The sequence below is a fragment of the Podarcis filfolensis genome (assembly GCF_964270895.1).
Source record: "Podarcis filfolensis genome assembly, chromosome: 15".
Lineage (NCBI taxonomy): Eukaryota > Metazoa > Chordata > Lepidosauria > Squamata > Lacertidae > Podarcis > Podarcis filfolensis.
In genome coordinates, this window is record NC_139618.1 from 41,755,421 (window position 1) to 41,827,045 (window position 71,625).

At 45.7% G+C, this 71,625-nt stretch overlaps 1 protein-coding gene, 1 long non-coding RNA gene and 1 pseudogene across 5 annotated transcripts; 1 reads left to right on the forward strand and 2 right to left on the reverse strand.

Moving 5' to 3' along the window:
• Positions 1-33,706: 33,706 nt before the first annotated feature.
• LOC310749898 (peptidyl-prolyl cis-trans isomerase A-like) lies at positions 33,707-34,426 on the reverse strand (annotated as a pseudogene). Its single transcript has one exon. The product of its transcript is annotated as a peptidyl-prolyl cis-trans isomerase A-like (transcript).
• A 5,784-nt stretch (positions 34,427-40,210) lies between these two features.
• Positions 40,211-43,817, reverse strand: LOC310750720. 3 transcript variants are annotated; one of them, XR_014542188.1, is made up of 4 exons: positions 42,742-43,815; positions 42,608-42,633; positions 40,923-42,388; positions 40,211-40,659 (listed from the first exon to the last, which is right to left on the reverse strand). It is a non-coding gene; the product is annotated as an uncharacterized lncRNA (long non-coding RNA). The 3 variants fall into 3 exon arrangements; XR_014542186.1 differs by having other exon boundaries at positions 40,923-42,633; positions 42,921-43,817; XR_014542187.1 differs by having other exon boundaries at positions 40,923-42,633; positions 42,742-43,817.
• Positions 43,818-46,649: 2,832 nt separating this feature from the next.
• On the forward strand, positions 46,650-53,311 carry NKX3-1 (NK3 homeobox 1). Its single transcript, XM_083589126.1, has 2 exons — positions 46,650-46,963; positions 48,163-53,311. Exons 1-2 carry the CDS (start codon positions 46,696-46,698, stop codon positions 48,570-48,572), a joined length of 678 nt encoding a protein of 225 aa, XP_083445252.1. The 5' UTR covers positions 46,650-46,695; the 3' UTR covers positions 48,573-53,311.
• The last annotated feature ends 18,314 nt before the right edge of the window (positions 53,312-71,625 follow it).

The window sequence follows — 71,625 nt, forward strand, 5'->3', positions numbered from 1 at the left end:
TTTCCATTCTCTGTGTGGAGTAACTTTCAATGATGTGGTTTTTTTCTGGAAAAAATGTGAAACTGGAAAAGGATGAAGCTGGTTTACAATTTATTCCACTAGCAAATAGGTTACATTGCATAATTTTAAATGGGAATTTGAAGGGCGATTGGGACCTGGAGCATGTGTATTTGGGTCCCACAATGGTGAGTGTAGTAGATTGTGTAGACATTTCACCTCCTTTCCTCGATCAGAGGTGGAATATATTATATGACAGAAAGTAACTGTTGACCTCTGCGGATTTTTCTTGATGCAAACCCCACAGTTTTAAAAACATTTACTGGATTAGCAAGTTAGTTGTGACCTTATCGGAGTATGAAGAGTTCCAGTGGGAGATACATTCCTGTTAGATGAGAACCCTGCAGGGAGGGTTCCTAGGGCCATATATTTGGCCCCCACAGGCCTGAGGTCTTGGGAACCCCATGGCTGCAGTCAGTTTAGGCTTTGGGGTGGCAGGTACTGTCAGATGAGGATCAGTAGGAGGACACAGAGGATGCTGTGGGTGGGGCGGGGCCTGAGGGGGAGAATGGGGCTGCTGCTCCACTGCCTTTGGGGCTGAGGGAGAAGATGCTGTAGCATCCTCACCTCCACCTCCAAAAATCTGTTCGGGAACAGTTAACTTATTAATAATTATACTAAATCTAGTAGATATTACAGGCTTCTAAACAAGTTAGTAAATGAACAACTTTTAAACTTCAGTTGCTTATTTTAAGTTATCACTCTTTGCGAATCTTATTTCTGGTTATTTCAATAGAACCATTATTACCCAATATGTCCAGATTTTCATGGACATCCTCTTTTTTATGGTTAAAATCTCGGTCTGGGGGGATTTTTAATATTTGTCAAAATGTCTGAGGGGGGGTGCTTTTGTTTTGGTACCATTCTACTCATACCGTGCCGGACGTTCCTTCAGCAACTGAGGGCAGAGGAGCAGCAACCGGCGGCTCTGCAGGCTCCTACTGAGCAGATTCTGAGGAGCTGCACCTGCGTCCCACCCAGAGCCGTCTTTCCCATAGGGCTTAGTGGTTCGTTGCGCCAGGGCACCGGCCTCTCAGGAGCGCCCCAGCAAGTGGGGGAGCTGCGTGGCTTTGCCAGCAGCCTCCCCTTTCCCTGTACCCACCAGCTGCGCCTCACCAACCATATGGCTGGCAGGTGCGCAGCTTCCCTCCCAAGCCTCTGCAGGGATTGCTCTCCCACAGCGGCATGGGGGAGAGTTGTGGGGGGCACTATCTGTGGTAATTTGGGGGTGCTGAGCAGATATTTGCACCCCAACACCGCATCTGCTAAAGACGGCCCTGGTCCCACCTGAGAAGCGCAGCAGCAGGTCCATCCAGCCTCCCCCTTCCCTCGCTCGCTCGTCCCCTCCTGCTCCCTGCCACTGAGGAGAATGGCAGAGGCTCACACCCCTTAGGTGTTGTGTGAGTGTCTGTCCGTATGAGAGAGAGAGAAAACTGGGAGGCAGTGGCAGCTGAGGCGAAGCCTTCTGCTCCCGGCTCCTGACCGCCTCCCTCTCAGGTGGCGGCCCTCGCTGCCCACCTGGGCCAGAATGTTGCTGCCTTGGAGAGGGAGCTGCCCTCGCTCTGCTCTTCCTTCTGTTGGGCTGGCGCAACCAGGAAACACAAGGGGCTGCATCAGAAACCACAGGGGTCTCTTTCTTTCAAGCTGTTTGCCTACAGTTTCCTGTCTCTGCCAGTCTTGAGAACAAACTCTGTTTTCTGGGAGGGGAGCAGGAAGAATTGGGCTCAGCACACAGAAGAAGACCCCCAGGATCTTGGCCCCAGGAAGAAGAGGGAGAGGGGCGAGAGGGAGGGAAGGAGCCTGTCACTAGCCTTGTTTAAATGTGTTGCTCTACACATTTGGCATTGCCCGTGTTTGCTGCCGAGTGCCTTAGAAGTGTGCTTACCACAGGATCTCACTGCGCTGTGATGTTATGCTGTTGCCCCTTTAGCGGACAACAGCCAGGTTCCCTACACTATCCGCTATGGGGATCCTTTTTCACTGGCAGTCTGTAAATCTTTTAGTTCTGTTCCAGACTTCGTATGCATGTAAAAACCCAGGTGAAAACATTGATAATGTAGTATAACATTCACCTGGTGCATTACTAGATTAGTACTTTGAGATTTGTCCAAATTTTTCTAGCTGGTTAGGTTAGGTTATGTAAGTATTGCTAGCAACATGTGAGTTGCAGTTCTCTGGTTTTTCCCATGGTCTAGCTTTTTAGGGGGGAGGTTGCGGCCAGAAATGTAGAGATATTACAAAGCTGAGATAGAAGGTCAGAGACCTGAAACCGGAGTCTGCACCAGAAATAACAGTCCTGTATAACATAGGGGGGTGTAGGGGTATTTAAAGTGAGAGTCTCCACAGTGATCTGTAGTTACATTTTGGCAAATGTGTCCTCTTTTTTGTTCTTCAAAATATGGCTACCCTACATTAGTGTCTATGACTGCTTCTTGTGTCATTTTATGGATGTGTTCTTGCTATTATGGAAGTGTTTTGAATTGTCTTCTTATATGGATTTTTTGTTTTTTGTTTTGTTTTGGCTGTGCTTTGTTATGATCTTTATGGAACACTTGTGGGGAAATGGTATACAAATGAAGCGATTATGACCAAATTTTAATCAGTTTGTTACCCACCTTGGCTGACCCACAATGGCCTGAGAATAAAATGCCTACCACTGAAAAAAATCGAATGTACCTGACACAGGGGGCAACCTTCCTTGTTATGTCACATTTCCAACATCCTCCAAGCACACAGGCTGGGATTCCCCCCTGATGGTTCTGTCTACCAGGAGTCAAATGGAAATCTCTCCAAGTTCTCACCTTTTCCTTTCACTTTCTTGGCTTCTTGGAAGGTGTCAATGGTGATTAAATAGTTTCTGTACTCCTATCAGCTTTACTGTCAACTTCAGTTTGTAGCCAGGAAGCATTAGTTCAGCTCCCATGAAATCCAGCCACCATTGGTCAGGAGTGACAGCTCAACAACAAGATCTCAAAGCCTCCAGCTTCTCCATCCCTCTGAGTGAGTGCCATTGAACTCAATGGAACTTACTTCTGAGCAGGCTAAGCTAGGCTTGCGCTGTGGATCAGGAGGAGTCTTTAAGTTAAGAGACTGAGAGGATTGTATCCAACTGAGTTTGATTCAGTGTAGAACCATTGAAATTAATGAGCCTCAGCTAATCATGTCTAATAATTCTGATGGGTTTACTCTGAGTACAACTAACATTGCATACAATCCATCATTTGGATTTTGAGAGGCTGGCAAGGACAGAAGCCTAATTTAACCAAATTCCAATGCCATTAGAAGAACTATGGTGGATTTGATGCCTTTATGGACACTTGCTGTAATCTCTTTGACAAACTTAATATTTGGCAATTTCAAGAAGAAGAAGCTTCACAATGTTTGTTTTCAGGGCTTGGCCAATACAGTTAATATTGTCTTTTTCTGTTAATCTCATTTTCTTCCCATGAATTTCCACTCTCCTCCTGAAGGGAAGCTTGCTCCTTTGACCTTGTGCATCTCCCTCAAGAGGTTTGAAGGGTGGATCTGCCCTAAGTCCCTTCCTCTGATGGAACGATAAAGCATCTGTCATCTTGGATCCCATCAAGTGGAGGATTAACCCTGTCAGGTCAGCCAGTGCGTGTGCTGTAATGGGCATTGTAGGTAGGAAGTGTAGATTATCAATTCAGGAAGCTGGATTTCATAGCAGCTGTATGAAACCTTCACTCAGACAGGAATGTTATGGTCCTCCAGACTCCAGCTCACATCAGCCTCATCCTGCATGGTCAGCTGTCACAGATTATAGGAGCTGTAGTCCAGCAACAGCTGGAGGGCCACAGGTCCCCCACCCCACCTTTAGCTCAACTATACACCCATTGCATGTTGCCTTTGCGCAAATCTGTTTTCAGCCCCAATATGTTAATTGCAGGTTTTATCCAATGTAGTACAAAGTTAAAATCACTTAGCGGAATACTTCTTCCACTGGTAAAATGTTTTGTGCCAGCAGAATGTTGTTGTGTGAGAGAATGCAGAAGCAGTTTACTTGTCACTTTGTGGTTTAATAGGCTGTGATATTGTGCAATGAGTTTCTGCTAGTGCAACAGTTGCATTGTACTCTCTGCTTTACAGAGTTAAAACTCACCCATCATTAGCTACTGCAAGAATTCTTGCGCTGGTTGAAAGACAACATTGTTAACAGGCCTGGGTGTTTTCGATAGACAGGCCAGTGCAGTGTGGTTGATAGAGAATTGCACTTTGGCCACCGGCACAATTCAGATTCAAGTCGATATATATAGATTTTTATTGCATTAGCCGTGTGGCCATAGCACAACATACATAGAAATAACAGCATAACATAAAATGGGGGTGGGGAGGCAAAGGCAGACATCGTCCTGGGCAAATACCCAAAGGGGGGGGAAAGGAGATAACAGAAACAACAGGGGATCCAAAACACCGAATGACCGATAGTTCAAGAACAAAAAGACAAAAAACTGCCGAGGCTGGAGGAGGATCATCAAAGGGGTCCTTCAGCTCCCCGGATCCGTCCCAGCTCCACCGTCCTTGCACTACAAAGCTACCTGGAACCTCATCCGACTGTGCAGAGTATCGACTACAGCTGTGGTGCCGAAAAAGAAGCCAGTGCAGCCTTCCTCCTCATCACACTGAGCAGGAAGTTAGCTGTCATCTCGGTGATCCAACAATCAGAATCTTGCAAAAAGAGGGACACTATCCAGGGCTGGATTGGGAGATGAAGCTTGTTCATGAGAGGAGTTAAAAACCGAGATCTTTCATCTGTCCAGTTGGGACAGAAGAGCATTACATGTTCCATAGTCTCCAGGGCCGAGTCATTACAGTTGCATGTTCTGTTTGCGATGGGGACTCTGGAATAACGACCCGACAGAACTGCTGTAGGAAAACAGTTGAGACGGGCACAGGTAAAGGCCCTTCGCTTAGCCTCCGAAGAAATTGTGAAGCAGTATAGAGGGATTCCTTCAGGGGGAGGAATAGCTAGGGCTAGGCCTGAACACGGCCCTCTTGCATCGGCAGCTGTGTTAGAGAAGTCAAGTAGCTGTAACTTCTTTTTAATTGAAGGTAGGGCCGCCGGACTGATACACTCTAATTTAAGAACAGTTTTGCAATTCAGATTAGAAAGAGAGCGGAGTTTGAGGTTGATTGTAGTTTTCCAAGGGGAATTATGAATATCTCTTAGGATCAGGTTGGAAAAACCACCTCTAATTCGAGCATCCGATGCTAGTAGGTGGGAGCTATAGGAAATGGCTCGACACCATGCTCGTTTTACAATTGAGGGCTGGGCGAACTCAAGTCGTAGGGCTGCACCTGAGACGCATCTCGGGACACCGGAAAGAGATCTCAGAAACATATGAAGTGGGCGATCCAAATTACCTGATATTGCTGTAGTCCATACTTCACAGCCATATAGTAGTTTAGGAACAACTTTAGCATTAAATATTTGAATTGCTGCTGGAAGGTGTTTGCCGCCCTTCTGGTGGTAAAATCGGACAATGGCATTGGAGGTCGTGGTTGCGGTGAAAAAGGCAGATTGTAGATGGGTAGTCCAGGAGAGATTATAAGTGAATATTAAGCCTAGATATTTAAAGGCTTTTACCTTTTCTAAGTAGCCACCTGTGATCTTAAGCGGCTCCAGCTTGAGTTTGCGAGAGCGAGTGAAATGAAGGACTTTTGATTTTTTATAATTAATATTAAGAGCTTCCGCCTTACAATAGGCGATAAATGCATTAACTGCATTTGCTAGGTCCGCAGCTGTTCTGGATAAGATGACAGCATCATCTGCATAGAAAAGGGAAGCAACGGGGTGACCTGCTAAGTGAGGTGGATACTTAGTTGCTAGCTTCAAAGGGGAAATTGCATCATGAAGATAGAGATTAAACAGTAAAGGGGCCAAGAGACAACCTTGTCGGACGCCCTTGGCCGTTGGGAATGGGGTGGTAAGGGAGCCGTTGGGACCACTTCGGACGCAAGCTGTGGTGTTTGAATAAAGGGAAATAATTAGGGAGAGGAGGTGTGGATCAATTCCCAGACGGGCAAGTTTGGACCATAATCTCTGCCTAGGAATGGAATCAAAGGCGGCCTCCAGGTCCATGAAAGCGGCAAATAAGTGGCCTTGCCTTGGTGCAGTGTATTTACTGGCAAGGTGATAAAGAGTTAGACAGTGGTCCATGGTTGATGCTGACTTTCGGAAGCCAATCTGTTCTAACGGTAGAATATTCCTCTCCTGGACCCATGAAAGAAGTTCTTCCAGTAAAACAGCGGCAAATATTTTTCCCGGAATAGATAATAAACTAATGGGGCGATAGTTCCTAGGGATGTTTGGCTGGCCGCCTTTGAAGATCGGAACTATTATAGCTTCTCTCCAGGAGTCGGGGATGTCTAGGGCGGAGGAGATAGCGGAGAATACAGGAGTCAGCTGTTCGCTCCACCAAATAGGATCAGTCAGGAAAAGGTCCAACGGGACCATGTCTGGGCCGGGGGCCTTATTCCTTCGCATGGACATTATGATGTTGAAGATGCGAGTTGAGGTAAAGTTTATTGAAGAAGTGGGACTAAGAGAACTGGAACAGAAGTCCGACGGGGGGTGAAGGAGATCTACGAGATGATTTGGAGAGGCGAAACTGGTTGAATAATAGGCAATCCATTCGTCAGCGGAGATCTGGGTAGCTGAATTGAGTGGTGCCGAAGGTCTAACTAAGCGCCAAAAGGAGCGGGAGTCACGCCTCTCTACAGCCGAACGAAGAGTGGACCAAGCCTCTAAGATGTGCTGCTGTTTCTTGCAATGGATCATGTTTCTGTATGTCCTTTTAATATCTATGAGCTTTACACGGGTTTGGGGGTCGTTGGAAAATTTGATGATTCTGACCATTTTCCTAATTCGCCTTCTGAGGGCTTTACATTCCTTGTCAAACCAAGGTGATTCAGAGAAGAGGCGTTGGTGGATAGGCGAGGTGGTGGTTGTGAAAGTTGTTGAGAAAGCATCAATTAATTTCCGATATTGGTCAGCGGGCAGAATTGGGTCAGAAAGAACAGCAGACATATCAAATGATTTTTGTATGTCCAGGGCTAGAGAGGAACTGAGGCTTGTCCATTTCTTTGTTTTGTATACTGGGTGACTTTGTGCCGTGGAACTATAGTTTGAGGGGGCTGAAAATGGCTCTATTAGGTTTAACAATAGAGTCAATGGGAGGTGGTCACCACCAAAGTATTCAGCCACTTCCATTTTTGTAGAAATTGAGAATAGCTCCGGCGACAATAAAATATAGTCGACCACACTGGTTCCCCGGGAAGTGATGCACGTTAACTGCTGCGAGGACAAGGGAGTGATGTTACCATTCGCAATGCAAAGATCATTTTCCATGGCCAATTGGGCCATCAGCCTCCCCGACGCATTTGTTACAGGATCAAGAGAGCATCTGTTTCCCCAGGGGGGCTGCAGGGGATTGTCCAAGAGTGCTGCGGGTGATAATATATCATCGTCGTTAGGACCTATTCTTGCATTAAAGTCACCTAAGAGGATTTGGGGAAGTCCTGGGTTAGTTATTTGGAGGTCATGGAGCCAAGACGAAAGTTCAGACCACCTTTCATTGCGGTCGAAATCATTGATTACTGGGGGCAGATATACTGTAGTTATCAACCATGGGCTTTTGGTCTTTGGAAGATGGATCTTTATAGTGAGAAAGTAAGGGGAAGATTTAATTTCCTCGCAAATAGTGAGGGATAAGTTGGTTGAAATAAGACAGGCGAGGCCAACTTGGGGGCGACCCCTGTTGGTTAGTTTACGAGCACAGGAGCTAAAGGAGCAATAATTAGGGAGAGCGATACTTTGTTGGGACCAGGTCTCTTGAAGGCACACAATATCAAAAGAGGAGATGAAGTTTATTGCCTCAGGATCCATTCGCTTTGTCGCCCAGCCGTTAACATTCCAGGAGACAATTTTGAGGCTCTGGGAAGGATTGGATGCATCTTTAAAGGAAGGAACTGCTTTTTCTTGATTTGTGGGTAAGGATTGAGTCTGTTTATACCTAATGATGTCGAATTTCCGCGGAGATAGAGAGCCGGCTGGTGTTTGCCTCTGGTCTGATCTTTGTCAATTATTTCCCAAGGTGCTTTTAGGGATTACTCTTATACGAGCCGGCCCATTACTCTCCATACATGGCAAACTAGCCAAGTGTTCTATAGTTTCGGCTGTTAAGTGTTGAATACTGACATTAGAGGTCACCGGGCCTTTAAAGTGTGTTATCTCTTTCCGTAAGTATTCTTCCGGTACCTGATTATGGCCTAATTCTGCCTCGTCTAGGTACCTCAGCTTGTCCCAAGAGCCTGGTGAGTTCACCTTGGGGATGGTTCTCCTTGTTGGAGGTGGTGTAGTGTTCTCTTCAGTGTGCTGGGCTTCCTTGATTGGAGGTAGGTTAATCTCAGCCATTGTCTGAAGGTAACGTGGCCGACAGGCCGCTGGGTTTTGTTCTTGTATATGGTTCAAATTATAGGAAGTCTGGTCCTTATTGTGGGCGTCCACATTAATTTCCTTATTTATATCTCTCCCAGCCAGCTTAACTCTTAGCAAATCTAATCTTTCTAATATTTCAGTTTGTATTGGAGATGGAAAATGGCAAAATTGCCTAATTAAGGTATTTTCTTCCACGGAAAAAAAGTCCTCATCTTCATTCTCTTGAAATCGCAGATCTTGCAGGTGAGCATCTTTCCTTTTTAGTTTTTGAGGCTCTTGTTTCTGGAGACCGGGCCAGGTTCTGGGAGGTTGTTTCTCCTTACTATGGTTTGCATGTTTAGTTTCCAGAAGGGGATTCGGTGGAGCCTTGTTTTCAAAAAATCTGAGAATTTTTATCTGGGCCTTTAAGAATATATATCTTGATCTGTAGATAAACCTGGCCAGGTTCTGATCTCTAAATGTAATCATTGCTCTCATTGAGCAACCATCGTGATGCAAATAATCTACAGAAGTAATGTCATAAGGCTTTACTGCTCCTGGCAATATATCATTCAGAATGTTCAAGGAGCTCATTCTTCGATCTTTCCCTGAAAGGAAGCCCTTTGATTTTGGGAAGTTTGTAAATACCAATTTTTGGGGATTTAAAGTCATGTTCCAACATCTTGCCTGAGTAAAGGCTTGCCCATCTTGTATAATGTTGTCATTGCGATTGGGCATTGCATCGTCCCCATTTCTCTGTTTGCTAAGCGGTTTGCTGCCTTCATTGTTAGGGACCACTTCTCTCCCAGATTCTAGCTCACTGAGTGAACTGTTACCAGAGCTGTGGGACGTTGCTTCCATCCTCCCATTTAGTTCTGAACTATGGCTCGGAGATGCCATCTTGGCCATTAGCTGTGGCGATGACTTCTTTTTCCCCTTCCTGCCTTTCTCTTTTTTATCTCGTGCAGCAGATTTGTTTGAGTCCGATGGGAGTAGATTAAATAATTTCTGCCATTGTTTATGTCGGCTTATCTTTACTTTCCTTGATGCTTTAATATTCTTAGTTTTCTTTTCCCTGGCTTTTGGTCTATTTTTTTGCAATTTCTTGGTTGTTACTGCTTGTCTCATCTTCACAGGTTCATCTGGGTTGTTCACAAGCTCATCTGGTTTATGCACTTGGGGTGCATCAGTTGCTGTTGTCTCTTTTGGTTGGGGAATAAAATTTTCCACAAGGGTCAGCAATAACCCATTTGTTATTGACAAGTAATTTTTTATGTTGAAAAGGTCTATATTTATATCTTGGAGGTGGGCCTGAAAATGGCCATCACTCGGTTCAGTTTGAGTATATTTAGAAGTGGGCGCCTGGTCTTGGTGGCGTGTTGTTAATTCTGCCAGGGGCCGCTGATTACAGGTGACAGAAATATTTTCCTCAAGTTTCTCCGCTAGAGCTAGCTCTTGCGCCAAGCTTCTTGGGGAATTTGTATTTCCAGAGTTTTGTTGAAGCTCTTTGAGGTAATGCGACCGTTCGAGATAAGTAGGGGGGGGAGGAGTGACTTCGTCAATAATTAGTTCAATTTGTTCGCTCAAGCATTCCTCTCTCTTAGGGAAATAGTTTATAATTTTACTTTGTCTCTTTCCGGGTCCCGGGGGGCTAAGTGGCATATCTGGCAAGATACCCAACTCCTTACATATCTTTCTGGTGAGAACCATGTTGGGTAGTTGTCTTCCAATTAGAAAGCCAGTTGTCCCCAAGTGTTTCTACCTAATTTATAGGACCGATGGATGAATGTGGGAATATCTGCAGCTTTCTCCTGCTTACCTCATCAGCAAGCACTGATTCTCAATATGTTTCTTTGGTGGAGCAGGAAAAGGGAGGAAGGGAGGAAGGTTTGAGAGGTCTTCCGTCAGCTTCCAGTGTCCTTTTGCTGATAGAAGCTGATAGAAGCTGGGGGTTAATTGATATAAGGTGAAGGATGGTAATTATTTTCCAAGCCGAGCCTCTTTATCAGCCTGCTTTGCTGAAGACGGTCTTACTCGCACAGGCGGGACTCGAAGAGGACTTGCTTCAACCCTTTTTCGGTGTTTCAGATCACCCACCTTGAGTTTTCCTTTCCAGTGACGGGGGATCCCTTCACGGTAGGGGAGTCAGGCCAGACCTCTTCCCTTCCCCACTCATTCGTTTCAGGAGATTACTCAGCTCCACAGCACCAGATGCACAGCGGGGGGTGCGGCAAGGCAGCAAGGCTAAAGCTCGAGTCAGGAGGTAAAACAATAAAGCAATAAAAGCCCAGAGGGGTTTAAAAAACTACTTAAAACTGCTTGAAGCCTATTCTAAAACAATAAAACAATAAAAGCCAGAGGGGGTTAAAGAAAAAACTACTTAAAAACTACTTAAAACTACTTAAAACTTAATCTAAAAGCGGACGAAGTTAACTAAGCTACTACCTTCGTCGCCATCTTGGCAGGGTCCTCCAGATTCAAGTCCTGACCCAGCCATGAGACTCACCAGGTGACTTGGGGCCAATCTTCATCTCCTAATCTAAGCCACTTTATGCAGTCACTGTGAGGAGAAAAGTGGGGGCAGTATCTTGCCCTGGGTTCCTTGAAGAAAGGGTAGAGCAAAACTGAAACATGTAATATATATATTTCAGGCCTGGTTCCCCCACCCACAATGCAATCAGGTAAGAACAGAAGAAGAACCTGCTGGATCCAACCAGTGACCCATCTCTCCAGCATCCTGTTCTCACAGTGACCAATAAGATGCCTGTGGAAAACCCACAAGCAGCAGGATCAAAGCACAAGAGCGTTTTCCCTCCTCTGCAGTTTCAGACAACTGGTACTGAGAAGCAAGACTGCCTTGGACCATGGAGTCAGAGCACAGCCATCAGGGCTAGTAGATCTTTTGCTCATCATGAAACAGAAGCTCCTGTGATAGGAAACTATTCCTGCCTTTGGATCAGTACTAGTGGGACTGCTAACACTCTGTCAAAAATGCATTGCTGCCTCACCCCACCCTAGCAAAAAAAACAGGATGGGGAAAGCACACAGATTTGCATGCTAACTGCATACATATAGATGTAAATTTAGAAATAATCACTGTAATAAACAGAAATTCAAGACATCACCCCACAGTAGCCTGTTTGTCTAATCAGCCTGCTGTCCCGGCATCAGATGTTACTGGGCAACTTCAAGGCCCATGTGGCTCTTCCTTTGTAGTGTTCTTTAAACTAGGATTGGGCCAGCCACCAGTGCAAATAAAAGATTGATTTCCATAAAACCCAATCAGTACCTGAACAAAAAGTTAACAGTTCATGCTCTCAGATGTTGGCAGGGGCGTCTTTCCTATTGGGCTAACTGGTGCCTGGCGCCAGGGCGCTGGCCTCTCAGGGGCGCTCCAGCAAGTGGGAGAGTTGTGTGGCTTTGTGTGGTGGCCTCCCCTTTCCCTGAGCCTCGCAGATTGCCTCCCAAGCCTCCACGGGGGGGGAGAGTGATCCCTGCAGAGGTTTAGGATGGAAGCTGCACCCCGCCAACTATATGGTTGGCTTGAGTGCAGTGTGCTCTCTCTCTCTCTCTCTCTCTCTCTCTCTCTTTCGCCCACCCGCCCTGTGGGAAGAGGGAGGTGGGTGATGGCAAGGGGGAAGTGGAGCGTGAGGAGCAGGAGGAAGGAAGAAGAAGAAGAGAGGCGGCCCCAACTTGCCCCCTTTCTTCCTCCTCTAGCCAGCAGCTGAGCCTCCGCGCTGGGTTTGCAGGCCTGCTTGCAGGGTCTCCTTGCTCATCCTGTTCAGCTACATCTAGCCCAAGCCATGGGTAGCAGCAGCTGCTGCCCTGGTTTCTCTCTCTCCCTGGAATCATGCCCTGTGTTTAATGTTACGGGCAACTCTATCCCAGGGAAGGGTAGCCTCCTCCCTTCGCTTTTCTTCTTCTTCTTCGGGGGTGGGCTCCTTCTCCGCCCCCCCCCCAGGTCCTAGGGGTTGTAAAGCAAGCCAGACCATTTAGCACCAACCCCATTCATTCCAGCAGCTGGCCATCACCCACTCACTCCGAGCCCTGTGAAAAACATCATCATCATCATCCTTATTACTACTACTACTGCTGCTGCCCTCCACCCACAGAAATCAGGGCGGCTCACAGCCTGAAACTATGGTATTAAGCACATGCTAGAAACTAGAACAAAGGCAAACCAAGCCAGCAACCCTCCTTCTCCCTTATTTGTGAAACAAGCCTGTTAATTGCCTATCCAACTAAAAAAAAAAGGCACTGAAGGTTTCTGAGATCAATGCAAGCTAAAAAGCATTGCAGGGGGTTGGGCTAGATGACCCGCAGGGTCCCTTCCAATTCTAAGTTTTTCTGAAAAACACACACGCACAACCCAACTATGGTCCCTCTGCAGTCCTCGCCCCAAGCAACTGTGTGTGAGACTTGCTCCCCAGAAAGTCTGCCTTGTCTTGCTACCTGAGATTTTTGGTCTCTCGTCAGCCCCCTCCCCCCAATCTATTCATATTCCTTTCTCCCTAATCTCCAGTATTACATTTTCCTCTGGTTGAGTCTTAAAACAGAAAGCCCTAATTCCCAACTGTGTTTCTAGCTGCAGTCCTACTGTCTACTCAGAAGTAAGGTCCTATTAGAGTCAGCAGGGCTTACTCTCAGGTAAGTGCAGTTACACCTCATGAGAAGAGGAGACTCCCTGGAAAAGACCCTGATGTTGGGAAAGATTGAGGGCACAAGGAGAAGGGGACAACAGAGGACGAGATGGTGGGACAGTGCTCTCAAAGCTACAAACATGAGTCTGACCAAACTGCGGGAGGCAGTGGAAGACAGGAGTGCCTGGCGTGCTCTGGTCCAGGGGATCACAAAGAGTCGGACACGACTAAACAACAAACAACAACAAAGTGCAGTTAGGGCTGCAGCCTTCGTGACCCAAGTTTTGGGTCCTTTTTAGGTTCAGGATGTCACTGCTTTACACCCCCCACCCCACAATATTTAAAAATGTCAGCTTTGTACTTAAACACAAATTGACCAGGAACTTCAATGTCTGTGTCTTTATTAATTTATTTAAGGAACAACAAACTAGTGATTGCTTTAACTTTAACTTTTTGATATGTGGTGATTTGAATCATGAGGATGAATTAGAAGAACTGCTGAGTCTTAAATGAGTCTTGATTTGGAATTGAGAACTTCATTAGATTTTCTTCTGCCTTTTCATTTTATTTTGTTCTAAGTGCTTGTTAGAGATAATGTGTAAGCGTGGTGTCAGCTCTCCCCAAAAAGTCAACAACTCTGGGGAACCTTTCCTAAAAAAGATCAACAACTTTGGGGTCCCCCCCTTAAAAAAGGCTGACAACTCTGGGAAATGGGGGGGGTGCCAGGGGGATCTTTGCACCACAGCACCGGATATGCTTGAGACGGCCCTGGCATAATGTCATAGCACTGTGACCACACTTTGAATTTCACATCAATTTCTAGTCTGGCCTGATGAGATTCTTTGTCCTGAACACACCTCAAGTACCCTGTCAGTTTCCTGTTAAGATTGCAATATTATTTCCATGCAGTCATACATGACCTCTCACCCCTGAGAATATAATAGGGCACACTCATCTTGTTCTTGATGGAAGCACAGCTATTTTTTTACTGCAATACAAACACTGAACTGGCAACTTCCTTCTCTTGCTAGGTGTGATACAGCCTTGAAAAGTATTCTTAACTCACACACACAAATCTCTTCCTGTGCAGAGACTGATGAGACAGATTAGCCACATGTTTTCCCAATGTAGGAACAATGAGTGCTAGAAACCTTTAAAGGCAAGTTTGGGTTTGCATAAAAATCCAAGTTCTGCAGCAGATGAAAGGTTCAAATCAAAGCTTACCTGCTCCAAACCACAGAAGGCAAATAGGTTTTCAAAGCTCAATGTCTCCTGGACTCATCTACAGAACATGTCATGGCTGTTATTTTCTTGTCCTCTCTTCTCCTCCCTAATCCCTGGCCCTAAGGGGCACCATGTTGTGTTCTCAGCTGTTTTGGCCCAGATTTGGTTGGAATGATTGAAATAACCTTTGCCCGACGCCTCCACATTATCGTTCCCGCACCCCAGTTTGCTGGCAGCATTTGCAAAGATAGATCAGAGGAGAGATTATTGTGATCCCTAAATTATGTTAATAAGAGGCAGCTGCTCTTTATGGGAGCTAATAATATAAAGAAACTTAGTCATGTTTTAAAGGCCTTAATAAGCCAAGCCATCCCCTCCTTCCCAATCACATACATTCCTGTTTCCATTTAGCTATTAACGCTCTCCCCTCCCCTCTCCCCCTTTTGGCACTCTTTCTTTTTCATCTTTTTCTCAGAAATGTGATGCACCAGAAGTTATTTAACTGGCTGGGTGGCATCCATTCTGTTGCGGATGTCAGACTCTGAGGACTGAAATGGCCACACAGTATTATCTAGACTGACGAGCAGCAAGCCTCTGCAATTTCAGGCAGGGGCCTCTCCTAATCCTACCTGGAGATTCCATATGGGATTTAACCTTGAATCTTCATGCTATGGACCTTTGCATGTGTGTGTGTAATTTATTTTTGTCAAGACCATGGCTTGCTCACACTCGTCCAGTCCTGAGGCTGGTCCCCTCCCCTGTGACTGTTTCCTTTAAAACAGACACAACACACACCCACACCCTGAATGTCCCATTTAGCTCAGCCCTTAGCATAGGCAGCCTATGGATCTTTCTTATGAAAGACCTTGCTCCATCAAAGCGTTTTCAGTTCCCCTGGAATGCTGTCTCTGTAATGCCCAAAATCTCCCTTCACAAGTTTACAAAAGACACTTTCAGCATCACTCTAGTGAACCGGGCACTTGCAGTCTCTGCTCCTTGGGGACAGGGGGAAGACAGCCTTCATTTTCAGCCTGGGACTGAATGTATCTCAGTGATGGTTTCTTTTCTAATCAGCCATGGCAGGCTGCCACTGAAACCTTATGATGAAGATGTTAGGGATTAAAGAGACAGACTGCCAAAATGATCCAGGATTTTCTGTTGGACCATGAGACACAAAGTCCCAGCTTGTTCTTTGTGTGCCAAATCCATCTAGCCTTTCTGCTTTTCAAACAATGAAGGGGAAAGGCCCATTTGAAAGGCTTGGGTGGAATCAGATAGCATAACCCAAGATGTTGCTACAAGACAATGCAGGACCTCTGTGGTTAAAAGCCTCAGGCCACAGAAGATATTTTATTATTATTATTATTATTATTATTATTATTATTATTTATTTATTTATTTATTTATTTATTTATAGCCCGCTCATCTGGCTGGGTTTCCCCAGCCACTCTGGGTGGCTCCCAACAGAATATTAAAAACACGATAAAAGTTCAAATATTAAAAACTTCCCTAAACAGGGCTGCCTTCAGATGTCTTCTAAAAGTCAGATAGTTGTTTATTTCCTTGACATCTGGTGGGAGGGCGTTCCACAAGGTGGGTGCCACCACCAAGAAGCCCCTCTGCCTGGTTCCCTGTAGCTTCGCTTCTCGCAGTGAGGGAACCGCCAGAAGGCTCTCAGAGCTGGACTTCAGTGTCTGGGCAGCACGATGGGGGTGGAGACGCCCCTTCAGGTATACTGGGCTGAGGCCATTTAGGGCTTTCAAGGTCAGCACCAACACTTTGAATTGTGTTCGGAAACGTACTGGGAGCCAGTGTAGGTCTTTCAGCACCCATCCATGCCACACATTCCTCAGGTGCTTTTGAACACATTGCAAACTCTGCCTCGGTTTCTCTGTTGCACAGTGAGAACAGAAAAACAACAACTGGTTATTATTACCGGTATATACCAGAATAAGAACCTATGCAGAGCCCAGGTGGATCTGACCAGTGATCCATATGGCTTCACACAGTGGCCAATCAGAGGCTTCCAGAGAACCCACAGGCAGAGCCTGAAGGCATACCGTTCCCTGTGGCAGCTCTTTACAACACCTGATATTCAGAGGGACGCTGCCTCTGAACCTGGCTGTTCCATTTAACCATCATGACAGACCTTCCCTCCATAAATGTGTCTCCTCTCCTTTTTAAAACTGTCCATGCCAGTGGCTATTAGCAGATTTTGCTGTACAAAATAAAGGCAAATTTAAAGGTATGGGCTGTAATCCAAAACACACTTATAGAATCATAGAATCATAGAGTTGGAAGAGACCACAAGGGCCATCGAGTCCAACCCCCTGCCAAGCAGGAAACACCATCAGAGCACTCCTGACATATGGTTGTCAAGCCTCTGCTTAAAGACCTCCAAAGAAGGAGACTCCACCACACTCCTTGGCAGCAAATTCCACTGTCAAACAGCTCTTACTGTCAGGAAGTTCTTCCTAATGTTTAGGTGGAATCTTCTTTCTTGTAGTTTGGAACCATTGCTCCGTGTCTGCTTCTCTGGAGCAGCAGAAAACAACCTTTCTCCCTCCTCTATGTGACATCCTTTTATATATTTGAACATGGCTATCATATCACCCCTTAACCTCCTCTTCTCCAGGCTAAACATGCCCAGCTCCCTTAGCCGTTCCTCATAAGGCATCGTTTCCAGGCCTTTGACCATTTTGGTTGCCCTCCTCTGGACACGTTCCAGTTTGTCAGTGTCCTTCTTGAACTGTGGTGCCCAGAACTGGACACAGTACTCCAGGTGAGGTCTGACCAGAGCAGAATACAGTGGCACTATTACTTCCCTTGATCTAGATGCTATACTCCTATTGATGCAGCCCAGAATTGCATTGGCTTTTTTAGCTGCCGCGTCACACTGTTGGCTCATGTCAAGTTTGTGGTCAACCAAGACTCCTAGATCCTTTTCACATGTACTGCTCTCAAGCCAGATGTCACCCATCTTGTATTTGTGCCTCTCATTTTTTCTGCCCAAGTGCAATACTTTACATTTCTCCCTGTTAAAATTCATCTTGTTTGTTTTGGCCCAGTTCTCTAATCTGTCAAGGTCATTTTGAAGTGTGATCCTGTCCTCTGGGGTGTTAGCCACCCCTCCCAGTTTGGTGTCATCTGCAAATTTGATCAGGATGCCCTTGAGTCCATCAGCCAAGTCGTTGATAAAGATGTTGAATAAGACCGGGCCCAAGACAGAACCCTGTGGCACCCCACTAGTCACTCTTCTCCAGGATGAAGAGGAACCATTGATGAGCACCCTTTGGGTTCGGTCAGTCAGCCAGTTACAAATCCACTGAGTGGTAGCATAGTCAAGACTGCTAGGGAGTAAGTACCATTGGACTGGTTGCCCTGGCTACTGAGCATGGCAGGGCTGGCAAAATTGGTTCTCTCAATTTCTCATTTTTTCGATCTTAAATTCAGTTCTCCACCTTTTCTAGCAATTTGTGAATTTTTAGTGTGAATTTCTCCCAGTAAACACATATTTATATGTTATTTTGACTAATGTACATATTTTTGCAAGCAATTGTCCCTAAAATAATGCATTTAGTTATTTTCACTAATATCTCCATTTTTACACACACTCCCCTGATATATGCATTTTTTGCAAACATTGGTTGGAGAGCTTCATCACAAAATTCAGATAAGTGCACATTTTGAAGGATAGCTGTTCACATATTTTCAGAAAGGTTGAATTTGAAAGATTCAGGTTTAAATGCCTACTAAATTAGGGGCTGTTTCTGAGGAATCCCCCTTAATGGTTTTATTTTTTTGTACTTGAACAAAACTTGGGCTTCCCAAGTTCTCTCCCTCTTCTGCACAGGTGCTGCCATTTTGCCTCTGCATGCGATGGGACTCACAGCCTGAATGTCAGGAAGTGAAGGAATGATGCCTGCACACGGCCTCCTTTCCTGCGCATGGACTGCTACCATTAACCCTCCCTTATCCTCATCCTCTGTTGCAGCCTTTCCCAAATGGAGGGTCATCGAGTGGGATGTTGTTGGGCACCATCTCCCTCCAGATGTTGTTGGACACCATCAGCCCAAGCCAGCATGGCCAGTGGCCAAGGCCGGTGGGAGCCATAAGTCCAGCAACATCTCAGGGCTGCCACATGAGGGACAGCCACTCTTCATCTGACTTTATTAAGCAGATTGTGCTAAGTTCCATGTTTTCCCTTCAGCTTTACCAAAATGGTAAGACTTTCTGGATAGAATCAATGATGTATAGAGTGCTCAGTGCACACACATGTTGTTAGATATGTGTTTAGAAGGCAGCAGGACTACTCTGAAGTGCTGGCTTCAGGATTTGGAAGGTCCTTGGGGACAATGCCTACATATCTGCTTTGCTGCTTGGCTGTCTCTTCAGCCACTTCATAGGAGGCATAGCAGCAGTTCTACCCTTCTTTTTCTGCCCCTGAGAAATTGTTCTCCTGGTATCCTGCCCCCTCCCATCTTCTAAGGCAGAGGTGGGGAACTTCAGAGGTGGGGAGAGCAAATATGGTCCTCCAGATCTCTCAATCTGGCCCTCGGAACTGTCTGCAGCAGCGCCCCTTCTCTCTAGGCCACAGCCCTCTCTGGTGCTGCTCTGCACCCCAAGTGTTCCTGCCTGGCTGGGACTGTCCTTGAACTCTGAAGGTCCCTCTTGCTTGTCTGGTTGGAGAGATGTGGACAACCATATATAGAAACCAGCATACTGCATGAAGGCAAAATTGGCATTTATTGCACTTCCCCCTTTCACTCCTGGCCCTGTCTGCCACTAGCATGTGGCCCTTGAAAAGCTGCCCAGAACAGAATGCAGGCTTTGGGTTTAAGAAGGTTCCCCCCTCCTGCTTTAAGGAAGCAAATGGACACCAATGCCTTCTAAGGTTGCCATGCATCCAGGAAAACCCAGACATGGTCTCCTTTGGGGGGCAAACATGCCCATCCGGGTGGATTTTTACATTTTAAAGGAAATGCCTGTGTTGGGGGGGGGGTGGGCTCGGGAGGCTTGGACTTGGGCTGCTCTGCATGGTGCAGCCACTGCCAGCCCAAGCTGGGGAAAGAGGCACGTGGGTTTGGCCGTGGCACCGCACACCAGTGAACCAGCGCACCAGGGCACCCCTTTCCCCAGCTTAGGCTGGCAGCAGCTGGGGCTGTCCTCTTCTTTGCTCTTCAAGATATGGCAACCCTATTTTGTGCAGCATCAGTGACTTCAATGTTTCTGTATTAATTAACAAAGCACTGGCTCAGTGGTCAGAGATGATAGGAGTTGTAGTCCAATAACAGCTAGGGACCCAGGTTTGAGAAACACTGCCTTCTATCCTTGTCCAGTCACTACTACACGTTTTGGGCCCAAGCCTGTGGAACTCCTTCCCAACTGAGATTAGGCAGGCACCCTCCTTGCTGAATGCCCAGCATGACAAAGACCTCCTTATTCTGACAAGCACTTTAAAGTAGTGTTGGGTTTCTGTTTGGCTTTTTGATTATGTCTATGCTGTTGTCTGTATGGTTTATTTTATATAGGCACTGCGTGGAAATTCTAATAATCAAGCAGTATAACAATGCCTAAAATCAACATATAATGGCATGGCAGCCTCTAAGAGCAGACAAATGCTGCCTCGATAGGCTCCAGCAGCCTCTTCTCATTTTGCTACAGGTGATGAGGGCTGGGCTGAGACAATTGCATAATCCAGTTTAACATCCAGCCTCTTTGCAAAGCCCTTATGAGTCAATAGCTTTATTTCTGAATAGTGCAACTGAATAACACATTGAAACTCGAGATGTTCTGCTCTACATCAGCGCAGGGGGCGGGGCGGATGACAACACAATGCCGCAATAGTCTTGCAGGCTCTCTCACACAAAACAAGGCACTGAGGGACAAGTTGGAGTGAGGCCTAGGGAATGAAGAGACCAAATCCTGTCCTTAGTTAAACTCCGAATTTCAGGGCCAGCTAACTCTTCCCTGAAGCAGTAGGAGCTGCCTTCATGGTGGCATGACCATATGCTGACCCGGGAGCAAGCTTGTGATTTATTTATTTTTTACCAGATCTTGCTTCTGTGCCTTTAAGAGCAGCTCAGCTTGCAGGTGACAATCAGCTGCTGATCACTTCAGAATGAGCTAGGGATAAAGGCACAGAAGCAGGCCAGAGCAGTTTTCTGGTCATTTGGCAGTCTTACAAGGAACATCTGTATGAAATAATGATATAAATTTAGGGGTGAGCAAGAGGATTTTTTTTTAAAAAAAGTTTTATTATTATTATTATTTTTCTGTCACTAAAGACTTGTGCTTTGCTATTGATTCATTAAAGTCCCATCTGTTTTATTTTCTATTTGTCGCAATCACATTTGTCATTTAAATTTGATGTTTGCTTTTGCTGTTTTTTCTTTATTTGTTCACAGCAAGGGAGCGGGACATAAGATGGGAGTTGCAGTTCTGAAGGACTTTTAGGAGCCACTCTAGTTGCAATTGCAATTTGTTTTAAACTGTTTTAAATGTATTTTACATTGCTGTGATATGCCATGGGGCCTCATCATGAAAGGCAGTAATAAGTAGAATGTCAACAATTATATTGATGGAGTTCCTGGAGCCAGTCACTCTACAATGCAGGAGATTCTGTCAAATCAAAGCAGGGCAGGTAGAGCTGGTGGTAGCCAGGAGAGGGCTGCCATCTTTGCATGTAGTGGCCTCCAGGCCGAGGAAACCTACAGCTTCTGAAGTCAGTTGATTAGGAAAACAAGAATCTGCCTTGCACCAAGACAGTCCATTGGTCCACGTAGCTTAGCGGTCTCTATGTTGGCTGGCAGCATCTTTCGAACAGACATGTTTCCCAGCCCTGCCACAAGATGTCAGGATTTGAACCTGAGACCTGAGGTGGGTTTAGGGTAGGGCTGCCATAATTCAAACAGTGAGAATCCGGACAGAAAAGATCTCTCCAAAGCTTACCTTGGCGATGCTGGGGACTGAACCTGTGACCTTCTGCATGCAAAACAGATGCTCTACCAGTGAACTACAGCCACTCCCTGGACTGTTGTGCTTTGTTTGGGACACATGCAAAGCAGCTAATGCTACAGGCCATAGCTGCAGGAAGGGCCGTAGCTAAGTGGTAGAGTATCTGTTTTGCATGCAGAAGGTCACAGGTTCGATCCCCAGCACCTCCAAGGTAAGGTCTGGAGAGATCTTGGCCCGGAACACTGGAAAGCTGCTTGCAGTCAGTGGAGACAATGCTGATGGACTCAGCATAACACAGCTTCCTCTGTCCCTAAGGTCCCAGGTTCAAGCCTTGACATCTTAGGCTAGGGCTGCAAAAGACCCATGTCTGAAACCCTGGACAGTCACTGTCAGGAAGTGAAGACAGAACTGAGCTATACGGTCCAGTGGTTTGACTTGGAACAAGGCAGTTCCCTGTGCTCCTATCCATATTTCAAGATCTCTTTGTGACGTGCATAAGATTCAAGCTGGTTTCTCCAGAGGGGTCCTGTGGACCTCCATGGTTGTAATTATGGGTGTGGGAACAAGGGGAATGCATACACCCAAGGGGAGCACACATTCCTCAACTCAAGGGATGTGGCAATACAATTTGCTTTCTATTTGCTTTCTTCTCCTCTCCCCATTATTTGAGGGAGCTTGTGGTTACCACAAATGAATTAAACAAGGGGGAGAAGTGGCTGTATCTGCCAGAGGTTTACCCTCCTCTGAAATGGAAGGTGGTGGCACCAGACACCCAAACCTAAATACACTTTCCTTTTCTTTTTTAGCCATTAAGCCCATGCTTACAGAACAGTAAACTTCACATTTGTCTAAATAGCATCTATGCTTTTGAGGGCTTCTGTGGATAAAGCACCCTTCTGTTTGGGGGCAGTGGGGTCGGTCACACCACAGCCTAGAAATACTGTAGATGTATCAGAAACGACCACACATGAACACCCGTGCAGCAAAGCTATATATAGCACAAAAATGCTGGGTGTTTTTGTTTCTCGTGTGTGTGTGTGTGTGTGTGTGTGTGTGTGAGAGAGAGAGAGAGAGAGAGAGAGAGAGAGAGAGAGAGAGAGAGAGTTTTTTTAAAAAGCAAACAAACTGCCATTTTAAGAATAGAGTTAAGACTCTCTCATGTAGTCCAAGCTCTGCAAAGCTGGGAATTGATACCTTAACAGACATGCCTCATGATTAGCAATAATGCAGTATCACAATCTTATTCATAGAATCCTAGAGGGACCCCATGGATCATCTAGTCCAACCCCCTGCAATGCAGGAATATGCACCCATATTCAAACCCTTGACCTTGGTGTTATCAGCACTGTGCTGTAACCAACAGAGCTAACTGGCAAGGCTATGCCTGCCACAACTTACCTTCTGTGGACCTTTGCCTTTCAGGCCCATAGCCAGATGGGGAGGATGGAGGGCCTGGGACCAGGCAAGATGTCCCACGTTATCCTGGTCCTCTGCTGCCTTATGAAGAGCAGGAGTCCTCTTATGGGTTGACCCATGCCTGTTTGTTGTTGACGTTAGTGGGTTAGTGACCTCTCATTCAACCACTGCAAGACATTGCCGTATGGGATAGGAGAGATGCAGGGGGGATGGGGGGCATGGTTATGGGGCATGGTTCTTCCTTGACATTTTCTAAGGTTTCCAAATGGACCCACAAAGGTTGGAGAGCCTTCCTCTAGCCACTGCACCTCACTATAACATTTCACAACTAGAGGAATAGTCACTGCACATGAACTAGACAGCTTTGGCTTCACTTCTGTTTTCAGGCACGCACAACACTATTTTGCCAGTAGTTGCTTTCCAGAGACTTTAACTGGGTAGGAAAACGTTAATGATTTTAGAATTGCATCAAGTTGCTTCACCAAACCAAAGACCAACTATCCAGAATAAAGTGGTTTTCACTAAAACTGGAAAGAAATTTATGAAATGCTTTTTAATAACTCCAGTAAAATGGTTAAATTTTAAACTTGCTGTACCTGTTGCCGCTTTTATTGAATCATTTTGAAATTTCATACTTTAGTAGACGTCATCGAGTAGATCATGCATGCCACATTTCAACTTGTTGATGCAGCAGGTGCCATTTTTATAAGCTAGAGAATCCCAAGAGGTGCAGTGCTGGAACCTGGGTTTTGCTAGTTGCCTTAACTGTAGGAGCACTCGCAGCGTAAGGTGAGGCATGCGTGACAGGGAAACAGTCTTGTCTGAGCAGCATTTTTGATCAAAGTCACCAATGTCTGGAATCAGCCACCAGGGTGAATACTTTTGCCATGTCCTCAGTGCCCAAAGTATTCCAGAGCTGCTTCTAGCAGAATGCCGGCTCCTAATCATTTGCTCATGCCTTACATACCTCCCCAGGGTACTGAGCTGAGATGGAGAATGTTGCTCATTTTCAAACATGTGCATAGTTAAAGGGGGTGGAAGAAGGAGGAGGGGGGCTGACACATGGAAATCTATGGAATTTAATCGTTCCTAATGAATGATGCATTTTCCCCCAGTTGTGCTAATTCTTTGAGGTTGTGTTTTATTTAGATCCTATCATGTTGAGAATCCCAGCGTGTGCACACACACCCCACAAAAGGACGTCAGGGAGAAATTAAGCAATTTCCTTTCTCTTTGGAGCCTAAATATTTTAGTTCATTATTCCTCACCAAGTGATCTTTGTTCCAGAATTAAATAAATGCTTCCAATTAAAAAAGAAAACAAAGGCACAAACATATGGTATACATTCCTGATATTCTAAAGGAGGTTTGGAAAAGAAGAAAAAGAAAAAGAATGCCATCCTTTACTGGCACATTTTCTCTACTATGGACAGGAAAAGATTCTGGTTACGTTTGCATTTAAAAGCCAACCTGCCCAATCCACAGTTCCCAAAACAGGAATGTGAACCAAAACACAGCCATCCTCCAAAATGTGGGCATCCCTAAATTTTGCACTGCAGTTCTCCAGCCAAATAACATGTACAAAGGGTAGATGTGTGCATAGAAATATATGTGAAAGTAATGTGCAAAAATAGAGGAAATAGCTTCAAGTCATCAAGCCAAAGAAGTTGGATAGCTCAATGCTCCTCTTGCCCTTATTCTATTTCCCTGATCTTGTGGAAGTCAGAAAAGGATCTCTGGGTTATTTGAAGAAAATGTGCAAGGTGACGGGGTTCTCTTGCCTCCAGCTGTTTAACAAGAGCAACTAGAACTTGTACCCCACCCCCTTTTATACTACTGAAATGAAGAAATCTGGAGGAGGGGGTCACCAGGTGTGGATTCTTGTGCAGAATGACTGTGAGTTCTGTTCAGCTCTGATATTTAAAACAAATTCCTAGTCTCACAACTGTTCAGGCCTCAGTGAGTTCTCTCTGTCCCTTGCACCAGGCCCCAGCCTGCTAAGATGGTTCTGGCCTTCCCAGGCACACATGGAGTTCACCTTGCCTTCAATACTCCAGAGAGCATCTAAATTCTACCATTTATTAATTTCTAACATCCTTTAACTCTAGCAGTTATGGGTTCCCTTGCACCCCCAAACTCTGTTACCCCAGATCTGTAACAATATTAAGATTAAAAGAGATATTAAGAGCTCAGCAAGGAAGATAATGGGGTCAAAACTGGAATCTGTTGGCTCTGCCAATCCTGGTTCTGGTGCCAACTGCTGTGGGTCTCCCTGCCTTCTGCCCAGCCAGTCTCAATAGGCACCAGCAGCCGGCATTGGCTTCCCTCGATTCAGAGCACGCACAAGCACAAGGGTGAGGGCGAGAACGAGAGACACAGGGTTAAGAGGACGTCAAGGAACATCGGAAGCAACCGGCCAAGGAAGCAACCCATTGTGTCCATCTTGTGTTCTTTTCTCTTTTTTTGTTTGCTTTGAGGGCAGACCACTGTGAAACATCCCAGTGTCACACAAAGGGGCAAGCAAGCCTTGTCTTTTGCAGAATCACAAATGCCAGCCTTTAATCAGGGCATGAAATAACACAAGTCATCCCTCTGGCGCCATCTGCTGGCCAAGTTGGTGCTGCTTCTGGCATCTCATTTAAGTGACTTTCTCATCACTTAAACTGCTTGATGATGGAGCTCTGCCAGGGCCGAATTTAGGTTTGATGAGGCCCTAAGCTACTGAAGGTAATGGGGCCCTTTATACGTCCAGCTGTCCTTTGTCAACAACAAATTGTCACTGTTTTTACAGGTACCACTGTATATAGAAGAAATGAGCAAACCAGTGATATTTTAGGGAGCAGGCTAGCAGGCTATGACTTACATCATAGGAGCCTACACAACCCAAAACACTGTTGCTGTATGTAGGTTTTGTTTTATTTGTTTTTTATCTTATATTTTGGAAATGTACATCCAGGGGTTTTTTTCCCTTTAAATTTTTTTGGGGCCCCCAAGAGAGTGGGGCCCTCAGCTATAGCTATAGCTTGTTCAGCTTATACATAAATCTGGCGCTGAGCTCTGCAGTCAGCATTAGCCGCATTTCATAATGGTGCATAGAGGGAGCCTGGAGGCAGGGAAATTGCACTAGGACTGTGCACAGGAACCTAGGAAGCTGCTCTAATATACCACATCAGGCTGTTTGTCCATCTAGCCCAGTCCTGTTTGCTCTAACTGGCAGTGGCTCTTTAAGAAAAAAAGATACAGCAGGGGTAGGGAACATGGGGCCTGGACCACAACTCCCATCATCCCTGACCATTGGCCATGCTGGCTAGGGCTGATGGAAGTTGTAGTCCAGGCATGGGCAAACTCTGGCCCTCCAGATGTTTGCAACTACAATTCCCATCATCCCTAGCTAACAGGACCAGTGGTCAGGGATGATGGGAATTGTAGTCCCAAACATCTGGAGAGCTGGAGTTTGCCTACACCTGTTGTGGTCCAACAATTTTTGGAGGGCCACAAGTCCTTCACCCCTGCTATGTATCTGAATAGAAAGCTTGAAAGAGTTTCCAGGTAGTGAAGAAACACTGTATGGCAGTGTCTCCCAAACTTGTGCCTTCAGCTGTTTAGGGACTACAATTCCCATGAGTTGTCGGTCTCTAGCTGTTATGATAAAAAGAACTGGGATAAATATTGTTTAAGTTATAAAATTTAAAAAGTTGATTGGAAAATAAGGTGTTAGTTAAAAGGAATGTTAAGAGATTAGGATTTGCTGGATAATCAATTTGAACTAGAAAACAAGAAGGGGAGGTATGAGGAAGTCAAAGAAACATGTTATTGAAAATTGATATTGAAATTGATTTGTTTTTAATATTTTTTTTCTTTTTCTTTTTTGTCTGTATAAAATTGAAAACTCGAATAAATATTTATTAAAAAAAAATACAATTCCCATGAGTTGTAATCCCAAAACAGCTGGAGACCCAAGTTTGGGAAACACTGCTGTTTTGTTAGAGATGATTAAGGACAAGAGGATAAATTCAATTTAGTCCAGCAATGTAAGGGGACCCAAGGCTGACAGCTGGGGAAGATCATTCGGAGGTTTGCAGTTAGCTGCTGTCACTTCTGAGGGTTGCTGTTGGGATCTGTGATTTTTAACCTGTTGGGACTGAGCAGTGAAGGGGCTGAATTTGCTAAATTGCTCAAGGTCATTAAAGCAAAAAAAGAAAAAGATTGCAAAAGGACCTCTCCAAATTGAGTGAATGGACAGTAAAATGGTAAATGTAATTCACTGTAAACAAGTGTGAAGTGATGCATTCTGGGGCAAAAAATATATTAATTTCACATACTGTATACACTCAAGGAACAAGATCTTGGGGTCATAGTAGGCAGTTCAATAAAGAGGTTGACCCCGTGTGCAGCAGCCATGAAAGAAGGCAAATCCCATGCTAGGGATCATTAGGAAAGGCATTGAAAATAAAACTGCCAATATCATAACACTATAATACGAATCTGTGGTGCAACTGCATCTGCTGCTTTATGGAAGTGAGCCGTAGGCAACTGACACCCGTCAGGAGCGATCCCTCAACACCTTCTGCATCAGGAAGATTTTGAGCATCACATGGCAGGACAGTCTCAAACAAAAGGTGCTCTCCCAATTTCACATTCCCAGCATGTTCACACTCCTGCCTCAGAGACGTCTATGCTGGCTTGTTCATGGAATGGAAGATGGCAGGATCCCCAAGGATGTGCTCTGCGGGGAGCTGGCTTCAGGCACCAGGCCCAGTGGCAGACCAATGCTGCGTTGCAAAGATGTCTGCAAACGTGACATGGAGGCTGGGAATCCCTTGCAGATGACTGCAGTGCCTGGCGACGGAAAGTCAGATTATGTATCCAGAGCAGAGACCAGAGGAGGGATGTCCGCTGGGAGGAGCACAGAGAGAAAAAACGCCATGGACAACTGGATGCCTTCATCTGCCCCAGCTGCAACAAAACACGTCTCTCCCTCATGGGGTCTCTACAGCCACAGGAGGGGCTGCAATCTTCCAACAGTTTGACTTCACCCCCAAAGGCACACTCCTCCATTGTCTCCCTAGACAAACAGATGGCAACGAGAATCATACAATTCTGTGGTGCAATTGCATTTGTAATCCTGTGTACAGTTCTGGTTGCCTCACCTCAAGAAGGATATTGTAGAGTTGGGATAGTTTCAGAAAAGGGCAACCAAAATGATCAAGGGTATGGAAGTACTAAAAAGTCCCAAAAGCTGCAACTTTCCCCCTTTTGATTAAGGGTTAAGCTCTAATTTTGCTATATTGTTGTGAATTTTTATATTGCTATTATTTGATGTTATTGTTTACTGCTTAGAGCGAAAGAATGAGTGGGCAGTGTACAAATTTACTAAATCAATGAATAAAACGTGCATTTTTGTACATGTGTTTGGAGAACTAACTGCATTGCAAAATTGGAGATTTTGAAAGATAATTGTGTTTTTGGTTTGCCTTTTATTTGGGGGAATTAAAAAAAAATTCATTAAAACTGAACCAAAATTCTCTCCCATCCCTGCTGCCAAGTAATCATGCACAGAAATGCACTGCAAAGAATTAAGCATCAAATTATAATTCCATGTAAGGGTTGCATCCTTTGAGTATTTCCCAAAGCCTTTTCCTCCAACGGCAATTGGCATTGACATCTCTTTCCCCAAATCCAGCAAGAGCATCTCGAAAACTCACCTTTATAAAAAGCTCAGAGCTTGCCCATTTATCTCCAAAGCCATTGGAGGTGGATAAAGCTCCTCCCCACAGTTCTTTCCTGCTTGTCTCAATGGCAACCCAGCATTTGAGTTTGGCACCAGCTGCCTCTTGCCATCGACAAACCCCAGGGGCAATGTTACAGATTGCTGTTGCCATTTGGATGTTTTGTGTCACAAAACAGCCTTTGAGACATGACAATGAATCCAAGATGAGAGAGAAGGAGAAACAGAAACATATTTCCCTGCCAGCGACAACGATTTTGGAGCAGGGACGGGGCACAATCCAAATTGATTATCATATTAACCTTATTGCTACCGTAGTAATGCTTGGGTTTTAAAGACAATGTTCATTGACTGTGCTACTTTTTACATTTTTTACAGTTCAGAAATTCAGCATTTGTCAAAGTTGTTCCTGTAAGCAATAGGATTAAAGCAACACATGGCACATATAATGCACTCTTCCATTGGTATCAGCTGGGTAACCGAAGATCAAGTTTAAGGATTATTTACAGACTAGGCAAAATGGATTAAGCAGCAATGTTTGATGAAGATTGGCAGCAGGGACATGGCTGCCAATTCACATGTAAGTCAAAACATTTCCTTGAGACTTTATGAACTGGATAGCAGGACGGAAAATTAAAAGAAGCAGTGGAAAACTGGCCCCTTCTGTATTGCCACCAGCACTCTCCCCATGACCCACAAGCCAAGCAAGGCAGGGATAGCCAGCTTGGTGCCTTACATGTGTTCCTGAACTACAGTCCCCATCATCCCTGATCACTGGCCATGCTGGCTAGAGCTGATGGGAGTTGAGTCCAGCCATGCCTGGAGGTACCCATTCTAAGCATATTTATTGGAAGTGAGGGTCACCCTAGATGCAACACCATTCATGTAATTTAAGGTTACCAGATTTATTTCAATGAATTCTGGGACGGACAGACTGACTGACTGACTAAACAAACAAACAAACAAACTTTGTTGTTGTTTTAAAAAAAGGGGGAAATATTTAAAAAAATAAAGAAGTAATATCTTCTCTTCTGTGGTTTCCTCTGCTGCATGACCTTCCTCTGGGTCCCGGCCTTTCTTGGAGCGCTAGCCGTGCTTCCCCCCCTCCTCCCTCCTTGCACTGCAATCTCCTACAGGCTTACTCAGGAGTAAGCATTAGCAGAACCCCCTCCTCCTGCTGCTGCCTTGCCCATCTGTCTGGGCATCTCCTGCGCAGGCATTGTCCAGTGGCCACCCATGGCACGCCCAGTCAGCGAGCCCGGGGCAGAGCTGGCGGTGAGCAAGCGGGAGGAGGCGCACTTGGGCTGGATCACCTCGTCTCCTGCTCGCCTCTCATCCGTGATGGCCAACGACAAGCTGGCCAACAAGCTTAGAAGCCACTTGCAAGTCGAGGAGCACAATGGCGAAACCGAGCAGTAGCCGCCGCCGCCCAAGCACCACCCAGAGGCTGAGCCGGAGCCCAAGCTGATGGCCTTGGGCAGAGGTGCCAGTGGCAAGCTGTGCACCAACTTGCAGCGGCGCACCAAGCTCAATGACCCCACACAGCTTTTGCCCGGCGGCAGCACCAAGCCCCTACTCTGAGTCCCCATATGTGTCTTGTGTGCAACACATCATATGGGGACTTCCAGGGAGGCAAAATGGTGGGCAGCACGGTAGCGGGCAGCTCCTCAAGCCAGCCAGAGCCAAACTCACTGCCAGGCTGGCTCCAGGGTGCTGAGACTGCTGCTGCGGCTGCCACGTTTCCCGGGGACATTAGATGAAATCCGGGGACATTCCGGGGATGGAATTTTTCTGGGGACAAATCCGGTGACTGTTCCCGGGAAATGGGGACATCAGGTAACCCTAATGTAATTAAGAATATAACCACCTGTTCCCTACCCCACACTTGCATAGTGGGAGAGCTCTTCCCCTTAGCTCCAGTAGGAAGCTGGTAAAAACGGGTTGTCAAAGGGTTAAAGCACCCCTGTCTCCCATCTCATGCCACAGTCCCCATCCACATAGTGTTTAATCTCCATTAAGGTTGTTGTTGTTGTTTAGTCGTTTAGTCATGTCCAACTCTTTGTGACCCCATGGACCAGAGCACGCCAGGCACTCCTGTCTTCCACTGCCTCCCACAGTTTGGTCAAACTCATATGGTAGCTTCAAGAACACTGTCCAACCATCTCGTTCTCTGCCATCCCCTTCTCCTTGTGCCCTCCATCTTTCCCAGCATCAGGGTCTTTTCCAGGGAGTCTTCTCTTCTCATGAGGTGGCCAATATTTCAAGCAGTGAAAATCCAGACAGAAAAGTTGTTGAGCTTTGCCAGCATGGGTTCCCATACGCCTGGATTTTCCTGGACATTTTAGCAATTTCTGCTTCCAACTGCAGTATTCCAGATATGTCCAGGAAATTCCTGATGTATGGTGACCCTAAGGCCAATATCTTTCTCCTATGTTGCTTCCCTTGAAGTCAAGTCCAAGTTTGCCACCTGTCCTGTACAATACAAGATTGCCTGTATTTCAATGCAAAATGCTACATCCTGTATAGTTACTATTTTGTCCTGTATTTCAGGTCATCTCCTCCTCCTCTGCCTCATTTTCTCTCCCTCCCTCTCTCTTTCTGCCAAGTTAGGGATCCTCTCCAAATGCCTGTGTTTGAAAGGATGTGTGAAAGGTCCTGTTATGCGGCAATAGATTGTAATGGATTGCTTTGAAATCACTTCAGTGCCAAATGGAAGGGGGGGGAATCTTCCCTCAACTGCCCTGCCTCACATTTTTCCAGAACAAAGGTGGCAGCCCTACCTTTCTGCTATCAATGGGTTGAAGCTAGATTAAAGTCCTATTAATTTCAATGGAAACTAAATTCCGTTAAGAGCCAGTGTGGTGTAGTGGTTAAGAGCGGTAGTCTCGTAATCTGGGGAACCGGGTTCGGGTCTCCGCTCCTCCACATGCAGCTGCTGGGTGACCTTGGGCCAGTCACACTTCTTTGAAGTCTCTCAGCCCCACTCACCTCACAGAGTGTTTGTTGTGGGGGAGGAAGGGAAAGGAGAATGTGAGCCGCTTTGAGACTCCTTAAAGGGAGTGAAAGGCGGGATATCAAATCCAAACTCTTCTTCTTCTTAACTTAGGCTGCACTCCTAACCCCACTTTCCTGGGGATATACCTAACTGTATTCAATATGACTTACTTCTGAGTAGACATGGTTAGGAGGAGACACTGTTAGTCTGGATCCAACCCAATGGGATCTATCTCCAAATAATAACCATGGTCCACTAGAATTATACACATTTAGGTTAATAGTCAAGAGAGAAATATTCTTCATTCATCAGAAATAAATTCCAGAATTGGAAACAGACAATGGGGCAAATATGGACTTAACCTGAGTCAAGTCTTTGTAGCATTTAACCTCAGGTCTGAGGTGTATGAGAAGATAATTCCTCTGAGCATATTTCAAGTGCTTTCTATAACCACTGCCTGCTCAGCAGAGTTGTGAAAAACCTCTGGCTTAGAGGAGAGTCATTACCAGACAAAGTAGACAGCAACGCAATTGCAGACCAATGGTCTGACTCAGTAGCCTTTTCTTCTCCTGAAGATCTCCCACAGGGCAGCAGAAGTTTTCCTTCTCCTAGGTGGGCTCCCTTCCCAGGTGGATGAGCCCCATCGGCCCCTCACTTCCCTCTACAGCACATGCAGAAACTGCTTTCTTGACCATTGGACCCATTAATGTTCTTGTCTGCTCTAAACACCAGAGCCTGCTTTGGCATGAAGGGGAAGTCGCTAACTCACTGAGGGCTAGAGACTCATCAAATGCCCTCACCTGATTTAGCCAGCCTCTTGAAGCCGTTTCTCTGCCTATGCCAGAAAATGGCAAGCGCCCAAAAATAATTCTTAGGGCATCTTGGTGAAGATCTGGTATAACAAGCAGCCGAGGGTTTGAATCTTACTTTCACCATGAATGGACGAGGAAGCCTTGTCCTCCTCCCTCCGTCTGCAGTATGGGGATATTAATACTGAGCTGCTTTTCATAGTGGTCAGAAGGACAACAGTAACTATTGCTGCTGCTGCTACTACTACTTGTGTTTTCTTACTTGCTCTTCACCAGAACATCATAGGACAGGTTACAGCATATACAGAACATTATGTTTGTACTATTGCAATGTTTGTATGTCACTTTGGGTCAGTTTTTGTGAGGGAAAGTGACTAATAGATTATTATGATAGTGGCAATGCTGCTGGTGCTGCAATAAAAACAGCAGCAGCAACAACAACCCCACCCACAATCACAACACAGTATTTCCACACAATTATGCATGCAAAGTGAACACTCAAAAGTGCTTGCTATACTATTACTTTAGAACACAGCCTGGTAGTGCATCCATTAGATTTACACAGCATTTACCTTTGGATACCTGCCCAAATCATCTATTAAATCCTCTTCTAAGCCACCTCTTATGATTTCTCTTAACATCTGCCAAGCAACTTGCACCTGCTGCAAGACTGAGGTGGAAGTGTTTCAAGGGAGTTATAAAAAATGTGTCTTGCATATTTCGGCCACAAGGAGGCAGTCTTGCAGAAAAAATATTGTCCTTGATCTCTGTGTGTGTTTTAAACAGGCTGCAGTGTTCAGCAGCCTCTATGGATTCTCTTAAATCCCAGGCAGGCTCGTCTGGAAAGAGGTGCCCAGCAGGTACTAGTGTGCCAAGGCTTCATAGGCTTAAACCAGCATTTTGAATTAGGCCCAGAAATGCAGGACAAGTGTTTCTGCTTTGGAATTAAAAAGACCCATTTCATTCCCCTAAAAACTGGGTTGTTGGGGATGAGCATTCTGACCTTGGACTGCTAACCCCTCACCATCAGATGTTGGGGTGGCACTCTGCACATGGGCTGAGATATTCTATTTACTAATATGACTAATAGCTCCGGGAGCAGAGTGCTGTCATGACAGACAAGCTCCTGGGGCTTAACTCTCCACAGAGATGAGGCTCTGCACTGACTCCAAATCCTTTTTTAAATTTTTCTAGAAATCATTTTTATTTGGTTTTACAAATACAAAGTTATAAAAATCCAAATATATATCCAGAGATTCCTCTGAATCTCAGGACTTCCCCCAACCCCCTCCATTCGGGTCCCATTTTGAACATTTAGAACTGCATATTCTTCCATACTCTAATTTTTATAACAATCCATATTATCCATGGTAATTGTTACACTACAAGTGAGATAAAAATCCTGCCAATGTTTCAATCTGCTTACAGTGATCTCTTAAGTGACTTTTTTGTGGTTTAACTTGTTTTATTTCACTTTGCAAACAAAGTTGTCTTCAGTCCAGCTGGACTTGTGTAGGAGCAGAAATTGAAACCCAACAGAAAAGCAGCAGTAAGTCAGGAACACAAGGATTACAGGGGACTGAACTCAGCTACAGAAGGAATGGTTGATTGTTAAGACAAAGGACAGCTGCCCCCAGTCAGAGATGGTGATCTTCTTGCTTGTCTTGCCGTTCCTTGACCCAAAGCGCTCCATTGCTTCCACAATATTCATTCCTTCTTTGACTTGGCCAAAGACCACATGTTTCCTATCCAACCAGTCAGTTTTGGCAGTGCAGATGAAGAACTGAGACCCATTTGTATTGGGACCAGTATTTGCCACAGACAAGATGCCAGCACCTGTGTGCTTGAGGATGAAGCTCTCACCAGCAGACTTCTCACTGTAAATCGATTTACCACCTGTTCCATTATGACAAGTAAAGTCACCCCCCCCCCCGGCACATGAACCAAGGAATGATTCTGTGGAAGCAGGACCCCTTGTAACCAAAACCTTTCTCCCCAGCGCTCAAGGCACGGAAATTCTCTGCTGTCTTTGGAACCTTGTCCGCAAACAGCTCGAAGGTGATGCGCCCCACAGGCTCGCCATTGGCAGCGATGTTAAAAAACATGACCGGGTTGGCCATGATGGTGGGAATGAGTTGAGTAAAGGAAGGGGGAGTTTTTAAAAAGAAAACTGGCGGCAGTGGCAGTAACAGGCAACACCAGCGACAACCCCTCTCCACACAGTAAGGAGCGCAGCACAGCAGAAAGCCTCTTAAGAAACTTATAAATTTTCCCCATTCTTTTATAATTCTTTTGTCCTCTTGGTTCCTGAGTTTTCCAGTCAGTTTTGCCATTTCAGCATAGTCCATCCGCTTGGTGTGCCATTCCTCTCTGGTAGGAATTAGTATATTAGTACAGAAGACGTTTATATTTTGTTATGACCAAGATGGACTTTTGACAAAGAAGTTGATTGATTGATTGATTGATTGATTGATTGATTGATACTGCTTTGGCTACAAGGCCATGAAAAGTTGTAGGAACTTTCCTACCCACTCATTTCCAACAAATCTCTAGGGTGAGCCAAAGTGGCTTCTTGTAAGTTCCAAAACCCAACCTGCCACAATTTGTATTGGTCTGGACTAACTAAGGAGTTTGCTGTGGTTTCAGCTTTTCCATTTCCTTATTCCAGCAGAGTGGATTCAGATTTATGAGAGCCATGAGCAATTATATGCATGCTCACTGTGAAGGAAGCCTCAGTGGGAATTATTCCTAAGTAAGCATGCATGTCATTGTAACCTCAAACCTTCCATGTGTCCTATAAAGCCCACAGTTCATTCATTTCCTTTGTATCCCACCCATCTTCCTTCCAAGAAGCTGTAGCTCAGTGGTGGAGCATCTACCAGGTTCACCCCTTGGCTTTTCAAGGCAAGTTGGGAAGCGCTCCTGTCTGAAACCCTGGAGAGCCACTGCCACCACCCCTTCCGTCCTTCCTCTTATTCGTATGCCGCTTTTCCACACACGAAAATCGTGCTCAAAGTGGCTCGCAACAAAAAAACAGGGATGGATTTCAGACAAAAGCTACAAAAGTAATTTCATAATAAAGTAGCAACAATTTCATAACATAGCAAAATAATAATAATTTCATAGCAAAACAATAGCAGAAACACCAAAGCCCACATTCTGATACTGTAAATATAAGATTGCTTAATGCAGCACCCAATAGCAAAAATAACAAGGGAGCTTCACAGTTTCACCTTCGTTCTAGAAAGACCCCTCCCATGATGTTGCTTAGTGTCCCTCTCCTGCAGCCACTTGCAATACTTCCAAGGGCTGAAAACGCTCCTTCCATGAGGTTACTCCCCCAGTCAGGGCAGGCAGTCCTGAACTAGATGGACCAATGGTCTGGCAGCTTCCTATGTTCCTAATCCCAGAGTGGTGGTCTAGCCTCGCAAGAAGTCCTGTGAGGTGGGTTAAGAGACAGTGACTCCCCCCAGCAAGCTTCACAGATGAACTTTGGGAAGTTCTTCAACATCCTCTGATCATCAGCAAGGGGACAGTTATTACTGTGTTCTTAATAAGCATCTCACATTAGGGTAAAAGCAAATCCTAACGTGAATGGCTTCTTGAAGTATTATCAGTAGTGTGGTTTGCTGATTATATTTTGCAATCATTATTGCTCATTTGTGTTTATGAGCCAAGAGGGTGCCTCTATGGGCCAGAAAGTGTCATATCACTATTTATATAAATAGGCCAAATACTCTGCCACACTGCACCACCATGCGCTTAACACCATTTTTCTGTAGCCTCTGAGAACTGCAAGGGAATGCCAGTGGAAGGCTGAACCATATGGTCAGAAAGTCAAGAGCAACAGATGACTCCTCACTTACGATCTCCTCACTATGATCTGGGTCCCCGCATGCATAAGCGAAATGTGTGTAAGCGGGGAACTAGGGCAATTTAAGAGGCATCAGAAATACCTTTTTCTTTTACAGTGTACCTTTGTCTCCAGATTGCCAGAAAGAGCATGGAACAGGGCAGCCAATCCTGCTGTAGTACAGCTTCCCATCCAACCCCTGTTGAGTGAGGTAGCATGGCAGTAGCAGGTGCTCCCAAGTTTCATTTTGGAGCCCATAAGTTCTTTGTTTAAAGCATTTTAAATCTTTATTTCTAGACTTTGGACTCACTGGCATCCGCTTTGGGCTCTAGGAAGGGTCTCCTTGCTAGCCAAGAGGACTTTCCAGCTCTCCTCTGCCATTTCCAGATTTGAGTTTGTTTGTTTGTTTGTTTGTTTGTTTGTTTGTTTGTTTCCTGGTGCATTAGTGGGGGGGTGCCTGTATTCCAGCTTTTGGGTCTAAAGGGCCCTCAAAGCATTGAGCAGAAAATGGAAATCCAATCAAAAAGAAGAGTAAAGTAACATATAACAATAAAAATACAGCTGATCAGAGCTTCACAATCTCTGATCCTGTCTGAGGTGGGCCTTGGATGGAGGTCTGGAGAGATTCAGGAGCCAGGAACTAAGGGCAAGCAGGAAGTCAGGTCAGAGAACACAAGAAGCTGCATTATACCAAGCCGTTGGCCCATCTGGCTCAATGTTGTCTACACTGGATAATAGCAGTTCACCAGGATTTCAGGCAGAAGTCCTTCCCAGCCCAAGCTGGAGATGGCAGGGGTTGAACCTAGCACCTTCTGCATGCAGAGCAGGTACTTTACCACTAAGCTACAGCCCTTCTCCAGTTAAGGAATCAAACCCATAGAGGAATCTGGAACAGGGGACAGTGGAAGCAGTAGAATAATCCTAGACTAAAGAGCAAGACCAGATAACACAAGACATGATGCGAGAGATCAAGAAGAGCTTGTTGCTCAGGCAAAGTTCTTTTATACGCCTTCATTCCATGATAAGCTGTAGTGACATGGCTCGCCACATGGGGCAGTGGTGAGCAGTTCCTGAGAAGATTCGCAGGCCGTTGGTGGTCCACAAACTGCATCCAGGTGGTCTGCAGAAAGATTGCAGATCAGTCAGGAATATGTGCAGTTTGCCCTGTCCTGTCCTTTATTATTATTATTTCTTCTGATGACACTTTGCTCAGAAAGAAGGTGCATCTATTGCAATAGAAAAGCAAGACTATGATTATATTATGAAAACATGAGTTATATATGAACTTTGATTTGCGGAACAACAGAAACATTTATTAAATGGTCTGCTAAGACTCCCAGAAGTTTTCAAGTGGTCATTGGGAGGGGTGGAAATGAGAATGGCTGCAATAGATCAGTCATCCATCAATCAATGACCTTCCCATGTGCTCACAGGTGTCACCCAGTACACTGGTAATGGATCTTCTGAACCCCTTCCAAAGACACAGATGAACAAAAGAGGTCTTGCCAATAAATGGATACCAAAAGATGGGTCCAACTGAGGAACCAGTAACTCTAGTATCCTTGTTTCAGTCCCAGCAAAGCTGATCAGCAAGATAAATGGTGGATCACGGCTGGACATCTCAGGTTGCACATGTCATCCTCCTGAACTACACTCCCTGTCAGAGTGTGAGAAGGTCATTTCCCCCAGCTGTAAAGCAAACATTCACAATGTGTATTACAGGTGAAAGAGGGTAGCTAAGCGGTTGAGCAGATTGGGGAGGCAGCACTGTGCAGGCCACCCAGCCTGCGGACCATCTAATCATTTTGACAGCTGGCCATGGGTCTTAATTTGCTCTCCAGAAGCTGGGGGCAGGGGCTGGAGCTTGGAGAAGGTCCTGCTGCAGGGCAGCGTGATGGCAAAGTGCTCTCAAAATAATACCTTTGGTTTCCTATTGCTTCATAAATCTTTCTTTTGTGGCTGCTACGGGGATCCAGGGGTCGAGTTATTAGAAGGCTACTGAAGTTTCCTAAAGATGTGGCTCAGGATGCAAAACTGGCCGCTGGGGTGGGGAAGGGAAGGGACCGTTGCGAATTGTTAGGGGGTGGACAGAGTCCGCTGAAAGCATTCCACAAAATGCCTGCCTAATATACAGCATTACAAAATGAGCTCGTCGAGCTGGGATCCCAGCTGGTGTCAATCTGCATGCCTTTTTTTAAAAAAGTAGTTTTTAAAAAATATTTTTCATGTTACAAAACAAACAGATAAACAGGGAACGGTACACTATCACCTCCACTTTCCATTCATAAACGGTTTTTTCACAGTTCATTTACCTTTAGTGAAAGACTCTTTTGTCTTGGACATCTTGCAGTTGGGGGGATTATTCTTTCGTTCTGTTGTCTAATGTTAGTGTAGGGGTTTGTAGAGGCTACAATTGACATTGGACTTAAGTCAAAGGACGCTAAGTGAGCAGGGATGCCCCCTTCCAGATACCTTAAACCAGGAGTGGGGAATCTCAGGCTCAAAGGCCTTCCCATCTGGTCCTCAGAACTCTCCCTAAGGCCCTTTACTGACCCTGCATTTCCGGGGTTCTTGAGGGTTCTTGCCTGCTTGGAAAGTGTCAGAGAATCATAGAATTTGTAGAGTTGGAAGGGATTCTTGCATGTCTGGATGGAGGATAGCTAGAGAGGGACATGTCCGTGTGGCAGCCCTCCACATTTGTTGCACCACCACTGGCATGTGGTCCTTGGATGCCCAGAAAGGGATGCAATCCTCAATTCCCCACACCTAATAATAAACACAATAAACTAGAGCACCTGCAGTTCAATCAGTTTGTGCATCTCATAAATCAAGGCTGAAAGTGACCCATTCCCTGTCTCACTGGAGTGCTATCTAGCCCAGGTATGGGGACCATTTGGCCTTCTAGATGTTACTGAACTACAGCTCCAATCAACCCTGGCCTGTGGCCATGCTTGCTAGGGCAGATGGGAGTTGTAGTTTAACAATATCCAGAAGGTCAAATGATCCCCACTGCTGTTCTAGCCCCTTTAAGCCAGAAGTGGCTTTTAGCTGGGCAATCTTATTTATATATTGCATTATAGCCCTCCTTTTGGGGGTGTATGGGGAGTTAGGGGAGGGGTTGTCCCTCTAGTGGGGAACACATTGTGCTCCTTCTGGGGTATTTTGTCCACCTTTTGTCCTCTCACCTGTGGCTCCTAGAAGCTGCCAGATGGGGCTCATCCACCTGGGAAGGTCACCCATCTAAGAGAAGGAAAACTCTGATCCTAAACATCTCCTGCCTTGACCTGCTTGGTGTTGCTGAAGTACAGCTCCCATCAGCCCCAGTATGTGCAGTGCCCAGTGATGATGGCGACTGAATTTCAGCAGCATCTGGCAGCCCAAAGGTTCCCGACACCAGCACTACTGAAATAAATGGGAGCACCCTGGGATCACTGCTGCAGTGAGACAATGGCCTCGTCTCCTTGTCCCTCTCTGCACTGCCCAACCCAAGCCTCTTGAGTTCTCTTGGTTCTATTCCCACTTCCTTGTGGAGGAAGAAAAGATGGCAGTTAACGATTAGAGACCAAGGTTTACGTTTTGGTTTTATCATGCCCTTCCTCCAAGGAGCTCACATTCTACCTCACCCCAGCAGCCTTGTGAGGTTAAGTCAGGCTGAGATATGTCTATGATCATCCACTGATGATCGATCCACTGTGATCTTCCCATAGGGGAAATAATAACCTTTTACTTAGACAAGAAAGGGTTTCCAGTCTTCCTTAAAATATTCTAAATTTGTATCTTTTAACAGTTCCATCCATTTTGGCATCTCTGCAATATGCCAAGATTTTGATCAGGTGATCATATCAAAGGGGATTGTGAGTTGGGCCCACCCGTACCTGGAGATGCCAGAAATTGAACCCGGGTCCTTCTAAATGCTAAGCATGTGTTCTGCCACTGAGCTACAGCCTTTAAGGGGGGGCAACTACCAGGACACCCTTGACCTCTCTCCTTCCTAAGTAAGGTTAGGGTCAAATTGCACTTCCCCATGATCAGGGGAAACACAAAGGGCCAGGCTGTCAGGGATGCAGCAGCATGAAGAAGCAAAGGCAGTTTTCAGTGCTCAGTCAACTTTTTATTCAAGGAAATGAACATACAGCTCAGCGACTTCCCAGTAGGTCTTGCCCCTGTGTAGCAGTTGTCAGGACTGACGGTCCCTGCTTTCTAGGGCTCCTCCTCTCCCCAGCAGCCTCAAACAGCATCTGAGCATCTTTGGCCTCTGTTCCACTCTCCTCATTATTCTGTGTGTTCTTGGAGACAGGGCTGGAGGGGAGATTGTCACAGCAGGAGAGGGAGACTCCCTGGATTCCTCAGCAGTCTCTTGTTGCCCCTCCTCTGCTTCAGCCTTGGAGTCTGAACTGCTCCCTTTCACAGGTTCTTCCTGCTCCCGAAACTTTGTTGCCCCTTCAGCATCCAGATCCTCCTCTCCATCTTCTCCCTCTGACCTCCCCTCAGTGTCCAAATTGCAGAAATTGGCCTCTTTGCTTATAGTGACCACTGACACATGGCTTTAAAAACAAAAAAAGGAGGAGACTAATTTGCAAATGCTGTATATGTATGCACATTTAAAAATGATTGCTACCCTACTGAGTCATACAAAATAGAATGTTCTCTCAGGGAAAAAACAAACTTAAGAGTTACAAAGAAATCTGCTGCAAAAGGCTTCCACTTTTGACGACTCAGTCACTGCAACCTGAAAGAGCCATAGCACAAACAGTTTCATACAGAACACAATACAGATTTCCTCCCTAGCCAAGCAAGGGATACTCACCTAAATGCATGTCAATCATGGAATACCATCTCGACTAAAGCAGCACTGTCCTAGTGCTGGTGACTCTCACTGCAGGGTTTCTCTTGATGTATCAAGAGCTCTTACTCACATTGCATCTTTCTCGTCAACTGAACAGATCTGCTTCAGGTACAGTGAATTCTGGGAAGCCTGAAGAAAGGAGGAGCTGGAACAAAAGAAGAAGTGCTCTCCTACCTCAGGTGAGTCTCATTGTGGTGACACGGAATAGGGCCTCTTCTGACGACTCAGGCACCGCAACCTGAAAGAGTCTTAGCACAAAGAGTTGCAGATGGAACACAATAGCAGGGGAGCGCAGCTCTCGTATACCCTTGACCGAAGAAAGGTACACTCCTCCAATCTGGGATGGTCGTCCTCTTCCACCGAGTGCACCGCTTCGGGAGGGATGCACATGGAGCGGTGAGGGATACAGCATAATCCACCCCCTTAACGCATTTGTCAGTGAAATCATAGGCCATTATTTTAGAGTTATTCCTACCACAGCCACGTTACCTATTGGTGATAGTTTTGCCTGCCCTGTTGTATAGTTTGTCCGTTTCCCATTGATTATGTAATCTTGCCATTGCTGCTGGAAAGGCCAGTCCTTTCAGTACAGCTCTACTCACTACAGTGCTTCTCAAGCATTCGTTCTCCCTCCACTGGAATCCTCCACTTGCAAGACACACTGGAGACATATTCCAGAGTTCAAGGCTCCATTTTGAGATGGGAATATACAGAAAGGAGAGACCTGTACAAAAGCATTGCATTGAAAAAGATCACTGAGTAGTCTTCATCCAAAGACTAATTAGTTTGTAAGGTAAATAAAACGTTAAGACTTTAAAGTGTCTTAGCACAAGAATTGCAGGTGGAAAAGATATTTTCTCTCCAGCCAAGCACAAAATACTCACCTAGAAGCCCTTCAGTCAGAATACATGCAACTGCATTGTTACTTTAATTATGATGTAGCGTTTCAAGTTTACTTGTTAGGTGTTTGCACTTGTCGCCACTTCTGACAAATCAAGAGTATTTAAAAGTTACCTTCCTTCAACTGCAGCGCTAGTTTCCAGATGGGAAGTTACTGGCAAAGGAAGCTGACTGCTAGATCTGGTTTTTAAATTGGTATTTTAAATATATTACCTTCAGTGCTAGAGGATCCAAGTTTTTTGTATAGAGTCAACGCTTTGTGTTGTCTCAGCAATGAGCTAAATAGCTGTTCCTAGAAGATGCTTAGCGAAAATAAAATAAAATCCAAAATCCATGGTTATTACCACTAGATAATCACGTTACACATCAGGGGTAATTTTGTCTGGCCTGTTCCATAGTTACCATTGAGCTCCATTTCCCAAATCTTTTTGTAATCTTGCAGGTTCTGCTGGAAAGGCTTAGTGGAGTTGATGTTCTCGTCTGCTTCCTCATTTGATCCTCACAAGAACCCTGTGAGGTAGGTTAGGCTGAGAGACAGAGAGCTTCATGGCAGAGGGAGGATTTGAACTCTGGTCTCCCAGGTCCTAATCCACCACTCTAGCCACTCTCAGGAACTTCCCTCAGAGAAAGCACTTTCCCACAGGATCCTGGACTTGCCATGTCCCTGAGCAGTCCCTCTCCAGTCACCATCACCAGATTCATCCTCAAAATGCCTTATTTGCCTATTCAGCAAGTTTTTAACTTACCTGTCTTTCTCTCCTTCCAAGGCAACCTGAGCAAACATGAAATCAGAAGGATCGGTTTTGTCCTCTCCCTGTCTTCTTTGCTCTTTTTTTTCTCCACATGCACATTTCTAGCTTCAGCCACCAAAAACTCAAACTTTCCATTCATGAAATGTCTAGTTGGCTTTTCAAAGAAAAGCCTTCTATTTTCCCTACTCATTCTCCCACGGCTTTAAGCAGACTTCATATCCATGTACCCTTTCATGTGCTCCTTCTTTTCATCCAAATACTCATTATTTTGAAAGGTAAATAAAACTTGATTCCCCCCTTTACATACCTTCATTTATCTTTATTTTCTCTTGGCTTTTCCAGTCCAGTATTTTTAATTTTCCTGGTTCTCTTTAAAATCTCCATCTTGGTATTTTTTTTCAGTTTTCAGTTTAAATTTTGCATGGCTAAACTCTTTTTGGGGAACTTTCTCAAAGTCCCTCATCAGTCTACAATTTACTGTCCCTGTGTTATTAGGATTAAGTCTTTTTTGATCTTCTATTTTTCTTCAGCTTCCTTCTAATTTAAAAATTAATGCCTCTCCTAACACTTTTTAGGGACAAATACCTGACTAAGATATATTCGTGCAGTATTTGAAATCAACCACAGCAGAGATCACATATGAAAATTACCTGTGTCCCTTTTTAAAGTTGTAAACAATGAATTTCAGCAGAGTGAAATCCCTTCATATACTCTAAAAAAAATTCCCAATGGTTTTGAAAAGCAATCTAACCTAAACTGGTTTCAGTTGCCCTTTCAAACCTGTTTCATCTTCCCCAGCCTCCCTCTCCTAATCCCTCTGCCCATGAGCTCCTTCAGCTCCAACCAGTGAGAGGGCTAAAACCAGCATCACAGCCAAGGACAGGCTCACTCACCGGAATGCCGCTCGCTCCTTCTGCCACCAGGAGGTCATAACCACACATAAAAAAGTCCCTTGCAGCATCAATACAGTGGGTGCAAATGTCTTTATTTTTTACATGGGGTCACTTTAGGGCTTTGATGGGAAATGAGTATTTTCTTTCCAAATTAATACATTCTGGAAATACAAGGGAATTGAATTTGTAATCCACCCAAATCTCATGGATTACAAACTACAGGAACATGACCTGTACAGGAAAATAAGGGAAAGACTATGGGAAGAGGGGCTGGCTTGGATCTCAGTGGCCCCCATTGAATTATATGCAATCTGGGGCACAGCTGGAAAGGACAGCAGTTGCTTCTCACTCCTTATATTTATGCTGTGTATACACAACATTCTATGACAGAATGAATAAAGACTGGGTGCTTGTTGCTGTTTTTTTAAAAATGGCTTACAAAGAAAGTGGGGGGGTAATTTTAAATCATTGCTCTTGTTTTTAGCATACTGGCTGTCTTTCCCTTGAAAATTGCTTTGTTGAAATATAATACCTGGTTGGTGGATGAGAGACAGTTAGAGGTGAGAGACCATGTGAAATTGCTTTGGATATGGTTTTATCCTGCTATTCACCTCAGTTGTGTAATGCATGATGTCATTCATCCAGTTGCCATTGCCAATAGATTCAAAACTCTCCTAATCAGCATTCATTTTTAAAGGAATCTGTCTTGCTTGGTGCACTTCTTTCTTGCACTGGGCAAGGAAAACATGGCCACGGAGAGAGAGCAGAAGGCTGATCTGTTAGAAGATGGTAAACTGGTATTTTCCTTTAACATTTTAGCAGCTTATTTGAAAATGGGGGCTGACTGGTAGTGTTCAAAATAAAACCACACTTGACTTGTCTAGCTTGATATCATAACTACATATAATGTGACTGCAATGAAAGTTTTGCTTGAGATAATAGCTTTTTTGCATGACTATTCAGTAGTTATTCTTTTCATACCCGGCAGGAAAATGTCAGTGTCATGATAGATAATTTCACACTGGGAAAAATGTTTCATTAGGGGTCCATCTGGTTCACTCTGACAGTGCACTCTGAGAGACTGCTAAGATTTGGAATACAGTGTTATTTTGCTGTTAGGCATTGGAACAAACTCGCTCGAAGGGTGGTGGACTCTCCTTCCTTGGAGGTTTTGAAGCAGAGGTTGGATGGTCACCTGTCATGGATGTTTTAGTTGAGATTCCTGCATCGCAGGCGGTTGGACTAGATGACCCTCGGGGTAGCTTCCAACTCTGCAATTCTATGATTCTATGAATGATAGAATCATAAAAATCTTAAAAAGCAGAGAATCTTAAAAAGCAGTGACATCACCTTGCCAACAAAGGTCCGTATAGTTAAAGCTATGGTTTTCCCAGTAGTGATGTATGGAAGTGAGAGCTGGGCCATAAAGAAGATTGCTGAAGAATTGATGCTTTTGAATTATGGTGCTGGAGGAGACTCTTGAGAGTTCCATGGACTGCAAGAAGATCAAACCCATTCATTCTGAAGGAAATCAGCCCTGAGTGCTCCCTGGAAGGACAGATCCTGAAGCTGAGGCTCCAATACTTTGGCCACCTCATGAGAAGAGAAGACTCCCTGGAAAAGACCCTGATGTTGGGAAAGATTGAGGGCACAAGGAGAAGGGGATGACAGAGGACGAGATGGTTGGACAGTGTTCTCGAAGCTACAAGCATGAGTCTGACCAAACTGCGGGAGGCAGTGGAAGACAGGAGTGCCTGGCGTGCTCTGGTCCAGGGGGTCACGGAGAGTCGGACACGACTAAACAACAACAACAACATGAATGATGCCATTGTGGTTACTCCTAGACTGCAAGCCTAAAGCTGCCATCTTGTGTATTCTTCCTGGGGAGGAAGCCCCACCAAATTCATCCATGGAAGTGAGCTTCATGGCTGCAACCCCACGCATAGGAACAAGGGAAGCTGTCTTATAACTGAATTAGGCCAGTGCTCCCATCTGGCTTTGTATCAATGACAGACAGTGTCTCTCTAAGGATTTTCCCCAGCAGCCTTATCTGGAAATGCCAGGGACCTAATCTGTGACCTCCTACATACAACACACAAACTCCACCACTGTGTTATAGCTGTGACCCCAAAGCACATTAGTCAGATCACTGGGACTTCCTTCTAAGCAGAGTTAGGATGGGGCCAGGCTGTCAGGGCTGGAGTCAGATGCAGGTCAGCATGAAGAAGCAAAGGCAGTTTTCAGTGCTCAGTCAACTTTTTATTCAAGGAAATGAACATACAGCTCAGCAACAGTTCCCAGTAGGTCTTGCCCCTGTGCAGCAGTTGTCAGGACTGACGGTCCCTGCTTTCTAGGGCTCCTCCTCTCCCCAGCAGCCTCAAACAGCATCTGAGCATCTTTGGCCTCTGTTCCACTCTCCTCATTATTCTGTGTGTTCTTGGAGACAGGGCTGGAGGGGAGCTTGTCACAGCAGGAGAGGGAGACTCCCTGGATTCCTCAGCAGTCTCTTGTCACTTCTCCTCTGCTTCAGCCTTGGAGTCTGAACTGCTCCCTTTCACAGGTTCTTCCTGCTCCGGAAACTTTGTTGCCCCTTCAGCATCCAGATCCTCCTCTAAATATTCTCCTTTTGAACTCCCCTCAGTGTTCCTTGGGGGTTCTCCACACTGGCGGAGGAAGTGGGGTGCAGTGGGTGCAGTCCACTCTGGGTGTCATCCCTGTGGGGGGGGGTGACATCGCTGTGCTGCCGCGGGTGCACATCTAGCTCCACCTCTGGGATTAAATCCGGGTTAAATTGGGGGTCGGGCTGGCATTTTGATTACATGGGAGAAAGTCCCACCAAATTCAGAATAGCTTACTTCAGCATAAGCGCGCAGAGCGCTCGGGTGTCGAGCCTTAGGTGACGATCCTCTCTCCGCAAAATTTGAGCCCAGAGGGAGAAGGGCGGCCCACTGACTTCCCTCGGCCTTGCCAAATCCCCGCTGAGAAGTCGCGCGCAAGAGCGCAGCACGCCCCGCGCGGGCGAGAAACCGCGCGCTCCCTAGTTCAGTGCGCGCTGCCTCAGGATCGCAGCCGGGTGGAGGAGGAGGAGGAGGAGGAGGAGGATGGGTGAAGAGGCTCCCCGGCAGCGGGGAGGAGCGCCAGGCACCAATCCCCGCCAGGGGCCCGCCTGCCCTCCGCCACCCGCTATAAATGGCCCTCCGGACGCCTCGGGAGCACCACTTTGGCCGAGCGCCGGGGCGCCCCCTCTCCGGCACGCGGGTCATGCAGGCCCCCGAGGCGCGCCCGGGCGGCGGCGCTGCCCGCCCCAAGCAGCTGACCTCGTTCCTCATTCGGGACATCCTGCGCCCCGGCGGCGCTCCCGCCTCGGAGCCCGGCGGGGAGGCGCGTCCGCCGGCGCGGAGGGATCGGCCCGGGGCCAGCCAAGCCCCCGAGAAGCCCGGCGCGGCGGACGCGACAGGTAAGGGGAGGCAGGAGGGTCGGGCCCGGACCTTGCTCCGTTCCCCACTCGGGGCTTGGAAGTTCTCGGAGCAGCCGCTTAGCCTGGCCCACCTGGCAGGGGTGTTGTGCGCGGGGGAAATGGCGAGTTATGCTGCTCCGCGCCCCGGGGAGGAGGGCAAGGGGAGAAGCCGATAGGTGGCCCGCAGGCTGCAGGACCTTCAGCTCACGGATCGGGCAGCGGCTGCGTGTTGGGGAATTGCTTTGTAAGTTTTGTAAACTCTTGTCCAGATTTTAAAAAGGAGGTTCCTGCAGGAGGAAAACCAGCATGGTTCCTGTAGTGTGGCCCTCTGTCTGCCGTGCTAGATTTCCTCTTGCAGGAAGGTTTATATATGGGGGCAATTAAAGAAATGTTTTCGTTGCCCCATTTGCAGTCTGAGATGGTGCGGTCTGTCCTGTCCCTTTGCTGCCTGAGTCTGCCATGTGAAAGGCAGAATAAGCTGAGACCAGCTCACAGTCCCTCAGGGTGAGCTTTGTGGTTGTGGGGGGATTTGATCTCTCCAACTAAGTCCAACGCTCTTAACCACAACACCCCACTGCCCCATTTGCACCTTATATCTAAAGCAGTATCTAAATAATCACAGATTTCCCTAAAGAATCCTGGGAATTGTAGTTTGTTAAGGGTGCTGAGAGGTGTTTGGGACCCCTTGTCCCACCACAGAGCTGAGCAACCACTTCCAAAGTTGGGAAGAGGGATTGCTTGTTAAACCACTCTGGGAATGGCACCTCTGCAGCGGAACAGGGGTCTCTGAACAACTTTCAGCAGCCTTGATAAACTACAGTTCCCAGGATTCTTTGTGTGGGAGTGGAATCCATGATTGCTTAATATGGTATATTGCCATTTCTACATGCATGGTTCAGAGGGGGCCTTATAAGCAAAATGCAAAGATCAAGGAAGTACACAGAATGTTGTGTTTTCATACACACATCCCATGTGCAGAGTGATTGTGTGGTTTACAGTGCAGGATTTGCTGGAGAGATCAAGGTGGCCTAAATATGCCATTTGGTTGTAGGTTGTGTGTGTGTGTGTGTGTGTGTGTGTGTGTGTCCTTCCTTCCTTCCTTCCTTCCTTCCTTCCTTCCTTCCTTCCCTCACCTCCGTCCCAAATTTTTGGTATTGTTTAAATAGGTCATAACTTTCCCCTTTCTGCTTCTCTACTAGATCAGTCTGCAGAGGCCTTCCTCTCTCATTCTGAGAACACCCCCAAATCCTTACCGAGACTCCCAAAGCAGCAGAAGCGTTCCCGGGCTGCCTTCTCCCATATGCAGGTCATAGAGCTTGAGAAGAAGTTCAATCACCAGAAGTACCTGTCTGCACCTGAGCGAGCCCACCTAGCCAAGCACCTGAAACTCACCGAAACCCAAGTGAAAATCTGGTTCCAGAACAGAAGATATAAGACCAAGAGGAAGCAGCTGGCCTCAGAATTTGGTGGACTTGATAAGAACTCGGCAATTCCAGCCTTCAAAGAACGTGACTTCTCCAGGGCTACTCTGGCCCTTTCTGTGTACCACAGCTACCAGTATAATCCATATGTCTACTACCTGAATGGCTGGAGTCCAGTCTTGTGGTAACTAATATACTGAGTGATCTGCTTGCCACAGGGTCTAAAAACACTCTTCAGCCACCACCCAGCCACTGACTTTGCTACAGTGGGATAGATTGCAAGTCAGACTTTGCCAGAGAGAATTGGCTTCTTCCTGTTTTATTTTTTTCTCCTCTATCTTGGAACATCCAGGGAGCTCACATGGTGCTCTTGAGCTACAGCTATGGTGTTTGCTTCCCATGGTGCAATCTGGGTGGCATACAAAATAAATATTATAAAATATGCCTCCATTCCTGCAAGGGATCACATCTTTCCTCGAAAGTCAGTCTGCAAAGTAATTCACAACCTGCATATAATGTGCAGCACGTTTCACGTGTAGGGAGAGAGATACTACTATATTGTGAGAAGTGCACCGAATGATGGAAACTCCAGAAGTGTTCATCCCTAGAAGAGGCTGCCTGCTTCAGGGAAAGACCAGCGCTCAGCAGGTCAGCACATGTTTTTTGTGCAGAAAGCCCCAGTCCAATCCCTGGCATCTCTAGTGAGAAAGATTGGGCAGTACAGCAGTCTTGAACCTTTTCTGGCCTGACACACACACCCCTTGCCCCCAAGCATGGATTTGGGGACCCACTTCTTAATTATTAATATTCTTTAAATGATAGATTTGTATGGTGGCCGGGCTGCTTTTGTGGTCTGCCTTAAGTCAGGCTGTGATCCAGTGGTGCAGAGAGCCAAGCTGATGCCATCCAGATGTTGTCAGACTCCAACTCCCCCCATCTCTGGCTATTTGCCATGCTGGCTGAAGCTGATGAGAGTCCAGCCCATCTGGAGGGATCCAGGCTGACTGTCCAGGCACTCCTGGGAAGGGATAAAGCTCAGGGGTAGAGCAGTTGCTTTTCATGAGGCAGGTCCTGAGTTCAAGCCCAGCATTGCCAGGTAGGGCTAGGAGAGAGATTCCAATAGTCTGACTTGGTATAAGGCAGCTTCCTATGACCCACCATTTGAGGCTGCAGATGATGGGTGGAGAAGGACCTTTGCCTGAGACTCTGGAACAGTGTCGGTCAGTGTGGTGACCTCTAAATATTGTTGGACTCCAGTTGCCCACCAGTCCCCTAGCCAACACGGCCAATGGTTGGGGATCACATAATGTGCTATTTCACCATGTTTGGTGGGTACCACATTGACTTCTCTTGCTATGAAGAGATGCTGGCAGCCAGGGTAGACAACAATGGGCAAGAGGGCCAAATAGTCTGACTTGGTCAAACCCAACTCCCTGTGTTTCTTTGTTGTGTCACTGTATGATGAGCAGTTTCCTATCACAACAGAGAACTCCTATCAAGTTTCATGCATTTCTTTCAGTGCAGAGGAACAGCACCTTCACACTGCCTTTTGTGTTTCTGGGTGAATTACTGCTGTGGCTTTGCTTTGTTTTTATGTAAAATGTATGCCCAGAGCAATTATGCAAGACTGTGGAAAGCTGCCTTACACAGAATCAGACCACTGGTCCACCTAGTTCAGTATTACACTGACTAGAAGTAGCTCTCTAGAGAGAAATCTTTTCTTACCTGGGGCTTCCTGCACTTTGCTGCTGAGCAGAGATTTAACTTTCTGCTTTTTCTTTCCCAGAAAGCAAATCTCTTCTGGGATATGAGATGGAGCATGTATTCAATTTTATTTCCATGGAACGGTGTCTGTGCTTTGGCTAAGACATCAGGAAAACCCTGTGTTTAAACAGAGGCAAGAGAGAGTGAGCTTCCCTCAAGGAAAAAATCTGTTAGGTGGGGATGGAAGGCTCTCTGTTTCCCAGCCTTCAAATACAGCTGTTTGGGGTGGTTTCTTCTACCTCCATTGTGTCTGCGATGGTGGTGCAGATGTTTGTGAAGTCGCCAGCTCTGAATAGTGCAGCACACAGCTCCCCATCTTTCATAACCTTTAGGAGACATCAGAAGGCAGCCCTGGGTGGGATTTTTTTTTAATGTTTAATGTTTTGTCATGCTTTTATATATGTTGGAAGCCACCCAGAGTGGCTGGTGCAACCCAGTCAGATGGGCGGGCTATAAATAATAAAATTATTATTATTATTATTATTATTATTATTATTATTATTATTATTGAATAGGGTGTCCCTATTTTCATGAGAGAAATGTTTGAGGGTATGTACAAGTCCTTCTGAGAGCACATACCCTGCAAGTGTGCCGGTTTTCCAGGGACAGTCCTGGAATTACAGAAGCTGTCCCAGTTTCTGATTTTCCTTTTTCCTCCCCTCCACGTCTTGGAGAATAATTAAAAGTGTGTGCATGTTTGTAGGTGCAAAAACAGAGACCTGTTTCTACTGAAAATAAAATACCTGCACCAAATGCAGGAAGCAGTGAATCTGGCATATGAAGCTCTTCCTATAATTTTGAAGGAAAGGTCACCAGTCCATTTTCAATTCTTTAATTGCAATGCTTTAGCAGCCAGCCATTTTTAAGGAAACACATGAGTGTTGATTCCTTTATTGTAGATGGAACCTTACACTGTCAACACAGAAGTAAGTCCCACTATAATCAGTGGAGCTTACTCCCTAGTATGTTCCTGATCATTCTCACAGTTTTCATCATCATCATCATCATCATCATCATCATCATCATCATTTATTATTATTTCTGACAATTACCATATCCCACCTTTTCCCCTGACAGGGACTCAAGGCAGTTTACAGCTAGAATTTTATTTCATTCTATTTATATGTGGAAGGTGTTGTACATGATCCCTTCCCTCACACATTTTTTCTTTACAACACTCCTGTGAGGTAGGTTTGGTGGAGAGGCTGTAATTGGCTCAAGGTGACTGATGTAGATGTGTATATGACATCTATGTGTTTGGCAAGACCAAACGTAGGGGAAACTTCCTGGTGTGGAATAGGATGTCCCTCGTTTCATGAGAGAGATCTTGGAGGGCATGAGAGCATCAAAACATCAAGTCCTCTTGCTCCTTGGGGACTTGAGGAAAGTGCGTTCAAAACCTGTGGTAGCAATGAGCCTTGCACACCAGCCATGCTAAGCTGTGGACAGCTGAACTTTTAGAAGTTTAAGAAGGAAAACAATTAGAGGAGCAAACGCAGCCTGTAGCCATTAGACTGCCTCACAAGTACTTTTTATTGGCTTTTTAAAAAGTGCTTGTGCGTGGATTTCACATTTAAACCTGCCCAGAAATGGGACAGAGCAGACTTCAGGCTATATATACACCATACATTTAAAGTACATGAGTCCCCCCCGCCCAATCCAAGAATGCTGGGAACTGTAGTTTGTTAAGGGTGCTGTGAATTATAGCTCTGTGATGAGTAAACTGTTTTTGTTCCTTACTCCTACTTTCTGGGGTACTTGACAGAGCACTGAAGCAAGGCCTGCACCTTTCTTTTCTTTTCTTTTATTGTAGGTTTGTTTGTCTTACACAGAAGACACAGCTTCCTGTGATGGCAGTAAACATGCATCTCTTCTGTGATGCAGTCCTCTTCCACACATAATTTCTCTTCTCACTAAAATCAAGCATATTTGAGGGAAACCCCCCCCTCCACCCGCCAGCCTTCTCTGACATGCAGAAGCAGGAGCTGCTACCTTCCGTTTGAAGTGGTGCAATCAGAATCAGTGTTAGTGACTTATAAAAAGGCAGGTTGCTCAAAATCACACAATTTATGCACCATAAAAAGACCAAATCCAGCCTGTAAGCAAATAATATGCTTAGTTGCTTCCTTTAGCATAGTTTATAATCCAGTTGTTTGCATATTTACTTGGAAGTCCTGTTGTATTAAGTGAAGTTTACTCATGTGTATATGTTTCCAGGCTAATGAGTCAATCTTCTGTATCCCTCCTCAGAAGTCCAAGTGAGTTCAGTTAGGCTTCAGATAAGTTTTACTTTTCAGAGCAATCCTATACATCTTCAGCCAAAAGCCAATCCTTTTCCACACTGTGTTCCATGAGACCTCTTCCAAATAAGTGTGTTTGTTTAGAATTAACCTTAATCTGCCTTAATCAAGAGATGCTGGCACTAATCCATGCTAGAGTCACCTCAAAGAAGTTGTTTGTTTTATTCCTTCTGTTCCTTTCTCCAAAGAACAATAAATTGTGACAATAAGCTGTATAAGCTTCCCAGATAAAGGCAATTTTTACTTTTCTACTATTGTTGGAATTGACTCTTTTGTTGACAGCCACACAAAATGATGTTATGCATATCAGCAAGAAGTCTGACTGAACAATTTATATGTTAAAACCTACTTTGGCGTTCCGGATTTCACAAGTATATCAGCAAGTGTCGGAGCTGTGTGTTAGCCTTCCGCACAGTTAGATGTGCCGCTCATGAGCACAAGAACAATTCCCATATCTGACGAACATTCACTAACTGTGCAATCCTATAGGTGGGACACTTGGAAGTAAGCCCTGTAAAGTTCAGCAGGTCTCTCTGAGTTCAGTGGGACTTACTTCTGACTAGGCATATAACTGTGTTGTAAACCCCTAAGAAGCTTGTTTGATATCAGAAAGCTGATGTGTTGTGGGAGGGACATTTAGACTGTATGCACACTAACCCATTTGTTACACAAATGTTTCTTCTAGGGCTGCTGGTTGAGTCAGGTTTCTTAGTTGCTTAGTCCTCTGCCTTGCATTTTAACCAATCAATTGTAAATTAGTGTGCATACTGCTAAAATCTCAACAGAAGTGCCTTTGTGAGATATTGAAGGAAGAGTGAGATAAGTTATGATTGAATAAATGTTGCTGTTTGCTGGAAGGAAAAGCTATCTTGAGTATTTTCTGTTTAATTTCTCATTGCAGTCATGCAACAGAACCAAAATCACCTCAAGAAATACAGAGAGATGGAGCGGGAGAGGGAGACAGATGTGTGCCCTTAAATCCCAGCCTCACCAGTTAAAATGTATATCCAATCATCAGTGAAACCAGGGACTTTCAGATTTTTTTCCTGAGAAACATTGAGGTTCCTTGAAAGCTTCTCTAGACCAGGGATGGAAGGATCTATCAGTTTTGGTGGGTGTGGTTTGGAGAAAGTTGCCTGGGAGGCCAAAGTGGAGGTTGCTCCCCCCGGTTTAAGGCTTGCTCCTTTGTTGGGGACACATGACGTTCCCAGGATTCTTGGACTCCAGCTCCCACCAGCCCCAGCCAGCATTGCTCATGGTCAGAGATTGTGGGAGTTGTAGTCCACCAACATCTGGCTAGCAACACATTCCCCACATCTGATCTAAAGGCAAGGGGGGCATTATTAGACAGTCTAAAATTGCTTCACTGCACCACCGCTAGGCATTTTTGTGTTCTGCTTGTTAGCATCAAAAAGCCATTTGGCTGGGTACTATTTCAGTTCTTACGATCCGTCTTTCACTGTGAAATTATTGGCAGGGCACCAAACTATGTGGGGGCCCACAGCACAGTGCTGCCAGTGACCCCCTCCCACAGCACACACAAGACTGGGTCCCCTTCAAGAGCGGCACAGCTACCCAGCCTCTGCTAAAACATCTGTCTGGGCCAAGGCAGCAGCAGCAGAGCTGGTCCAGGTCAGTGAAGGTCTCTTCTGAGGGTCTCCCAGTCAGTGCCCAACTTGGCCGACTGCTGACACCAGTCCTGCTGGCAGCACTTCTTGTGATACTCGACAGTCATTGAGGCTGATTGCAATACAGGCTTGGGATGGCCTCATGCTTGGAGCGGGTCCAGTACTAAGAGTAAAGAAGACGCTTTGTGTGAACAGGGCCTATAAAAAATAACAATTGCTTGTTTTCTAACCGTTCAGAATGTAGCTTATCCTATCTGCAGGAAACCTTTTCCCAGCTCTTTTATCTTGTTATTAGAGCCTATATATTCTGGATGATGCAGCCCCCGCTCTTCACCAGCACGAAGAGCAGAAGGTCATCGCCAAACAGTTAGAACAATGTTTCGAAGCCCAGCCTGCTGCTTATCCACTTTGGAGAAGGTGATTGCGCAGTGCAGAGCCAGAGATTGATTTCCAGTCTCTCTGCCTTTCACCAAACAAGACGCTCTTTTAAACACAAGATCAGGCTATTAGGACATAAATCTATTGGGATGGAGGACTTATTTCAACATTGCTCACTATCTCTTATGGTGGTTGCACCATCGCTCTCAAAGGATTGCTTTCTGCTGCCAGGACATCCATCCATTTAGCTCAGGAATGTCTATATTGACAGGTGGTGACTCTGTGGTTCCAGACAGGAATACTTCCCAGCCCTAACTGCAGTTGGCAAGGATTTCACCTCGTGCTGTAGCTCAGTGGTAGAGCAATTGCTTGGCATGCGGAAGGTCCCAGGTTCATCTCCAGATCAGAGTGGGAGAGTCCCCTGCCTGAGACCCTGAGGAACTACCATCAAGGCAGATACTACTGAGCTAGAAGCAGCTTCCTATATTAAGCATACAGAGCAGCTCTGCCAGCTCTGCCAGTGACCTACAGCCTCTCCCCAATAACCACGTATGTCATCTGCCAAGTCACCAAGTCCACCTCTCTCAAGCATGAAAAGCATACAAAAGTCCTCAATGCCTTTTGATGCTTTCGGTGGCACATTGACAACACAGAAAAGATGGAATGTCAACTCTTTATTGCTTTACATCAGCACTTGCCACTTTTCACATGTGATGCGGCGCATTTGGGAAGGGCCATAACTCAGTGGTAGAGCATATGCTTTGCATGCAGAAAGTCCCAAGCTGAATCCCCAGCATTTCCAAAAGAGTTCAGAACACCCCAGTCTGAAACCGTGGAGAGCTCCGGCCAGTGTAGACCATACTGAGCTAAATGGGCTGATGTTCTTGTTCAGTACAAGGCAGCGGCCTTAATTCCTATGGAGAAGGCCTGTAGCTCAGCATTCCCCAACATCTTTCAGCAGAACTGGGAATACCCTTTGTCTGGAACCCAGGAGGGCTGCTACAAGTCGTCGTTATTCCATTTCTTAAGAGACAATGGAGTGTACCTCCAGGGGTGAAGTCAAACAGCTGTGCTAGCAGCACCAAAGTGACAAGCCTGGGCAGTGTGTCTGGAGGTCCTGGGATGCCCAGGTGAGAAGACCTCCTTCTATGCCTTGCTGATGTGGTCCAAAGGAAAGCAGAGCAATACATTTTGCACCAGCTTGGCTGCAGGAATCATACAAGGTGCCATCCAACCATCTTAGGGACTCCACTCCAAAGGGTTTACTCCTTAGCTTTTTCTTCCCGCAAGACAGCTCAGGTTTAGGATCAGAGTTTTCCTTCTCTTAAATGGGCTCCCTTCCCAGGTGGTGGAGCCCCACCTGCCCACTGCAAGGTACTGTAAGCAACACTCAATGAAATACAGCAATCTGATTAGTTATGAGGCAGCTTCCTATGCTCCTGCTTATCTTACTTAAAATGTTCCTATGCTGCTCTTCATTTAAATGATCCCAGAGCAGTTCACAGCACATGAACATAATGCAATAAAATCCACATAATAGTAGACTAGTTTCTTCACACTCACAGATCTCTCACTATCCTCTATCCAGGCTAGCAAGAAGCCTTATCATAGTTCAAGGAGACTTTCCAGCTAGGCAGAAAACTGTATGTAGGAAGATACAAAGCAGGACCTGTGAGGGGTTGGGCCCTGGGGAGAGTCCCACCGGCCAGGAAGAGAGGCCTGGGGAGCCACATTTGGCCCAGGTGCTTGACATTCCCATCCTAGCTTTGCATGTTTACCTCGGTAGGCCAGCCAAATGCGCAGTTAGCAGGAAGGCATTTCCACAGCAGGGGTCGGCAGCAGCAGGTATGGCAGCCGTGTGCAGCATGGCAAGGGGGCACATGGCCTTGTGAAGCCCCACACATATTTTTTTTGATGCATGAAAGGCAAAGTCATGTAAACTATAATAGGCTGTTCCTGAAACTTCCTACCATTTGGTAAGGAGAAGTGAAACAATATTTTAATCACAAAAGACAAGGTTAAAAATTGTTTTTTGTAGGCAGAGTAACAAAAAGGGCTTTATGCTTTGATAACCAAATCCAAGCGTGTTAATGAAGGATCTAAAATCACAACAATGTAAAATGGAAATGATACACTTCCTCTTGATGAATGGGCAAGAGGAAGACCCACCCCAGCTTATGGAGACATTAACGTTTTCTCCAGCATTAACACAACAGACTCTTGTTTGCAAGCTACTGGAAAAAGGAGGCATCATTTAATGTCTGTCAGCGTGCGTCACACTCCACCGCTAACATCTCTATCCAGATGAAATGGTGTCGAAGGCTGACATAACATTTACACTTGTTCATGCCAAATTGTTTTATTTCACGCTACAGAAAAAGGAGCTGCTTTTGGATAACATTGGACTGACATTTGCATGCACACTTGGCAGGCAGGCTGAGTCAGAGTGCCAAGAGAAAGCGTCTACTTAACAGAAGGAACGCTTGCAGAGCAGAGGGATGTGGGAACCCATTGACACCAGCAGGCTAACGTGGTTCATTTGCCTTAGGGCTGGTTTTGGGTTCAAGGTGGGCTCTAGGCAAGTGTTGTCTGCTGACTACTCCCAAGATCTTCATCACCATCATCATTATTTACTTGTACCCCACTCATCTGACTAGGTTGGCCCAGCCACTCTGGGCAGCTTCCACAGGATGTAAAACAACACATGGTGCATCAGACATTAAAAGCTTCCAGATACAGATTCAGATGTCTATGGAAGGTCATATAATTGGTTATCTCTTTGACATCAGATGGGAGGGTGTTGCACAAAGTGAGAGGGCATTCTACGGGTGTCCTCCTGACATCAGCGCCGCATCACAGGCATACAGGAGCTCTGGAATCTGACACACACCATTTTAGATCTACCACAATGCCAATTGGTCCTGGTTTTCATAGAATCATAGAGTTGGAAGAGACCACAAGGGCCATCGAGTCCAACCCCCTGCCAAGCAGGAAACACCATCAGAGCACTCCTGACATATGGTTGTCAAGCCTCTGCTTAAAGACCTCCAAAGAAGGAGACTCCACCACACTCCTTGGCAGCAAATTCCACTGTCGAATAGCTCTTACTGTCAGGAAGTTTTGTTCCCACCCTCCTCTCTGCTGAGTTCTACAAGGGCCAATACTGGGACTAAGGAGGAAGAAGCTGACCACCTGCTAGGCTGGCTGTAAGGAATAAGAGAGGAAGGTGAAAGCTGGCTGAGAGCAGACTGAAGTTAGTGGAGCAGTGCCCCATTTTCCCTAATGGGCCAGCCTCCACTGTCTAACAATGAAGTGTTTTGAACCTTTCTGTGACCTCATAGTAGCTCAGCCAATGGCCTGGTGAATGAAAGCTCCCCGTATAGAAATACTAATGAAGGTAAATGAGGAGTGTGGGGGTGTCCAGGGGACACTGTTTTGATTTTTCTAAGGAAAGAGTGGCATGTAACAACTATCATCATCATCATCAATGGAAGAGTGTACACCACAGAAATAATCAGGGCCACCTATAGACCAAACAGCAAAACAGAGTAAGAGCATTTCTTCAACTTTTGAATACTTGCAGACCATTTCACAATCTGCTGCATGAATTATCCCCATCAGATAAGACAAAAAATTTACAGACTAGGTTCAAAAAAATCTATATTTATTCATGCAAATTGAACTGTTTATACCATTTGTTTTGGCTGTTGCTGAGACAGTTAACTTATGAAACATATCTTTGAGCTCAGTGTTGCCTCCCTCACCTCCCAGCCTGGTGCTGGAAGCAGTTCCCTGGGTCATCTGCCTCTAAATCTGGCCCTATTGACAACCCCTTCAGATGGATTGATATTTTTGGAATAAGCCTCCCTCATAATCTAGAACATGGGTTCTCAGATATTTGGAGCCTGGAGTCACCTTTGCAAATCTAAGAAACTGTTATGGGCACCACAAAACACCCATTTCACAGATGAAAAACAGGTCATGCTCAGAACACACACACACACACACACACCCCTCCCAAATAAAGCTGGCAACGCACACCATATACATACAACAGGCAATCTCCCAACCAAACAGCAAAATGCAACAACAACAATAACAAAACCACACCAACAATTTTAAAGTATTAAAAATGGTATGGCAAGGAGGCCTTGGCAGGCACCAAGGAGGAGATGGTGGTACCCATGGATGCCATGTTGAGAACCCCAGATCCATCATCCCTTGCAGCAATTTGATGGATTCAAAAATCAAGGAAAACTTTTGTAATTTTGGCAGATTATGAGCTAAGCCCCCAGGATAGTAGCGTTGCTCACTACTTTGACCTCTGACCAGCTAAGAGCCACCTGCTGTTTAAGTGGATTGTTGGGTGAAGGCCAGTCTCTTTCACACCTTGCACCATCCAGCCCTGAAGTGCTGGAGCAGAGCCGATGCATTGCAAGGCTCAGGGACTCACCTCAGTGCTGACCTCCTGACTATAAAATCAGAAGCAGAGATTAAAGGTGGGACAGGAGGAATACTTTGCAGGATGTATATAAAACACAGATTGCCAAAGTACTGTTTCCTGTGTTTTGCCATGGTGGAGTGGGGAGGGGGAAATATTTTCAGTCACTCCCAAAAACCCTTGCTGAATTGTTTTCTCTGTTCTTACGGGGGGGGGGGGAGAAGAAGCCAAAAACATGCCTGCATTTCTTTAATAAGGGATACCATGCCACAGAGACAAGCAGAAAAGGATAAATCAGCAAGAAAAATAAACCAGAAGGCAATTTTTCAAATATATCTGGACATAATCAGCAAACCCAGGAGTTCTTGGATGAGACCCAGTGTATAACTGTTAGATATTATAGGCAGTGGAAGCTGAAATTGAAAATTAAACTGTTGATACCATAACTGGTTGAAAATGTTGAAAATGATCAAAGGGATGGAGCAACTTCTCTTTGGGACTTTTCATCATCATCATAATTTATTACCCCGCCCATCTGACTGGGTCTCCCCAACCACTCTGGGCGGCTTCCAACCAAATATCAAAAACAATACAACAATTTCAGTGTAGAGCAAAAGCAAGTAAGTAGCAACATGACAGAGGTTTATAGAATTCTGCAAAAGTGGGAAAAGTGGGTAGTGAAAAGTTCTTTTTCCTTGCTCAGAACACTAGAACTCAGAGGCTTCCAATGAAGCTGAATGTTGGAAGATTCAGGACCAATAAAAGAAAATATTTCTTCATGCAGCACGTAGCTAAGGTATGGAATTCATTACCACCAGAGACAGGTTGAGTGGCTTTAAAAGAGGATTGGACAAGTTCATGGAGGATAATCCTATCAGTGGTTACTAACCTCGATAGCTATGTTCTACTTCCACTGAAATCACAGTCAGGCACAGGGCTATTGTCTTGCTTGCCAGCTTCCCTTTGGCACCTGGTTGGCCACTGTGAGAATAGGATACTGGACTAGATGGCCACTGCCTTGATCCAGGAGGCTCTTCTTCTGTTCTTGTGTGATGCCCAGAACTAGACACACAGTGTGCATTGTTTGAGAGGCATGGCTTGTGTTTTCAACTAGAGGACACAGAAGCATTGTAAGATACTCTACTGAAGGAGTTACCAGATAAGTTGATTGTGTCATCTGAGCCTAAGCTGTAATAAAAAAAAGTTACATAGAGCTGGAACACATTTTTCATCTAATGCAGTTAAATTTTGTACCCTTTGCATCTCTTGGTTGTATCCATTGGCAGTTCTTCTGCCACACAGATAGCATTATTGAATATTTGCAACACTTTCTGTTTTTGCTGGTCTTGTAAACGTTCTTCTCTGAGACGCCAAAAGTAAGCTACTTTCTCACCTTGGCAAAGTATTGGGGAGATGCATCAATCAAATGGTCAGGAAACACTAACAAAGACAACCTTGACTGACCCTGAAACAAACAAGGTATTGCTCTTATCCAGGGGGAAATTCCATTTGAAAGTGGAATGACATCACAGCCTCCCCACTGGGTATTCTGTATCTAGATACCAAGAGATTTAAGGCTCCAAACCTTTACCAGCTTTGCTGTGAGTAAGCCCATTGAACTCTATGAAATTTACTCATACATACACAAGTACTCCATTAGTTAAATACTCAGACATCAGAGGTTTTGTCAGCATGATTAGCTAGTGACACCAAACCTAATGGAATCTGTAATCTTTAGCTGGTTAAAATTATAGGTGGAGAGTTGTATCCAATGCTTGTTGTTGTTGTTGTTGTTCTATTATCTGTACCCTACCCATCTGACTGGGTTCCCCCAGCCACTCTGAGCAGCTTCCAACAAATATAAAAGCATAATAAAACATCAAATATTAAAAACTTTCCAATACAGGACTACCTTCAGATGTCTTCTAAAAGTTGTATGGGGTTTTTTTATCTTCTTGGCATCTGAAGGGAGGGCATTCCACAGGGAGGGCGCCACTACTGGGAAGGTCCTCTGCCTGGTTCCCTGTAACCTCACTTCTCTCAGTGAGGGAACAGCCAGAAGGCCCTTAGTGCTGGACCTCAGTGTCCAGGCTGAATGATGGGGGTGGAGATGCTACTTCAGGTATACTGGGCAGAGGCCGTTTGTGGATTTAAAGTTCAGCACCAACACTTTTAATTGTGCTCAGAAAAGTACTGAGAGCCAGTGTAGATCCTTTATATGGTCCCAGCTGCTGCTCCCAGTCACCAGTTTAGCTGCCGCATTCTGGATTACCGGTAGTTGTAGATTTTGAGTCACCTTCAAAGGTAGCCCCAGGTAGAGCGCATTGCAGTAGTCCAAGCAGGAGATAACCAGAGCAAGACAGTTTGAGGGCAGGTTGGATCTCAGCCGGTATACCAGATGGAGCTAGTAGACAGCTGCCCTGGACGGCTGTGAGTCCAAAATGACCCCAGGCTGCCACCTGTTCCTTCAGGGACACAGTTACCCATTCAGGACCAGGGAATCATCCACACCCACACCTGCCCACCCCCTGCCCCCCAGAAACAGTATTTCTGTCTTGTCAGGATTCCACCTCTGTCCATCAGCTGAGAGATCCAGCAGTACCAGGAAATAGCTTTCACCTTTGTCCCTAGCCTGCCAAAGTAGGTTAGTTATACTCAGAGCAAGCACAGCAAAATTAATGGACATGACTATGGGCTGTATCCAATGATAGCCCTACTCAGAGTAGATCCAGTGAAAGCGCAGATTAAATACATGAAAGTGCATTAACCAACATTTGTTCCTTGCTCTTGAATCTTCTCTCTAATTGTCCATACCAGATCCACAGGACAGGGACCTTTATCTTGCTTACTGTATGTTGCTCTGCCATGTGCCAAGTACACTTGATGATATTGTTACATGCCACGCTCACCACCACAGTGGTGCCAGATTCCAGGGGTTCCAGGTGCTTACCCAGGATCTATGTTTCCTTTGGAAATGAGGTGTCTTTATGATATAGGGTTGTATTTAAACATATATACAACCTTAGTCTAGGTGGACAGAGTGCAGAGCATTCACATGCTAAGAAGGTCTGGCCTTTTCCATAAGGGCAGCTTTGGATGTAAAGACACCAAAGCTGCCCTTTGTCTCTTTGTTACCACTTGTCCCGGCCAGCCCACCAGGTCTTCAGCCCCCTTCTTCACAGAGTCGAAGGATCTCTGCCCACGACACAGAGCTGGAGGAAGCCTCCCCACTTTGCCTGGCAGTCTTTGCCCTCCTTGATGGGCCATCACTGGCCTTTGTTCTCCCAATGACTCCCATTGAGCAGGCTTGGCTTGTTAGCATAACTAAATCCAGGGGGCTTGGCACAGTTTACTCAAACCTTGATTAATTCTATCATTTACTAAATCCAGGAATTATGGGGAGGATCTGGCACCTAGGAGTTTAAGAGATCACTGCCCCCCACCAACTTTATAAACAATGCTCTATCTGGAACCGAATTTAGGACTGTGTGGGTGCTTCTCCTGCACAGGTTGCTGAGCTGAGGGGGTGCCACAGGGCACCATAACTATGACATCGTGCACATGCAGAACAGAAGGTGAGAGGTGGGGGTGCCAAATTTTGGGCTCACACAGGGCACTGCTGAAATTTGAAAGACCAAGTCTGCCCTTTCCAAATAGACACTTATAACAACTGCACTTTCTCTCAAAGCACTGATAACAGTTAAAGTAAGAGGAAGTGCCTGGACAGAGATAAGTTTAAGGAGTTTTTCACTGCCTGGTTGGGCAATCTGGCCAGGTGCTGAAAGAACTGGGCAAATGAAATAACCAGGTGAGAGTCTCCTTATTTATTATTTCAATCCTCAACTGCCTCCTTCTCAAAACACGAAGAAGCAAAGAGACCGCAAGCAGCTCACTGAAAACCTGGGCTGTCTTCCAGACACCCTGGTATATCAAACTTCTCACCAACCATTAGTGTTTCCTTTCCTCCCTGCTGGGTATGTAGTAAACAAATGTGAGGTTATCAGTATCTGTGAACCAGCATGATAACCCTAATCTTTTTTCTAGTGACTCAGAGGCTACTCATCCAAAGTTTGGTTTATTTAAGGTGTTGCTACATAAAAGGGGTGCATTGTATAGAGTTTTGTTCCAAAATCATAAAAAGTAAATAATTAAAATATTAGCTGTCTTAAAATTTTGAAGCAGAGTTCCAAAACATGCCAAGGAATATACAACAGACCGATTCCTTTATATAATTTCCCCACTCAATAAAATAAAGGGTTGTAGCCACTGCAAGTCCTACTCAGAGTAGATGCTTTGAAGTTAGAGAACATGGCTAACTTAGGTTTATGAAGTTCACTGGGTTTGCTCAGAGAAGAACTTAGTTGGATGCAACTGGAAATCTGCTGCGGTCAGTAGCTTAAACTTCTACAAACCCACCAACAGGAACAGAATGTGGTCTTTCAAATTTCAGTGGGGCCTGTGCAAGGCCAAAATCCAGTGCCCACACCTCACCTCTTGCCTTCCATTCCACTCAATTCACTGTATCATGGTTGCAAGGAGCCCCCTAGGCTCAGCGCCCAGTGCAGCAGAAGCAGTCACGTTGCCCTAAACCTGCCTCTGCCACTAAGACATGAAGGACCTGCCTTCTCTGTTATAGACCTGCACAGTCAACTTTTGTAGACACATAAAATCATAGTGTGGATGGGACCCCAAGGATCATTTAGTCCAACTGCTGCAGTGCAGAAATCCTGCCCACAGCCATCCCTGGGGTGGGGGGTGAGGGACGGTGGAGCAACCAACCTTCTAGTTAACAGCCAAGTACACAGACCCATTGCTCCCCCTGAGGTCTTCATCTGAGATACCTAGAGCTGTGCCAAAATTTATGGGAGAGGGATCTTCATAACATTTCTGAGAAATATTGGGGAAGGGGTTCATTTATGATGTACCACCATGGGATGGCAAGGCTCCCTTGCTCTACCACTTTCCATGTGGAAAGCAGCACAGCAGAGGGGCTTCTTTTTGGGGGGATGGGGGTGGGGGTGTTGTGGCAAACTGAACTTAAAATTGGAACAATTAGAAACTGAGAAAAACTGAAAATGACAGATTCATCCATCCCTAGCTGTGGAATGCTGCCTTCATGTCCTGCTTACAGGCTTCCTCAAGATATCAGGTTGCCACTATGGGAGACAGGATGCTCACCTAGATGGACCTTTGGTCTAATTTAACAGGGCTCTTCTTGTGCTCTTGTCAGGGAACTGCCATCGGAACTAGCGGAGGAGGCGAGGCTCCACAGCGATGCTGGAGAGGGGCCAAGCAGGGAGAGAGGCAGGTCTCCGGCTGGGGAAGAAAATCAGCGCAATACCAGGGATAGAGGGGGGCCGATGGGGGAAGCAGAGAGGGGGCTCCAGGACTCTTCGCAGGAGACCAGCGAGGAGAGCACAGGTCCTCCACTGCCCACACCCACCCTGCGCAGAAGACTTCCGTGCAGGGAAAGTAGGCAGCGACTTGGCGTCAAAGAGCTTCTTTGCTGGAAGAGGTTTAAGAAACGCCCACTGACGGATTCTGCCAGCGACTGAACAGCCACGGAGTAGATGGCTGTCCAGCGAGAAACGGTTTAACCAGCCAACCTAGCCCAGAGCGGCGGTAACTTACGCACAAGCAACCCCTAAAGCCATTACAGCTCTTATAGCCCTCCTCTAAAAGAGAAGAACAACCACCAGAAATTATTGAGAAGTTTTTGGCATCTGTCTGTATCAAGAGACAATGGAGTCCACCTCCAGTGTTGAAGTTAAACCACTAGAGAATCTGCTGTGGCTGTAGAGACCGGTGTTTTTGCATCACCCAAGTGACTTCCCCGAGGTGCAAGCCTGGGCCATATATCTGGGGTTCCTGGGCTGCCCAGACAGCGTCTCGACCCGCTCTCAACCTCGATGATGGAGTCCAAAGGAAAGCAGAGCAATACATTTGGCACTGGCTTGGCTACAGGAGTTGCCAGAAAGAGGCTTACGATGTGCCAATGCAGCCGTCTGGATTGTGTAGGATTTACTCCTGAGCCTATTCTTCTCCCGAAGATGTCCCACAAGGCAGTGGGATGAGGCCAAAGAGTTTAGAATTCCATGTGCAAGGCACCACTATGGGGAAGGGGACTTTCATGTGCCCTCACACCATGTATCCTACCTCATTCCATGATGATAGGGACCTCATCCACTGACTTTAAAGCTGGAAAACTAGGGAAATGAAGAAGGGACTGGAGAAAAGGTATGGCTAACTGGCTGAAGTTTGTACCAGGAGTACATCATGCAGCAATATTGCAAGTTCTACAGTATTTATTGATGTGGATATAAGAGGGGGGAAATGCGGTCATTTATATTGCTGTGTACCCTGTAGAGCAGGGAGAGGAGGACCTGTGGTTTTCCAGCTGGTTTTGGATTCCAGCTCCCATCAGCCCCAGCCAGCATGGCCACCACTCAGAGATGATGGGAGTTATAATCTAACAACAGCTTGGGGATCTTAGGCTCCTCACCCTACTGCAGAGCAGTGATTGTTGGAAACCATGATGGTATAGGAGACATCTTGCCTGATTCTAGTCAGACTTGACGCAAGGCAGTTTTGAGAGTTTTGTCATGGGAAAAGCTGTTATCAACTTCTGGTCTAAGCTAATAGCCGCACTGAGCAGGTTATGCTGGCAACCAAGCTAAAGAGTGTTTGTCCCTCCCAGATGGACATATTTCTGTACCTTGTCAGGCTCCAGAGCTGACAACTCACTTAGGCTGCACCAACAAAAATCCACTCAGGGGCCCAACAGGAAGAATGAACTTGCTCCAATTTTTTTTGGAATGAAAAGAAACCCATCTCACAAATATCAGCATAAGATTCCTGTTAAAAGCCTGCTGTGTACCCGTCAGGGCTGCCCAGTTGTTGACTGTCCTTGTGACTCCTGCGACTTTAGTAGAGTTTGTTTTATAGAGATTAACAGATCGTATTAGCTACCTCCATGCCAAGAAAAACACCCCTGCTAGGGTGGCAATGTGTCCTACTTTACGGAGGACAGTCCTCTCTCTGAAGATGTTCTCTACTTGAAGCACTGCCCAGTCCAAGACTGATTTAAAGATAAAGAACCCTAAGAAGGGAAGCAGGTGTAACCTTGAAGTTATCAATAGTGAAAACCTGCCCAGCGGAGTGGGCCAACACGCTGCTCAACTGATCACAGTCTTCCCACTAGGATGAGATGTTTTTCTATTTAAACTATAGCAATTATTGCTAACTTTAGAACTCCCAGCCCCGTGCCACCCCACAGAATTTGATGGGTTCCACTCTTGGAACAGACCAATACAGCTGCTGCTCTGGAAAGTAAGGGAAAGCAATTCCTTCCCAACTTTATGTTTGCTTATTTACTTAACAAGATGTATACACCGCTTACTGGAACAAAATTCCTCTTAGTGGGTTTACAAGACACTCTAAAATATTAATTTAAAATGCCAATAAAAACAACAAGCCTTAAAAGAAAGTTCATAGAATCATAGATGGAAGGGACCCTGAGGGGCATCTAGTCCCACCCCCTGCAATGCAGGAATCTCAGCTAAAGCATCCATGACAGGTGGCCACCCAATTTCTGCTTTAAAACCTCCAGTGAAGGAGATGCCACAGCCTCCTGAGGTTTCATTAAAGAATATAAATACAGTGGTACCTCGGGATGTGAACGGGATCTGTTCCGGAGCCCTGTTCACATCCCAAAGCGAACGTAACCCGTGTCCGCGCGTGCGCAGGTCGCAATTCGGCACTTCTGTGCATGCGTGTGATGTCATTTTGACAGTCTGCGCATGCGCGCGCAGTAAAACCTGGAAGTAACGCGCTCCATTACTTCCAGGTCGCCATGGAGTGCAACCCGAAAATGCCTAACCCGAAGTGTATTTATCCCGAGGTATGACTGTACATAAAACAAAAGTAGTAATTAAAAAACACTCAAACTTGCTAAATCACACGCCTGGGCTTGCCAGAGGGGAAAGCATTTAAAGCAGGTGCTGAAAACAAAATAATGAAGGCCCTGTCAGTGGCCAGGGAGTTCCAAAGTATAGATGCTGCCACACTAAAACTAAGAATTGATTTCTTGCAAGTTGGGAATGAACATTCTGTGCTCGTGGCAATTCTTCAAGCAATCTGGTCTCAAGCTGTTGGAGGCTATATCCACCACTAGTAACACTTTGAATTTGATCCAACAACAGATCAGTGGCCAGTGCAGATCCCTGAACATGTTATATGCTGACAGGTTCTTGAGGCAGCGGCAGCAGACTATGCATTCCTTGCAGGCCAGATCTGCTGCCCCTGTGGATCCTGCGCCATCTGAGGCAGTCACCTCATCCTGCCTCATGGGTGGACCAGCCTTTTCACTTGCTTGTGGAAGAGGGAAACTGTGGAAGGAACTTTTAATGAGGACCATTTTGGAACTCATTTGGAAGGGCACATCTTAACAGTTTTACAGTTTGCATTTCCACGCTTTGCTTTGCCGCATATTTTGTGATTTTAAATCTGTGTTGGGGTTCTCTTACCAAAGAGAGCGTGCCCCAAATTTGGATTTTGGTATCCAGAAATTCTCTTACTTTTATCTTTTTCTCAAAGCAACAGTAACAAGAGCTGTGAAAGTCATATTTTCCCCAGAGGCATTATGGGAAAGGGGCACCCCTCAGTGGGGTGGCTATTTAAATTTCCCATAATGCCCTGGAACTACACTAAGGAGTCACTGTGAGATACTGAAATGGCCAGCAGCCACCAGGTTAGAGGCCTAGCTTGGATTTGTGGTGTGCCAGTTAATAAAAAGCAAGGGTTGTATGTCTGTAGCCATGGCTTGGCCCAGAGGAGACAACAGCTCCTTTCCCTTCTCCAGTGCCCTGAAGGGGGATATTTTGTTCCCTGAGCTTTAGTCAGATTCTGCCTCTGTTCACACACTCCATTGTGGAGCCTCTGCTTTTATTTGACTAGCTAACAGGATTCTTCCCCTCCCTTTTGAATGGCCTTTGGTTGGGTATTGACAAGATGTCAAAACCTTCTTGTCCTTTATTTGTGCCAGTGAAAAGAGGAATTACCAGGAGTATTTATCTAATAAAATATCTTTCACCAGGGGACCGTTCCATTGTATTTGCAAAGCAGGCCTCAAGGTCCTAATCAGCTTTTACACATACCTTGTTGAAAAAGATACATAGAAAAAGGATGTATAACCTTGAGACTTTAACAAAGGAGACTTAAGTTCTGTGAGGGTGCAGCTGTTCAGCCATCAGCCTGTTGGCAGAAGGACCACTTAGGGCATTTGGCCTTGTGGCTTAAGAAACAAGATGGCGTCCTCTGGATGTCAGCTTCTTCCACACTGAACAGAAGAAACGGAAAATAAGAGTTACCACCCAATTTCTATTTTTTAATGCTTTTATGCAGTTGTGCATTTATAGCAAAAAGCACTACAGTCCACCTCCCGCCACTCACCCCACTGAGGAAGAACCCATGTATTTTACAAATTAGGTTGCGCTACAGTTGTCCATGTGGAGATGGAGCCTGCTACCTTGATGCATTACCAGGCAGGAAAATAATAAAAGGACACCATATTTCCATAAAATTGTTAAGAGTCTTGAGTTTGACTAAAATTAGAGCAGTATTGCCAGGTTGGAATTTACCAGAACTTGATGTGGCATCATTAGGTACAGTGAAGACTGGTGACCCCTGGACCTGGTGGGGTGTCCAAGGGGGCTACTGGAGATGGACCAGTTTGTTCTGGTTCTCTTCCCATCCTCTTCTCTTGTAACGATACTGAGAACACTAAAGCAATGCAGTTGTACAGTATGTTAGTTGTATCTAGCCGAACCCTGAGAGGGATCCAACACTCCTACCTCCAGAGACAAGGGTGAAGAGCGGGACCTGTTAGTCATAGCAAACTGCATGATTGACTGTACTGTCCAAAGCTGTGATTAGTCACAGAGGAAATGGACAGAAAAGACTCCAGAGAATCTCTGAAGGATAGGAAATTACTAACATGACCGTGGGGAACACAGAAGTACTGGGATGCAGCGCTGGCTTTTGGAGGTACAGGAAAAATACTGGTAGGGCTCTGTCACATCAGGTGTCTTCTAAAATTCAGATAGTTGTTTATTTCCTTGACATCTGATGGGAGGAAGTTCCACAGGGAGGGCGCCACTACCTAGAAGGACCTCTGCCTGATTCCCTTTAACCTCACTTCTTGCAGGGAGGGAACCGCCAGAAGGCCCTCAGCGCTGGACCTCAGTGTCTGGGCTGAGTGATGAGGGTGGAGACACTCCATTTAGGGCTTTAAAGGTCAACACCAACACTTTGAACTGGGAGCTTTCCCTGGTGAGGTAATTTTAGATTCTGGACTTAATGGTCTTACATAGCTCCCTCTTTGGCTGCTAAGGTGTATTACTTCCCTTTCCTCAAAATGTGGGAAGCCAGTCCAGCTGCTTTGGGGAGCCCTCCTGCTCATTCTGGGGTGTTCCAAGGGCCAGACAGAGAGGCCAGGGACTGCCTTTGGCCTCTGTGCCTGCTGTAAGCCCCTCTGCCACCACAGGCCATCTCTGCTCCCAGTGTTTCTGAATTTACCCTGAAAGGAAAACTGGGCAGGGTGGTGGTGGGGAAGTCATGGTTCAACCATATGAAAGAAAGTATCAGAAGGCCTGACCTGATCCTGTGCCTTTAACTCAGGGTGGTCAGACCCTACTTCCTTTACCACAGGACCTGCTTTCATTCTTCTTCTTCTTTCATTAATAAATTGCTTCTTATGAAGCATCATGATTTCATAATACAATAAAAACATACATAAAACAACTGAACATGTAAAAGCAGTTAAAGACTGTTTTAAAACAATTACTTTTATAAAATGTTTCATATCCAATACAGAGATCAAATGGGATAAAATTCCCTGCTTAGAATGCTTTTCTTGAAAGAGGAAAGTCTTCAACAGACACTGGAAATACAACAGAGATGCCGCCTGTCTGATATGTAGCAAGAGCAGGGATGGGAAAAAATCTGTCAATTTCAATTCTCTCATTTTCCCAATCTTAAATTCAGGTTTCCACATTTTTTAATTCTCATGAAAAATCATCAGCATTTTTGTGCTGGTGGGTAGTAAAATGAACACATTTTCTTATGCAGTTTTGAGTAATGTACACATTTTTACCACGACTGAGCGAGCCAGTTGCGCCAGACCAAACAGCCCTATCACAGCCAGCATCCTTGGAACACGAGCCAGAACCTGAACCCCGGACCAGGGAACACCCCAGGCCGCAACGCACACGTAGGCCGCCGGCGTACCTTGAGGACTATGAATGTGACCTCCCGGGCAGGACTGGAACTTAGAGGGGAGGGGTGTTATGTACTGAGTTGAATAGGATCCAAACTGCAGCAGTCTGATTGGTCCTAGAACAATAGGATCCAAAAGGCAGCAGTCTGATTGGTCCTAGAACAATAGGATTCAGAAGGCAGCAGTCTGATTGGTCCTAGAACAATGTAGCAGTATGATTGGTTGGCAGGAACCACCCAATCATGCTCCAGATAGAAGTGAATCCACAACCTGATTGGCTTACAGTAGAATTCCGGAATTAGCCAATCATGTGCAGCCCATTGTGTAAATAATGTATATAAAGCAGATACTTTGAGGGGACATTCATTCATTCCTCCTCACCACTATGAGCTGAATAAAGAGCATGAAATCACTTTGCGACTCTGAGTATATTTCACATAACATATGCAATTTTGTAAACATTGGTTGAAGCACTGCATCACAAAATTTGAAGAACGCGAATTTCAAAGAATGGCTGTCTCTTGGTTCACATATTGTTTATATTGCATAGATATATTGTGTAGATAGGTAGGAAATGTCACTTGTGTCACTTGTGAATTTGTTCATAAATCAATTCCATCATTTTTCTGCATTAATTCTTCTTACTTGTTTTTAACTTGCCTCTCTTGAAGGAGGCCAGGGCAGCAAATCTGCAGAAGTAAATCAGGGAAATTGCAGAAATATGTGTATATCATAGAATTATAAAATTGTAGAGTTTGAAGGCACCCCTGAGGGCCACCTAGTCCAACGCCTGCAATGCAGAAACCTTTCCTGCAGCCATCCCTTGGTGGGCTCAAATCCCCAGCCTTCTGGCGAGACATGCTGATTCATTGTTCCACATTTAGCACAAACTATTTAAATACTGATCACCAAAGAATTGATGCTTTTGAATTCTGGTGCTGGAGGAGACTCTTGAGAGTCCCATGGACTGCAAGAAGATCAAACCTCTCCATTCTGAAGGAAATCAGCCCTGAGTGCTCCCTGGAAGGACAGATCCTGAAGCTGAGGCTCCAGTACTTTGGCCACCTCATAAGAAGAGAAGACTCCCTGGAAAAGACCCTGATGTTGGGAAAGATGGAGGGCACAAGGAGAAGGGGACGACAGAGGAAAAGATGGTGGGGGGACAGTGTTCTTGAAGCTACGGACATGAGTTTGACCAAACTGCAGGAGGCAGTGGAAGACAGGAGTGCGTGGCGTGCTCTGGTCCATGGAGTCACGAAGAGTCGGACACAACTAAACAACAAAAATTTAAATACTTATTGTACCTCAAAGTATAATATGAAAATGAGTGCTAAATTTGTGCAATGTTCCACTATAGTTCTGGAAGTGGGTTTTTATTTGTGTGAAAGCTCAAGTATAATGTGGGAATTATCAGTTAGGAAATGTCATGAAAATGCAATAAACCGTTGTGTGAAT

Coding starts and splice junctions, on each gene's coding strand:
- NKX3-1 (XM_083589126.1), top strand. CDS start 46,696: ATGGCCCTCCGGACGCCTCGGGAGCACCACTTTGGCCGAGCGCCGGGG. Junction 46,964..48,162: donor CGGCGCGGCGGACGCGACAG/GTAAGGGGAGGC, acceptor CTTCTCTACTAG/ATCAGTCTGCAGAGGCCTTC.